The sequence below is a fragment of the Poromitra crassiceps genome, assembly GCF_964638095.1.
Source record: "Poromitra crassiceps genome assembly, chromosome: 13".
Lineage (NCBI taxonomy): Eukaryota > Metazoa > Chordata > Actinopteri > Beryciformes > Melamphaidae > Poromitra > Poromitra crassiceps.
In genome coordinates, this window is record NC_139644.1 from 31,760,944 (window position 1) to 31,831,529 (window position 70,586).

General features: G+C 43.5%; 5 protein-coding genes across 11 annotated transcripts in view; all 5 read left to right on the top strand.

Moving 5' to 3' along the window:
* The first annotated feature begins 1,697 nt into the window (after positions 1 to 1,697).
* LOC310787622 (phosphoinositide 3-kinase regulatory subunit 5-like) lies at positions 1,698 to 15,545 on the top strand. The gene is made up of 17 exons (XM_083649100.1): positions 1,698 to 1,825; positions 3,126 to 3,226; positions 4,146 to 4,214; positions 4,344 to 4,482; positions 4,732 to 4,801; positions 5,099 to 5,276; positions 5,791 to 5,956; positions 7,046 to 7,114; positions 7,476 to 8,350; positions 10,192 to 10,317; positions 11,069 to 11,200; positions 11,528 to 11,621; positions 13,768 to 13,844; positions 13,960 to 14,053; positions 14,185 to 14,267; positions 14,361 to 14,482; positions 14,573 to 15,545. The coding sequence occupies exons 1-17, from the start codon at positions 1,726 to 1,728 to the stop codon at positions 14,718 to 14,720; spliced, it is 2,643 nt and encodes an 880-aa protein (XP_083505226.1). The 5' UTR covers positions 1,698 to 1,725; the 3' UTR covers positions 14,721 to 15,545.
* A 234-nt stretch (positions 15,546 to 15,779) lies between these two features.
* Positions 15,780 to 26,922, top strand: pik3r6b (phosphoinositide-3-kinase, regulatory subunit 6b). Of its 3 annotated transcripts, none has more exons than XR_014553287.1 (20): positions 15,780 to 15,916; positions 16,526 to 16,784; positions 16,905 to 17,000; positions 17,305 to 17,396; positions 17,561 to 17,629; positions 17,896 to 18,028; positions 18,167 to 18,236; positions 18,741 to 18,924; positions 19,110 to 19,257; positions 19,710 to 19,802; positions 19,907 to 20,267; positions 20,399 to 20,495; positions 20,640 to 20,759; positions 21,367 to 21,471; positions 24,608 to 24,713; positions 24,899 to 24,972; positions 25,070 to 25,160; positions 25,796 to 25,855; positions 26,056 to 26,153; positions 26,345 to 26,456. XR_014553287.1 is itself a non-coding variant. In XM_083649605.1 (20 exons), the coding sequence occupies exons 2-20, from the start codon at positions 16,766 to 16,768 to the stop codon at positions 26,499 to 26,501; spliced, it is 2,166 nt and encodes a 721-aa protein (XP_083505731.1). In that variant the 5' UTR covers positions 15,780 to 15,916; positions 16,526 to 16,765; the 3' UTR covers positions 26,502 to 26,922. The 3 variants fall into 3 exon arrangements, 2 of the variants coding, with proteins under 2 accessions (XP_083505731.1, XP_083505732.1); XM_083649605.1 differs by having other exon boundaries at positions 25,796 to 25,848; positions 26,345 to 26,922; XM_083649606.1 differs by having other exon boundaries at positions 19,716 to 19,802; positions 25,796 to 25,848; positions 26,345 to 26,922.
* Positions 26,923 to 29,111: 2,189 nt separating this feature from the next.
* mfsd6l (major facilitator superfamily domain containing 6-like) lies at positions 29,112 to 38,321 on the top strand. The gene is made up of 3 exons (XM_083649608.1): positions 29,112 to 29,227; positions 34,588 to 35,091; positions 35,543 to 38,321. Exons 2-3 carry the CDS (start codon positions 34,656 to 34,658, stop codon positions 36,946 to 36,948), a joined length of 1,842 nt encoding a protein of 613 aa, XP_083505734.1. The 5' UTR covers positions 29,112 to 29,227; positions 34,588 to 34,655; the 3' UTR covers positions 36,949 to 38,321.
* A 6,291-nt stretch (positions 38,322 to 44,612) lies between these two features.
* On the top strand, positions 44,613 to 54,403 carry LOC310788488 (bMERB domain-containing protein 1; the record flags this gene model as incomplete). The annotated part of the gene is made up of 5 exons (XM_083650033.1): positions 44,613 to 44,761; positions 49,936 to 50,009; positions 51,062 to 51,176; positions 54,058 to 54,128; positions 54,288 to 54,403. The coding sequence occupies 5 exons, from the start codon at positions 44,613 to 44,615 to the stop codon at positions 54,401 to 54,403; spliced, it is 525 nt and encodes a 174-aa protein (XP_083506159.1).
* A 10,563-nt stretch (positions 54,404 to 64,966) lies between these two features.
* tom1 (target of myb1 membrane trafficking protein) overlaps positions 64,967 to 70,586 on the top strand; it is a 13,088-nt gene continuing 7,468 nt past the window's right edge. For 2 of the 5 annotated variants that reach the window (XM_083648741.1, XM_083648743.1), the window contains exons 1-11: positions 64,967 to 65,096; positions 66,077 to 66,161; positions 66,294 to 66,372; positions 66,498 to 66,647; positions 67,118 to 67,252; positions 67,394 to 67,510; positions 67,831 to 67,947; positions 69,331 to 69,467; positions 69,570 to 69,612; positions 69,703 to 69,841; positions 70,059 to 70,116. In XM_083648741.1, coding sequence (XP_083504867.1) covers positions 65,039 to 65,096; positions 66,077 to 66,161; positions 66,294 to 66,372; positions 66,498 to 66,647; positions 67,118 to 67,252; positions 67,394 to 67,510; positions 67,831 to 67,947; positions 69,331 to 69,467; positions 69,570 to 69,612; positions 69,703 to 69,841; positions 70,059 to 70,116 — 1,118 coding nt within the window. In that variant the 5' untranslated portion in view covers positions 64,967 to 65,038. The remainder of the gene's footprint in view (positions 65,097 to 66,076; positions 66,162 to 66,293; positions 66,373 to 66,497; positions 66,648 to 67,117; positions 67,253 to 67,393; positions 67,511 to 67,830; positions 67,948 to 69,330; positions 69,468 to 69,569; positions 69,613 to 69,702; positions 69,842 to 70,058; positions 70,117 to 70,586) is intronic. The other 3 variants (XM_083648742.1, XM_083648744.1, XM_083648745.1) reach the window with 3 other exon arrangements.

Genomic DNA, 70,586 nt, shown 5'->3' on the forward strand with positions numbered 1-70,586 from the left:
GATCAACGTTTGGTGCTACTGGCTAGCCTCGGAACCTGACGAATCTGCGAGCTCGTGTTTTATTTGCTCTGGCAGATGCCCCTCTATTACATCATTTGGTTTAATACTCATCTGATTGGTCAATCATCACGGCATTCTACGTCATTCACATTTGCGATTGGCGAATGTCTTTTTCAACTAGTTTCAATGCTGCTTCCCTCGCTTGTCTCGAATAAATCAGTCAAAGACTCAATCCAAGTTTGTCATTGGGATTAGCTGCAATGATAATCAAGATATTGCTCTTCTAACTGTCCAAGGCATTTTGACACCAACCCCCTAGTGATGTCTTGGCTCCCAGTGGGACTATTTTGGTCCTTAGGAAGGGATTTCCCAATTGTGTACGTTTTACAAAAGCAATATATCGATGTATGCTAAACCAGCATTGTATTACCGGTACTTATAGTATTGGTGCTTCCCGGAAGGCCTTTTCCTGTTTTGACGGGCACAGGTGACCCCAATTTCCCATTCGTGTCACTACACACATTATTCACCACTGGTCACAGCGACACATCTGCCTGTGGGCCACAGCTGAGCACAATTACAACTTCCTTTGTATGCATATCCACAGATCCTGCAGGACAAATATACTGTAGAATCCCAGGGGAATAATTGTGACTGCGACTGCTTTGTCCTCATCCAGAGGGATTTGATTCGAAACAGTCTTATAGGGTTGTCTGCTCTTTCAGAAATGTTTCTTTCTTCATTGCTAACAGGAGTGGAGCAGCATAGGTATACAAGATGCTTCCTTGCAAATGCATTGTTAAACCAGTCTTCAACACTCTATGAAACGTTATTGCCCAGTTGGCAAAATTGTCCGTGTTGTTTTGTGTGGTTGGTGAGAGAATTTAATGGCATGCATCATGCAATTTGTTTTTCCAGTCTGTCCCACAAGTGTGCACGTTTGACCTCAGGTGTCATGTGATCTCTTGTAGAGACTGGCCATCCAGCATGAAACTGCAAATTGAATCACTCCTCAACATACTGTATTGTAATGTAATATTGTACAATTGGTACTGTAATATTGTACAATTTGCTCAAAGCATTGCAAAAAATATCAACTGAGGCTGTGTTTCTACTTGATTGAATGGTGTTCAACTGACTCTCCTGCAGTAATTGTAATTTTGAAAGCTTAAATGCTGTTCCATGCTCATTCATACTGTCAACGCAGGGATCAAGAAATTGTCCTTTGCCACTATTTGTTCCCCTGCCATATGGAGGACCAGGAGAGTCTTACGCTAATGAATAGAGTGTCCCCTTATACTGCCAGACATATCTGAGTCATATCAAATCATCGGCGTCAGCGGCTGAATTTAAGAATGAAATAGTAGAAGTTGTGGCTGCGAGTTTCTACCAACTCATCTCCGGTTGCCTCACAGAACTAATGACTCACTGGTTTGGGTAGGAAGTGGGCGACTATATTCTCTTCCCTGGCACCCTCGGTGCGGACATTCGTGTTTGCATGTATTGCGGACTGTTTTATTGTTTCTGTGTTGGCGAGCAGGAACAATGAAGTGATTATGAAGTGTTGACAGAAGCATTGACAGGAACTGTGGACTGCTGAAGGGATATTGTTATACTGGAACACAACGCAGCGTGTAATTCTGCTAGTTGTTTTGGGACTTCCTGTTTGTTTATCTGCTGTATTTTGTGTGGATGTTGTGCTGCGTCTGCAGAAGATGATCTAAGATGGAGCAGCGCTCCTGCACAGAGGATCGTATCCAGCACGCCCTCGAACGCTGCCTCTGTGGCCTGGGACTCCACTCTCCTGACAAACAGCTGTGGAGCGGTAGGTCACCGTCCTGCCAGCCGTGCCTGGTGCCCTAAACCTTTATGTGACTAACAGAAACATTATCCAAATGCATCGCTCTAAATGTGAAATGCAGGTGAAACAGGTTCCTACACAAGTCTGGAAAAAACTGGAACATTCATTTGATCATTTCCAGGTCTGGGATTTTGACAGAAATTCTGGAAAAGTATGGAAAATAGATTGTTATTGTAATATAGACATTCTGCCATTTGTTCTTATGAAAAAGACTCTTCAGCAATACAATGACGGGACCTAGTTGACAGTCATCTTGCTATAATCGTACATTATATTGAACACAACCAATTTCTTCCAATTCACACAGTAATTCAAATCTGGAACAAAATGTGGCCTGCCCTGACAAAATTAGTCACATTGACCCCGAAACACATTTTGAGTTTTATACACTGTTGGAAACCGGAGAATGTAAGCTTTCTGGTGATATCAAAATTATCTTGGTACTCAAAAGACTGAGTGAGGTACACCCCTTTATGTCTTGACTGTTTCCAAACTATGTTTTCTGAGAAAAACCGCCTAAAATTTTGACAAAGTACGCTAGTTCTGCTTGTCACCCTAACTTTATGAGCTTCAAAACTATATTTACAATTCGGATTTCACAATAATCTTTACACAGAATGAAAGCCAAGGCTTTGTTTTACTAAAATCTGATGAAACCCCAAAACAGCCAAAATCAATATTTTCTTATAAAATCATGTTTCTACACAAATGGGCCTCTGCTACATGTGACTGATTTTGTCAGAGCAGGTCACAAATGTAGATTGTGAACTTTTTAAATTAAAATGTGTAGAAAGCCTGGAAACCATAAGAACATTCGTTGGACGTGTTGAAATGTTTATTAATATACAGCACAGCTGTTAGTGAACTTAACATACATTCATTACAAAACATACACCCAGAGTTATGGAAGCAGTCGGGAACATTGTGTAATTAGCTGTGTCTTGTGACAGAGTCAAATGGGAATTGAAAGTGGTGACACATAGGATGACGGGCTGATGACGGAGGCAGAGGGCATCGAAAGCGGGGGTGTCTAATGTTCTTATTCAAAAAAGTTCCATTTTGAAATGCCACATATGACCAAGGAAGCTTCATTCAGGATCAGAGCAACTTTTGACCAATGTGGCATGAATCACTTTTCTTCCATTTCTTTTGTTGTTATTACATATCGACATATCTCGTCATGGCAGGTTTCCTCTCTGCTGTCAGAGGGAAACCTAAAAGGAGAAATAAGAGTTGCTTGATGTTTTGTGTTTTGTCTAACTAGCTGGGCTGTGCCTAAACCGCTGGTGCTTGGAGGAACTAGTGAAGAGAGATCCCTGCAACTTCCTCATCCTACTGCAGCAGCTTCTGAGGAAAACAAAGGAGGTGACGACCGCAAAGGCCAACATTATTTTCATATAATGTACTGTTCAGTGTAGCACAAAGCATAGAAATATGTTTCAATAGACCAGTGGCTTTCAATGTGGGGTGCGACCGTCCGGGGACCACCGGGGGTCCTTTAGGGGGTTCCAGGGGCGCTTCACCATTATTTCATTTACAAGCAGTTAACACAATGTGAGAATGTAGAAGAATGCTGTTTTGATCATAATGTTACTGTTATCTCTCTGCCTACAATGCAGATAGTCAAGGAATTCTGCACAAAATCATATCTAACAATACAAATATTCTGGGGCGTCCGGGTAGTGCAGCGGTAGATGCCCAGCTTGCCCCACAACACGAGGGTCGCAGGTTCAAGCCCCCCTCTTACCGCCTGCTTGGTCGGGTGTCCATACAGGCACAATTGGCCATGTCTGCGGGTGGGAAGCCGGATTAAGGGTATGTGTCCTGGTCGCTGCACTAGTGCCTCCTCTGATCGGTCGGGGGGGCGCCTTTTTGGGGGGGGAGGGGAACTGTGGGGAATAGCGTGATCCTCCCACGCGCTATCTCCTGCCAGTGAAACCCCTCGCTGTCAGGTGAAAAGAAACAGCTGGCAACTGTATCGGAGGAAGCATGTGCTAGTCTACAACTCTCCCCAGATTGGAAGAGGGGGTGGAGCAACAACCGGGACAGCAGGGGGAATTTGCCAAAAACAATTGAAATGTGAGAAAATTCGTTAAAAACTTGATCAAAAATAAATAAAATATTCTCAGATTTGGCTCGGAGAGACAGAATCTCATCAATTGGGGTCCATGGCCCTATAATGTGGACTAAAGGGGTCCTTGAGATGGAAAAGGGTGAGAATCATTGCAGACACTGTACACTGTCATGGTGTGTCATGATGAATAGAGTTCTCTGTCTTGTGCAGGTGCTGGTGCAGTGTCAGTATGAACTGGTGGTCCCCCTCGCTCTCCTGTTCTCATCAACTCTCCTGGAAGTGAGTGTCGATAGTTTATCCCCACCCGACACAATTGTTGGACTTTTCATTTTGGAATGGGAGTCTCGCAAACTCTCCTCCGTGCCGCGTGCAGGTTCCTCACCTGGCTCTCCTCCATGCTACGTGCAGGTTCCTCACCTGGCTCCAGACTGCGGCGTGCTGGAGGAGGCTTACCTGCTGTTCCACAAGTTCCTGTCCTGGCCGGAGCCCTGCTGCTCTGCCAGCAAACGCTTGCTGCATGTCATCAGACAGGAGCTCAGGGCGCCAGGTACCACTGAAGCTCATGTAACAATGCTTCTTTCAAACATATATACAAGGGAGAAGCTGGAGTGGAAGTCAAAAAGTAGTTTTAAGTAAGGGATCCTGTTGTCGCTTGTCCTGTTGTTGCTTGTCCATGTTATGTATAGATACCGTCCATCCATTATATCACTGTGACCATACAGGGGTGCTGTTTAGCTACTTAAGTCAACTTTGGTTTCCATGAAAGAGAAATTTGTCCGTCCACCTTTTCTTGTAGGTATTTCTTTCCAAAGACTGGTGAGGGAGGAGCAGGGCTTATCACCTGAGATCCACTGCTCTAAAATTATGTAAGTGAATTCAGACATTGCTAATTCTTCTTTTTCTCACCAATATCCATTATTTGAACATTTCTGTACAGCCTGTTCCCATACATAATACCCTGAGTCTGATATAATCTGATACTGTGTGTCACATAACAAACTTCTGGTATAAAGAAACCCCAAGGCCCTCCTTCATACACCCCCAAATCCTGCTCCTACAGAGGCAACATTTATTATGATTATCATATCATTTCTGATGATCGTATCCTTGTTGTGTGTGTGTGCGTGTGCGTGTGCGTGTACGTACATACGTCTCTCGATTAGGACGGTGTTGTTGGTGAGTCCAGATGAGGACGTCCCTCCAGAGGTCCAGTCTGTCTCTGAGCAGCTGAGTGGCGCCCGGACCTCCCAGAGAGACGTCACCGTCAGGCTCATCCTGCACGGCTTCCAGGCCGCCATGGGAGCCAAGCACCGCCTGGACACACTGCACACAGCCCTGCAGGTGGCAGCACCAACACTCCTGACACCACTCTCACCACTTTCTCTACAGTGCAGAGATGACTCTTCTCAGAGTTGCTCTACTCTCTCTTCCTGATCACACACCTTATAGAGTGTTGCAGAGTTTGTATACTCTTCCAGCAGTAATAAGGAGGAGTAAGAATCACCTGCATAGGAAACCAGTTTGCTTCTAGTGTTCTGTGTACCTCTTGTATTACCTTTTATTTCTACTTTATATTTGTTGTTTGTTTTGTTTTTTGTTTTGTTCCCAGCATGTTGTTGTTTTTCTTGTCATTTTCCATTCTTTTGATCGAACCTTTTTTATTATGGTACTTTTACACCACTGTCTCTCTCTGTTTTATTGTATGTAAAGCACGTAAGCATTGTTTATGGAAAAGTCCAATACAAATGAAGTTGTATTTATTGACATCGACATCAATGTAATGTAATTGTAATTCACACACAATAATGACAAGATGATGTTTATTCCTAAAACAAGCTTTCTTTTGCTCTTCCAGACCAAGCAGCCAGAGGAGCTGGAGCAGCTCCTGGCAGCGGTGACAGACTCCATGGAGACAGCAGCCTCCACAGCAGATCCCAGCGCAGCCAGAGAAGGTCTGCTGCAGCGCATGGAGAGGCTCGCTCAAAGCCTCACGGTCCCCACTGATGGCTGCTCAGACCCTGGTGAGAGAGAGAGTGAGAGAACATGGTTGAATATACGTTAACATGATGGCTGCTCAGACCCCGGTGAGAGAGAGAGTGAGAGAACATGGTTGAACATACGTTAACAGACCGGAGATAGTTATGAAGGATGAATTGTGATTACAAGGGAGTGGCGTGTTGCTTTGACATTTAGAAAATTACATTTAGTATAACCGTTCCAGATTGTATTGAAGAAGATATTTATATCTTATGAAAAAGGAGTGTTTGTGTTGGCAGAACCTGTAGTGATTACACCTGCTTTCAAAGAGTGTTTGTGTTGGCAGAACCTGTGGTGATTACACCTGCTTTCAAAGAGTGTTTGTGTTGGCAGAACCTGTGGTGATTACACCTGCTTTCAAAGAGTGTTTGTGTTGACAGAACCTGTGGTGATCACACCTGCTTTCAAAGAGTGTTTATGTTGGCAGAACCTGTGGTGATTACACCTGCTTTCAAAGAGTGTTTGTGTTGACAGAACCTGTGGTGATCACACCTGCTTTCAAAGAGTGTTTATGTTGGCAGAACCTGTGGTGATTACACTTGCTTTCAAAGAGTGTTTGTGTTGGCAGAACCTGTGGTGATTACACCTGCTTTCAAAGAGTGTTTGTGTTGGCAGAACCTGTGGTGATTACACCTGCTTTCAAAGAGTGTTTGTGTTGACAGAACCTATGGCGATTACACCTGCTTTCAAAGAGTGTTTGTGTTGGCAGAACCTGTGGTGATTACACCTGCTTTCAAAGAGTGTTTGTGTTGACAGAACCTGTGGTGATTATTACACCTGCTTTCAAAGAGTGTTTGTGTTGGCAGAACCTGTGGTGATTACACCTGCTTTCAAAGAGTGTTTGTGTTGGCAGAACCTGTGGTGATCACACCTGCTTTCAAAGAGTGTTTGTGTTGGCAGAACCTGTGGTGATTACACCTGCTTTCAAAGAGTGTTTGTGTTGACAGAACCTGTGGTTATTATTACACCTGCTTTCAAAGAGTGTTTGTGTTGGCAGAACTTATGGCGATTACACCTGCTTTCAACAATCTTTCTCAAATAGCAAATGTGTTCTGGTTGTCTCTTCTCATTAGGGGATGTTGAGACTCTAGTGCTGCCCTTTCCCAAATGCCACATGTGCTCCTGGGAAAAAGACAACTTTGGTAATTAGTTCCTATTTCACTTTGAGATCCCTTCTCTTCTTCTTTTATACCTGTTGTACCTTCTCTTGAAGGAACAGTTCACCCAAAAATGAAAATGCTGTCACCATTGGCTTCAGTTGTATTGTAGTGAATTCAATGGCGACTGGTTTTTTCTCTCAAGTTGTGCTGACAACCTCCCTGTGTTATATGGAGAAACTTCACCTGTGTTTCAACTGGCATGAGGTTGAGTATAGATGATGACAGAATTAAAAATTTTGGGTGAACTGTTCCTTTAACTCCGGGATATGTGTGTATATATGGATGTTTTATTTTCCTGTATTGGATCTGATGCCTTTGATTCATCTCTTTTACATTCATCCAGACTTTCTGAGTGACATTCTTGCGAGTGAGCTCGACCAGGATTTGCCTGTAGACTGTTTTGACCCAACAGACCTGGATGAGGATGACAACAATGAGGTAAACGGGGACGAGGAAGCGGTGGAGGTGGAGGAAAAGAAAGTGGAGCGTGACTTCCAAAACCACCGTATTTCCACAGCGTCCACCTCCTCCAGGGACTCCATGTTCTCCAGCTACTCTCTGTCGTCCAGCTGGTCTGTCCCGTCCACGCAGTCCGGCTCCTCGGGCGTGGACAGCGACTACAGCGAGGACACGGAGGAGGGACCAGACTGCCAGCCGAACCCCCGGAAGAAACCCAAAAAGAAGTCCAGGTCCCTCTTGAGGGCGGAGCGCTTCTCCTCCTTCTTCAAGTCTCACCGCAGCCCGTTGGTCTGCCGCCGCGCCCTGAGCATGGGCTTCCATGGTGACGTCGTCAAGGACTTCCCGCCAACTGTCGCGCAGTTCAAGCAACAGTTCAATTCCCTGCCCAGACAGGTTCACGCATCCACCACTGTGTCCCCACCTCCCTTGGCTCCCCTGGACCTTCTTTCCCCCCAGAAGCACATGTGCGTGCGCAGGAGGCCCATCCTGAGCTGCAGCGACGGGGACGATGTGGCCGTGGCATCCACCCTGCTCAGAGTGGTTGTGTTCGGGGGTGACAAAGAGGCCGGCAGGCTGGCCAGGGCCTACAGTGACCTGCAGCAGAAGGAGAGCAAGTGTCCCCGACTCACCAGGACGTGCAAGCTGCAGTTCTACCTCGTTCCAGCCAGAAGGAAAACTGTACATATAAGAAGTCCAGGAGGAGGAAACACTCCAACTGAGGGGCAAACAGGAAGTCCACTCAAAGCCACACCCTCGATGGTGAGACCTTGGTGAATTCAGTTAGTACCTTGGTACAAACACTCCACACTCACACACACACACACACTCCACACTCACACAGCACTTTATTAGGAACACCTGTACACCTGTACACCTGCTTATTCATGCAATTATCCAGTCAGCCAATCATGTGGCATGTCGCTGTCCATTTCTTCCACACTTTTATTTTTTGTCATTAATGCCATTGGTCACCCTTCACGTCTGTCTATGGGTTTTACAAAATTTTACCAGTGGAAAAGCATTAAAACAATCTTGTGACTAATACCCCGTTCAAGGCAACTCGGACAACCGGAAAAAATGGGTTCCGACCTGTAAAAAGTGAATTGAACGGTCGTCCAGGCCGGAGTTACAGCTTGGAAATTCGGGTATCATTCAGAGCTCCGCTTTGTCCGAGTTGACGTCATATCCACACATCTCATCCAAAATGTTGCATTACCGCCTCCACTTCCCAGAACCCTCCTTGGTTTTTCCCAGTGTTTTTCCCTCGGACAGGGAAGTGCTGCGTGAACGCAAATATACCAGGGCTGGACGCTCCGAGATGAAACCTCCGGCGGTGCGGAGTTGTCATGAATGCGGTATAAGTTTCGTAACTCCATTCACCCTCAAACTGTCGACAACAAAACCTCGAAGCTCCGCCCCTGCCTCCGTCTCGAGGCAGCCAGGCAGGAGGAAATACCCGCAAAGCAGACCCGGCAGACCAGAACCGAAGGTCACCGTTTATTTCTGACTTCATTTTGTTTATTTATGACTTTGCCTGTAAATAGATCAATAAAATCCTTTCGAATTATCCCTAGGCTGTAAACTCGTTTAAACTATGCAGATCGAAGTGGTTTCTAATGAGACTAATGTTAGCATTAGCGAGAGGCCGTGTGCCCCCGAGAGGGTACCTCTAAGTCGGCGTGGAAGCGGGCCATAGGTCACTGCTGCAGGAGCCGCCTGGAGGTATCTGTGTGCTCCGGAAGGCGAGCGGCTGTGCGAGGCTGCGTGCCCCCGGAAAAAGTGCATCGAAGTCGGAATGATAATCCTGTAACGCCATTTGAGCTTATTCAGGTAAGATATTAATAATGTAATGACACATCCAGCGAGTAACGGACCATAATAGACACTGTGTGGTGTTTAGTTATTTTAAGAACACTGGGTTTTTTTCATATCTTGATAAGTTGCGGTTTTGGAGATACGAGGTTTCCGCCCGACAGCGAATAGATACAGCTTCAGTTCATGTTCACATGAAACAGAATGGGGCAAAAAATGTGATCTCAGTGACTTTGAGCGTGGCGTTCTTGTTGCTGCTTTGAGTATTTGTGAAACTGCTGATCTCCTGGGATTGTCACACACAACACTGTCTAGAGTTTACACAGAATGGTGCGGAAAACCCAAAACATCCAGTGAGCAGCAGTTCTGTGGATGGAAAAGCCTTGTTGATGAGAGAGGTCAGAGGAGAATGCTCAGACTGCTTGGACCTGACAGAAAGGCGACAATAAATCAGATAACCTCTTAACAAATGTGAAAGCAAAGAAAAGCATCTCAGAATGCAACGGTGAACCTTGAGGCAGGTGTCACTTTGGTAGCCGGTTGGCACTGAGCTGAAAGCTGATACCTACCCACTATTGGTATGGTGTTCCTAATAATGCTCATTGAGTGTATATATGTACATAGGTGCATAGTACTGTAGTAGTAATAAATAATATAGTAATATTGTAGTTGTGCATTGTTCTTCTAACAGTATACTATGGAGTGTTTTAATGCATTTCTACGATGTAGGTAGTAAAATGTACCTTTTGCCCATTCACTTTCCTCTCTTTCCTCCTCTGATACTGTAGGAGTCTAGTGACATTGACCTGGAGGACAACACAACTGACATCGCCCAGATGATGGGCATGATCGATCCCTGGTACGAACGGAGTGTGCTCAGTCTGCTCAGCCTGTCCTCTGATGTCCTTTGTCAGGTATCTCAACTACTTTACTTACTCACGTCCCTCTTCCACCCAATAGTTGTTCTTAAGTTAATAAATTAGTAGTAGCGACATGTTTGAAGGACTTCATTGCCCAGAAAACATGCAATGTGAAAACACTAAGAAAGACACAAGGAAGTTATCTACTATTTTCCACTGTAGCTCAATTAATAATACAGTCAATGAAATAACAAGAATTCAAAATTATGAAAATTCAATTATGAAAAATTACCAATGCAAACCTGTCACAGGGGAACAATTTCAAGAATCTATCTTTCATTTAGCCAAACATTTCCCTCTACCCAAAGGTGATATTTGCTTTTCTATAGACACCCTATGACGGGTCCTGGGGCCGGTTGCACAAAGCACCTTAAGTTAAGATTTCCCTTAGGGTCCGAGTAAAGGTGTCCATAAAATAAAATCGGCTCCACAAAACACCCTTAAATCTTCTCCTTAAGGTTAAACATTTTAAGGAAAATGTAAGCACAAGATTTAAGGGTGTTTTGTGCAGCCGATTCTATTTTATGGACACCTTTACTCGGACCCTAAGGAAAATCTTAACTTAAGGTGCTTTGTGCAACCGGCCCCTGGTCCTTACCACCTTACACCTGGTACAGAAGAATACAAAATGTGATAGTGTTAGGTTCATGTTGTACTATACAGTAGTAGGTACATAATGTTGTTGTTTCATCTCAATACATTTGAATTGCAAATGTTATTCTGATGTTTGTCCTCTGCCTCCCAGACAGCTGTTAAGGTGGACGGTGAGTCAGTGAGTGCTGCTGGTGTGGAGCGTCTCCCCCTGCTGGCTGACCTGCTGCTTTATTACTGCAGACATGCAGACCAACCGGCTCTGGTGCAGCTCTACCAGGCTGAGGTTAGAGCACGCACGCATGCATGCACGCACACACACACACACACACACACAGTCACTCATTCTATTCTAGATTATACATTAATTCAAGGACGTGTCCACACAAATAAATATACATTGATACGGTATATGCACACAGTGAACACACACATACTCACCATATCAATTTGCCCGCCCCACAAAAGCTCATCCTATCCAAATGTGGAGTGGCAGATGTGACTGTCTGGCTCTCCCTGTTGAGTATCTCTTTAATGTTGTTTCTCCTCATCACAGCTGACCCTGGCTGGAGGAGAGAGGATATCTCTTTAATGTTGTTTCTCTTCATCACAGCTGACCCTGGCTGGAGGAGAGAGGAGGAGGGAAGTGTTTATTCACTCTCTGGAGCTTGGACACACTGCAGGAACTAGAGCTGTCAAGGCTATGGGTGAGTCACACACTGACTGGCATACCCATACTGACATACCCATACCCTACCCATACCCACACACCTTTTAACAATTTATTCGTGTCCACATAGAAGAAAACGTTGCAAGGACACAAATATTGAAGGTGCAGTAGAGTACATCCACAAAATCATTGACCAGTGGCATAGGTCTTCCCAATACAAAACATAGTACTCAGTTCTCAGTATAGTACTACATGTAGCAGCGCCTCCGCCATGTATCTCGGCTGCCAGTGACTAAGTTACATGCCCACAATATTGCACTATTATTCGGAAAATTACAATATTCTAAATTTGTTAAGGGTCATGTAGCTTATTCCGGTTGCATTTTCTGAATTGGGCCTTTTTCCGAATTTAGCATTTTCCGATTGGGAAATTGGGATATTCCACTATTATTCGGGTTTTAAGAGCATCCTTTGATCATGTACAGTATACAGCGCGTTCAGAAAATGCGTCTCAGTCAGGGTTTTTACTGCAGTTTACGATGCATCTTGCCTGTTTGCGGTCAGCTGGTGTGTACTAGAAGAGACGATATAATCATATAATCCATTGTCTCTGGCATGCGAAAAGAAAAGCCCACATTTCTGATCGGACCAGATGATGCTGGTAAGAATAGAGTCAGGACTGCTCTGTTTATTCTCAACAGAAAAACTCAGATGTTTTTACCTCTCTCTCTGTTCCTCCCTGACGTGTCGGGGAGGGCGAACTACGACTGCATGTAAACGGGAATATTAATGGATTATTCATTTAATCGGAATATTGTATTTTTCTGAATATGGGCAAAAAACGGTATATTATTGTCCATGTAAATGATAGCAGAGACAGCACAGTACTTTGCATGCTGTTAAGTGCCCAGTTTGTGTGTGTGTCCTAGGCTGCCAAATATGAAAACAAGAAGTCTGTGCCTATAACCTACTGTAGCTCTGAGATGGTATTTACTGTAGGAGAAGTGGTTGATATTTTAATTAACCTGACACTGCCAGATGGTTTGTTTCACGGTAACCATCTGGGAACTCGATCGGGAAACCGTTTGAAAGAGCAGGCACACCCAGGTGTTGAAGTAAGCGGTGCAGGTTTGCGCATGTCGGACCCTTCTCCCCCACCCCCCTCTCCCCTCTCTCTCTGGCACTGTGTGTGTGTCTGTGTGCGCGCGTGCGTGTGCTCTTCCTCTGTGTCGACCGGGGAGCCGGGGGAGGGGCTCCAGGCTGCAAGGCTACAGATATCTTGCACAAAAAGACACCCTGTGCACATCCTGTGCTACAAACGGACACACATGAGAATTATAGAAGGGGCTGCACCGCTTAAAAATACCTGGCAGGTGATTGGATGAACCATCTGTCTATCACGTCTATCACGGGCTCGTCACACCTAAAGCCCGCCCTTAGCTGCCTCTGGATGCCACTGGTGGTTCAGATTCAAACCAATAGATTAGAGCGTGGCAGGATGGCTTTGTCATGTGATCATGATCCAGCTGCCTCACAGGGTTAGTATTTAATGACCTTGGTCATAAAGGCTGCCTAGAGAGCCTAGAGGGCCTAGAGTCAAAGGTGCAGTCTACCTCTAAAACAAACAATTATTTTGACTCTTCAATGACCACTACAACATCTGGTGTATTGGCAGACAGATGTGGGAAAAGTGCCTGGTTTACTATTACAGAGATGGAACATGGAAACGTTTGTACATTCTCACTGAGGGTGGAAAATGGTTTAAGGAGAAGGAGAGCCAGCACACAAAATGTCCTTTCTTTGTGTTTATTCCAGTTTCACCAGGTACACAGACACGAACGTTTCAGCCCAACAGCCTTCTTCAGCATGTTGCTGTGTCAGGCGGAAATTACGCTTAAATACAATGAGACCGGAAGTCCATTCAATAAACGAAATATCATAATTCAGTTACAGTATATAAAGAATTAAAGAACCAAGCAATGCACAAGTTCCAATGTCAAAGAAAACAAAAATGTAAACATACAACAATGGGTGACCACAAAAATTCATTCATATTGCATGTATTTACAATATTAGTTTGGTCAGGAAAATGGTTTGCCACACACACACACACACACACACACACACACACACACACACACACACACACACACACACTAACGCGTACTGCATTCTCTCTGCAGGTGCCGCCAGCAAAAGGTTTGGTATTGACGGGGAACGGGAAGCAGTGCCTTTAACACTAAGTGTTGCCTACAACAAGGTGCCTATTGTTCCTGCTCTGACTCCGCCCACACATGCCCTACAACACAATAACCCATATTCTGAGTTCATAGCGTGCCTATTTTTAAACTTGCATCATCTAATAACCATTACAGGTGGCTGTAAGTGGGAGGAGTCAGTGGACCCAGGCAGAGATGGTTTGCACGTCAGTAAACCTCTACAAAGCCTGCAAGAAACCCGAGCTGCTAGGTGCGTGTTCTTTGGATGATGCACCAGTTTCCACAGTTTTTGTATTGTTGCTTCTTCCCAACCATCTTATGAATGTCCTTCACTGCTCTGTGGTTTACAAACAAATTGACAGTAATGTCCCCTCTGTCTAGACTCGAGAGTGGAGAGTCTGCAGCTGACGATGGCAGAAGTCCTAAAGAGACAGTCCTCTAAGTCTAAGAAGGGCTACAATCAGGTGAGGCGCCCGGATCGACTCGTTCAAAACAAACACATCTTCCTGTTTAAATCTCCTCCCTGCTGACACTTTTCCCTTTGACACACCTCGCAGCAAAAAATCTCCACATCGGAGGCGAAGGTGAACATGGTCCAGGTCGAGGGCGTAGGCAATGGGACGACCTTTGCCGTGTGTCTGGACCGGGACGCGAAGAAGATCGTCCAGAGTGTCACCAGGTATTGCATATCATTTGTGATAAAGTCGAGTCATAACGTCTGCATGCATTTCTCAGCTGTACATGCAGTAATGATGTGGCTGGTTTGCAGGTGTGAGGTGTCTCTATGCTGTAAACTGGGTAGCGGCTCTGACTGGAGGTCCTATAAGCCCTCGCCGGGACAGGTCCAGCCCCTGCACCCCTCCTACTGCTCCCTGCTCTGCCTCCCCATCACCTCTTTCTCTGCCTCATATCCCTGACACACACTGTACTACTGTACTGAACCAAACTCTACTGCACTGGGCTGGACACCAAGGAAGTGGTCGCCTATATGAAGATTATAGGGATGTTTTTCAAGATTGCGTTTTCATATAAATCTCCCGTTCATTTCTACAAGGGGATTACTGACTTTCATGCCCGAGTCCTCCCAAAGATGAACTGTTGTTTTACATCCAGAGGAGAACTTCATCTTCCAGAGGCTTCAAAGTCCCAACTAGGATTGTATCATTACGGCTTATTTCCAATCCTCTGAATTACCACCACTGTCTTCACATTCAACATGCAGAATAGTTATAAATTATAAATAGGAATGCAGAAAGCTCTATGTATGTATTTATTGTAGGGCTAACAATCGATTGATTGATTGAGCTAGCTATCAACATTTATAACCAACTATTTTTGTTTCTTTTCAATGACTGTAAACTGAATATCTTTGGGTTGTGGACAAAACCAGAGATTTGAGGACGTAATCTTGAGCTTTGGGAAACACTGAGATATTTGTAACCCTTTTCTGACATTTTTATAGACCAAACAACTAATTGATTAATCAAGAAAATAATCAATGATGAAACCAATCGTTAGTTGCAGCCCTAATTAATTGGGGTGTTTACTTAAAGGTCTTGTTTGGCACGTCCCACGCCCAGCCTCTGCACAGAGAATGTGGTTGGAGAATAACAAAAAATAATAATATATGTTAGCATTCCTGGTGGGGATGATATGACAGCCTCCATTGAAACAGCAGAAAACTGCTTACTTGATTACTATTGTGTACGTTCTGTTGATGTGCTTTCGTCAGTGACGGTGTAATAACCTACTTACAAATGTGTAATAAAATAAGCTATTTATTTTTTAAAGATCAGAAGTTTTTTTATATTTGTTTGTAAAGGGTATTTGATTTTGTTCATAGTTGTTGTCACACACCATTATGGTTGTAATCAAGAAATTTCAATCACCTTCACTCATTCTTTTGTTCTCACTGGTTTAGACAATGATTCACTGTTCACAGACTATCTTTCTCCAACTTCCTCTTATGAACGACACGCCCCGTCTTACCCAGGTGAAATATGCACTTGACTTGTCACGATCAAAATATCTGAGTGTGCTGCTACAGACTCTTTCAGCACAAAGTCAGCTCATAGTGGACCATCCACAGGGGGAAACTGCTGGAGTTGCAGTGGTAAGTTTCCTTTACAATTGAATTACTTCAGCAACAGAGGAAGAGGAGACTTTGTTGTTATTGGAACTTGTTTTCATTGTAGAGAGATTGCGTTTCATTTGTTTGGCCTGCCAGCTCAAAAGCCACATGCCATTTCTCATTATACTGTGTAGTAGACAGTCTAGTAGCTGAGCAATATGTGATTATGCAATATTTGGAGCAGGATACAGGCTAATATTTGATAAGTTTTCTTTCAAATGTGGTGACTTTGTACTGAATCAAGATGAACTCATTAGAGTCAGTGTAACACTACACAGATGTCTCCTGCTGTCTCTCAGTTGACAACATTTAGTACACTCTTTACCCCTCCACATCTGAGCAGACACTTGACAGGAATGTCAATTTACTATTGCACTGCAGAGATTAAGTGACGATCATGTATGTAGGTGTAGTAGTAGGAGATGTGTGCAGATGAGCTCTGTGACCTTGAACAAGCACATTTTGGTGAATACATTTCTCCATCACCAAAATTCCCACAGAGGAGTTTTGTTGTTGTTTACATGAAGTTTGGTCAGTGACAGTTTTGCTTATTTGCATAATCTACCATCCTCTTCTTGTCTTAATGCACAGATCACAGTTCAGCACTTTTAACTGATCCTGTTTTTGGAGATGGGACGAATGCAACCCACACAGCCGTTGGCCTCTGAGAGGAGATAACAACATCTGACAGATTCAAACCTCCTGAGAGTGACTATGGCAGATTGTCTCTGGTCAGTAGATCATCTTTTGGTTATCAGAGTTCAGTTTGTTCTGGCTGGAGAACATGGTGCAGAAATGAGTGCTCTCCTGAAACTCTGAAGAGGAAACAAGATGTTTGATGATCCCACAGGTAGGCTAAGTAGTCGGTTTCTCTTACTTATTTTTACCCATCATCATCACCGTACCAGCCTGTCTGGCTGCTAACATGCTGTAGGTTGTAAACTTAACTGTGTGTGATCTTCATCTTTAGCTGGTGTAGATGTTTCCTCAGCGGTGGAGTCCAGCCTGTACAACAGTGTTCAGGCAGTTCTCAGAGAGCTGAACAGCCAAACTGCTTCCCACAAAGGTACGGTTGACTTAGAAGGCAATGGAAACCGGCTAAAGGCATATAAACTTGAATACAACCAACAACTAATCATTAGAATATGTATAATATATAGTCCAGTTTAACTTGTTTCAGTAAATATCTTGAAATAAGATGGATCTTTCCATATTATCAAGATAATGTCACTTGATTAAAAAATGATTCTTGATTTGTAGTGGGAACAAATAAAGTTATCTCTGACACAGATGATCTTTTTTACTTGTTCAAGAAACAATTATTAACATTCTGCAAAATGCACATCACAAAATTAATGTCTGCTCTTTAGGGATGCTGAGATGGACTCTTCACAAGAAGGTGGAGAGCCATCCATCCAACGCTGTCTCATTGATCAGGGTGCTGGTGAGAGAGCTAGAGACGGTTTGTCCTTCATATCCTCAATTTCCATTTAAGATTTCAACAGTGGTGTGTTCAGCATGATACCCAGCAGCATACATGCCTGCCCTGCTTAAATATGGGTCAATTTGCTTGTGGAAGCAGAAAGAACTGGCACTAATGTAACATCTGTTTGATTTCTGACGCAGGTTGGTAGAACACATTGTAACATGCATGCCATTCCACTGCTGCACACTCTATCCTATGTGGTTATTCAGGTGAGACCCATGCATTAACGCCATTGTTGAGCCATATGATAGAAAATCTGCAAGAAAATGTGCAACAAATTTTGTTTGGTTGAATTGCTTTCTTGGGAACAGACCTATTCTATAAAGGCAGAATATTTCTGGCTACTGGCTGGTTGTGGTAGAATAGTTAAAATAGTTATAGTTGCATAACAAAAGACAATAGATTATTTTGTAGCATGCCAGGTCACCACAGTTGTCTATTTTTAATGCCTATTGTCTTTTTCTTTATACTGCAGTGCAGTGCCATTCCTAATAGCCTTTACCAGAGAGTGTATGACTGCTTGAGGAAACTGCTGATATTACCACTGCCCTACTCTGCTGTTGCCATGATGAACCTGAGGAGCATCAAGATGGAGATGACCACACCAGGTGCCATGCATCAATGAACACGCTCTCACAGCTGTTGATTACTAGAGGAATAAACTAAAGTTGGCGGGAGAATACCACACATTATGGTAAACCTACTATAAAGCTGGTGATTTGACAGTTAAACCCTTCCTCCAACAGGTGCTTTATATCAGAGGAGGGTCATTGCAGAGCAGAACCTAAAGAATGAACATTTCACCTTGCGTGAAAAGTGAGTATGAAACACCAATGCATTCAGCTCTCAAACGGCATATATATATATATATATATATATATATATATATATATATATATATATATATATATATATATATACATATATATATATATATATATATATATATATATATATATATGTATATATATATATATATCTCAAGAGTTAATTTGCAAAAACAGGTAAACGCCATTCTTAAAATGAATGTTTGATACTCCCTGGACTGCACATACAAAACATTTTGGAGGTAATTTATGTGAAAATTACCTATGTTTTAGTTGTGATTGATAGTAAAAATGTACCAAAAATAAATAAATTACAATATAAATACATCAATATCTAATTTGAAACCATAAAAAATACAAACGGAGATACCTGTTTTTGCAAATGAACTCTTCAATATATATATATATAATTTATTTATTTATTTTCAGCATTGGCCAGGCCATTTTTTCACAACAGGTGTCTCCTGCCGGCGTGTTGGCTGTCTGTCTGCAGGGTGTTTGTGCTTGCAGACCCGGCTGTGTTTTCGGGCCCCCTGGGGGCAGCAGTGAGAGCAGATTTGGAGATGGCCGGCCCGTTCGCGGACACACTGACCCAGGAGACGACAGTGGTGCTACACACACTGCAGGCAGGGCTGGGGACGGCCTGTCAAGGCTCCGTGCTGGTTCAGGCTCTGCAGGTAAGGATTTATGAAGCAAGAGTCTCTCAACAGATGCATACATTTTCTGTTGATCTGTAATCAGTATTGATTTATTCCTGTATACAATGCAGATCTGTGTGTGTGTGTGTGTGTGTGTGTGTGTGTGTGTGTGTGTGTGTGTGTGTGTGTGTGTGTGTGTGTGTGTGTGTGTGTGTGTGTGACAGGCTTTAGGGGACCATGCAGTAGAGAGATACTTCCAGGAGGTGGTGGCAGCTGTGGAGCAGAGTATAGAGCGTGGTGCAGTGGGACATGTGGGTTACCTCAACAGACTGCAGCACATCTACACAGACATCCTGACTGCATCTAAAGAAGGTGTGTGTGGTGCTGACAAGAGCATGAACAAACATACCATAGTCATAAGATGCTGAGTGCTTTGTAGCACAAGCAATACTGTCAAGTCAAAGACTATTTATATAGCACATGTACACAACCACGGTTGACCAAAGAGCTGTTACACAAACAAATATTAGTGAATTATTATGAAACATAGCTGGACCTACTTCTTCTTTTTTTACTCTACAAAGAAGTGATCTGTGAGTTGGTGCTCAAGTTATTGAAATAGTGAGCAAAATGTTTTTTCTTGTCTTTTTTCTTTCTTTCTTGCTGTTAACATTGTCAAGGCCAGAAAGGAACCAAAATCTGTCAACGCACCATGGCAGAAAAAAATGATCCAAGAGCGTTATTGGTAGTTATTGGTTTAAAAAGCATGCACATATACATAGCCTGCACACATTTGTTTCAGGATACATTCTCTCTTTTCTCAGGAGCAGCCCAGGTGGATCATGGCTCTGTGTGCAGTGCTGCAATGCCCACTCCGGAGATCCACTTCCTCTTGTGGCACAATGAAGAGGATCTATGTGAGTGTCTCTTCTACTGTCTACTGTCTCTTCACTCAAGACCCACAACAGTGTACATCACATAATGTACAGTATAATGCACACTAAATGTAGCTTTCACACAGGGAACGCACTCACAAACTTTGCCCTGGGTTCCTGCCCTAACCCCGTAACCGATGAGGAGAAAGAGGACAAAAGAGATTCGGTGCAGTCTGTGGACAGTGGGATTGAGAAAGATCTGAAGGATCTCGACTTAAATGACAGAGAGCAACTCCCAGCCAGGAGCCTTGTGTCAGCCTTCACCCGGAGACCTGCGCTAAAGAGCATGAAGCCAGCAGACAAACTGACCCTAATGAGGGAGAAGATGGAGGCCTCTCCCAGCAGCTCTCCTCTCCTTAAAGAGGAGCGCGCTGTGACAGCGCGGGTGCTGGTGATGGGGGACGACCGGGCGCTGGGTAGGCTAGCCAAGGTGTACCGCTCTATTCGGTGAGGAACTGGTTTTTCAAACAGCGTTATGGCAAAAATGCCTTCCTCATACCTTTCAAGCATTTCCGTTTGTGTGTCTCTGTGTGTGAAAGCATGGATGTGTCTAATGGCTTCCATATATTTCTCAACAGGGAGCGAGAGTCAAAACATCTCATTTTGACCAAGAAGCTGAACCTGCAGTTGTACTACATCCCAGTCACTGATGCCGAGCCCTTCCTCAGGTCACCTGTGAGTGTCACTGTTTCACTCATATAATGTCACTTCATTTAACATGCATGGGTGGAATCTATCTGACATGGCAGCACCTTGTATTCCCTCGTATTACACACTGAGCGATATTAAATATTTGTATTTATGTCGATGCCTGTACAGGGCAGCCCATGTCAGGATGGAGGTAAGCTTTCTCTAGCCTCGTGGTTGGGAAGAGTGGATCCATGGTACGACAGCAACATCAACAGTCTGGGAGCTGTCATCCCCAAACTTGCTGAAATGGTAAGAAATAACAACCCGTTCTCACTCCAAACGTGTCAAATATTGACGTTTGGTCAGGACCCCGTCACGTCAGTTTTTAACGCACGGGGTATCCCTTCTGCATCATTTTTCACCGTGCAGGGTGGTCCAATAGACTTGTATAGAACTCCCTCACAAAGTCTGAAATCCACGGCCACGGGAGTGTGACAATGAAATCAAATGTTGGCCGGTTAGGGTGCAGTGGCCGGGGGCGGTGCAGGGCGTAAACCTTTGGAGACCGGGGTTCGATTCCCAGCGTTTCCAAAGTCTACATTTCAGCCGTAAGTCACGTTTAACGTTTATTATTATTTAACCCTAACCTTAGCCAAGCTGTTTTAGTTGCCTAACCATAACCATAGCACAAATTGTTGGCTACCATTTCGTGGGATCAAAAAATTACTGAAAAGGTGGCCTTAAAAATATATGAAAAAGGGGTACCCAGTGCATTACAAAGTGACGCCAAGGAGGGTCCTGACCAAACGTCAGGGAGCAAGAGGGAAGGAGAGACAAAGAAAGAGGTTTAAAAAGAGCTGGTCAGATATGAACAGGACTCATCTGATGCCTTCTTCCTTCTTGTGTCTATCCATAGCAGCACTCTAATCACAGCAAGTCAAACCCCTTCCTATTGGACACCCTGTCCTACTACCTCCGCTGTGGGACGCAGCCGGTAAACATGCCGCTCTACTCTGTCAAGGTACACACCACCGTTATGCATAGAGAGATACAGACAGTTGTGTTTCCATTACCCTCAGAAATGCGCAAAATCTAAATATCGCAATAGAAATTGGGTAATGGAAACACGTGAATTTCGAAAAACCTCCCAAATATCGCAAAAAGTTTTTTCGCTCTCATGAGGTGGTTTTTCAGACGTGTCGATATAGAAGTTTATCGCAAAAGTGTAATGGAAACACATTTTTCGCATTTGCACGTCATGTGACCCATATTATCCCTTGGAAAAGGAGCGGAAAATAAGTTTGGTAAGTAAGGTTCGATAGCCGTGTCAAAACCTCCGCAGCAAGTGGAAAACTTTGAAGCAACGCTACCTAGCAGAAAGACTAGTGTTATGCAAAAGCGTAGCCGGGCAAATTAGATAATGTTTAATGGCAGAAATCGGTCCATGGTGACAGCAGGCTGCCTGTGTGCGCGCATTTGGCACAGCGGCGAGATGAGAGGATGAAAAGCACACACTGGTGCGGTGGTGCTGTCTGAAGTGAATACAGTGACTGTGAGTAGGCTAATACATTGCACACGTTTCAGGTGCAATTATAGAACCAAATCAGCCTTTTCCCCCCTCCATCTCTAAATCGGACCAGTTGTAGGCTATTAGGCTACCTTTTTTCCTCTGCCTGTCGCGCTGACTGCATTCACGCAGCCAGCAACATTTTGCGACTCATTTTCTTTTGAATTGATAATCAGGCTCGTTTATATGCATTGTAACTTCATGTTGGGATTTGCATTGACCATTGGTTGGATTTGAGCATGCAGGGGACGGGATATGGGGCAGATCCCCGTGCGTAATCACTGTGGCAGCTGCTGCAACGGGGAATCACTCAAACGCAACTTCAATGGAAACGCCTACAAGTCGCAATTGTACATTGTCGAAGTTGTAGAAATATCGCAATTCTTTTGCGAAAAACTGTAATGGAAACACAGCTACAGAGAGAGAGAGAGATAGAGACACACACAGAGAGAGAGAGATACCAAAGTCACATGACTGTTAATGATGACATGACAACACAGCAATAGTGACGCCAAGTGTGATTAACCACATCCTGTTGAAGTGCTGTTTAGTCTAAAAGGTCACGCAGGCCTATTAGCTAAAAGATAGAGATTGTTTTTGGCAATGGCAATACCTGCACACACTTCTGTTGCATAGCAGTTTATATAAATATCAAAATCAATTGCAATACTGTATAAAACCCAATATTTATTAAATCAAGATTCTTTATACACATTGTACTGTTCTTTTATACTGCCATACATTACATACTGTATGGAAGTGTGGGGAAGCACATACAAAACAAACACTGATCCAATATTCATCCTTCAAAAGAGAGCCATAAGAATTGTAAATAAAACCACTAACAGAGCACCAACAAACCCACTCTTCATCAAACTCAAAGCACTTAAATTTAAAGATCTGGTTGACCTTAAAATAGCTCAAATCATGTACAAAGTAAACAAAAATCAGTTACCTGCCGGTATCCAGGGGTTGTTCCAACTGAGAGAAAGTAAATATGACCTAAGAGGAACGTCTATCTTTAAAAAACCAATTGTGCGTACTAACGCTAAACATCACTGCATCACAACTAAAGGAGTGAATCTGTGGAACAGCTGCAGTGAAGAGATGAAAACATGTGAGACAATCATGAAATTCAAAAGACTTTTTAAAATTGGTGTACTTAATGGATATGAGAAGGACTCGAGGTGATTTGCTTGTTGTTGACCTGACTGTATTGGTCTCGGGGTTATACATTATGTTTGCATTGAATGGGTTATTGATTGGCTTGACTTGTTTGGCATGTCAACCATCGACTCTGGTAAGGGACAGCTGAAATGTATGTATATTTGTGTGTACTTATATGTATGTGTACAGGTATGTATGCACATATACATAGCTATATAATTAATATTTATGTTATTGTATTATATATTATTTACTAAACTACACTATATTACTTAAGATTAATAAAAAAAAAAAATTAATAAAAAAAATAAAAAATAATAATAATAGAAAAAGGGGGTAGGACTAGATAAGTTTTTGAACTTCTTCCTACTCCTTTTTGAACATGGAAATCTTCATTTGAATTATGTACTGGATTTTTCTTTCTTGAAAGATATGCTTGATCATTTGATTTTGTTTGTTTTGTTTCTTGAATGTACTTAAATGTACATGTTTTTATTTGTCTTTTTTTAACAACATGTTCAAAATAAACTAAATAAACTAAAACTAAACTAAATATAGGGGCTTTGTGGGTGTGTGATTAGGTTTCATAATGTTCCATAGATTTAGACTTACAAAAGTATCACAAGATTAGATGGTGTTAGAGACACACACAGACTCAGAAGAAAAACTATGGTAGTCATTTTCTGGGCTTCTCTGAGAGCTACAATTCAAAGATATAAATACTTTGTTGGAAAAAAAAAAAAGGTTGCTGCTGGACTCTCCTTACAGTAAGGAGTTATTATATTGCTGTTTTAAATGTGTCCCCCATGTATCTTGTATTGTATTTCTGCGAGTATGTCTCTACATTGAGTGAGCACATATTTAAAGCTGCAACAAGAAGCTTTTTTAAACATCAATATGACATTGTCAAATGATAAGTGTAACACAATGAAACAAAGCAGGAGGGCAGCGGCGTTCTTGACAGTTAAAAAGTAGCTGAAGGAAGGTGCTGTTTGGTATAAGGGGAGAAGATCATCAAAAAGTGTAACACCTTGGTATAATTACCATAAAAGATTATGACATGACAAATAAACTGTTTCTTCAAATTAAGACCAACCGTTGCTTCCTGTGGCAGAGGCTGTTGCTACTTGACTTTTTCCACCATCTGCCATTGCACTTGAAGAACAGCGTCCTCTTCCTGTTTTCTGCCATAAAATAATCTCCCTTTGTGCTGTAAAGCAATACAGCGAATTTCCAAATCTGACCTGGTGGCATATGATGTCAAATGCAGTGAAGAGGCTGGTAGAAGCTGCCAGTCTTCTCGGTAGGCTATTGGTCTCGTCTGTTTATGATAATTGTAGTAATGTGTCAAAAATGATTGTGGTAATGATTTATTGATGCACCAGGCTTCTCTGGCTAATAAAGATGAAATGTGTGTGTGTAGATCACCCACTCCAGCTACAATGTGAGTTCAACGGTGGAGGAGGTGTTTGTGTCTCACCTGCAAGTGGACTTCCCAGAGTTCAGACTACTAAAAGAAAAGCTCCCAAGTATGTCTCTCTTTCTTTCTCTTTCTTTCTTTCTTTCTTTCTTTCTTTCTTTCTTTCTTTCTTTCTTTCTTTCTTTCTTTCTTTCTTTCTTTCTTTCTTTCTTTCTTTCTTTCTGTAGTAGCCTTAACATTGGATACATTTGAAAAGCTTGTCCACTTTAAATTGAGGCATATCATCTTTGACAGAGGAATCTTCTGTGCGACGAAATAGGAAAACAGTACAAGTCTTTGGGGCAGTCGTCTCTGTCAGTTACAAGAAGGTGTGGACCTTAACAACTTCCTCATTATTATCTCATTATTACTTCATGCTGAAGCTAAGTGAAATAATTAATTTGCTTTGTGTGTTATCCTCACCAGATCTCTTTAAGCAGGAGAGAAGTTGTAAGGGGAATGGCACCCACAACCTGTGGAGTCGTCATTACAGCAGAATCACCCACTGACATCGCAGGTTTGCCTTTCATATGGATTTTTATTTCTTCGCCTTTATTTATACAGGGGGAGTCTCACTGAGAGCAATGCTCTCTTTATCAGGAGTGCCCTGTTCACATTCACCCACACATTCACACCTGGAAGCTGACCAGTACAACCACAGTCTGATCTGCTGGCCACTGAGCAGCTCCACTGGAGCAGTCAGGGTTAATGGCCTTGCTCAAGGGCACTTCAGTGGTGGTAATGAGGGAGGGGCAAGCATTGCTTTTTTTTACTTTCCCCACCCAGATTTATCCTGCCGGTCCCGGGGATTGAAACCAACGAGCTTCCGGTCACAAGCTCTCTTCTCTAACCTTTTTAGGGCCACCACGGCCCCTGCTGTTTAATCATAGTTTATGGTAATTCTCATGGGCTATCTCATAGCTTTCTATAGCACACTGAAATTTGGCATTTGTAAAATTTGTTTTTCTTCTATTAAAATAATGGAGTATCTTTTATCCAGGTTAATTACCTCAAGTGTCAATCAATGCTTCTCTTAGGCATGACAACAATCAGCTTTTCTTGTTATGTGACTTTTATGTCACCCTGCTCACATAATAAATCAAAGTTATCATAAAGCCTCAATTCAATTAACAGCTATCTCACTTTGTCTAGGTCAGGATTACCTCATTGTCCGTTTTGACAGCATGAACCCAAGATACTACACAGTAAGAAGTCATTTATTGACTAATGTTGGTTAATGTTTAATTTGATTGTTTTTATTGTACACTACCCGTCTGTCGTGTGTGTGTGTGTGTGTGTGTGTGTGTGTGTGTGTGTGTGTGTGTGTGTGTGTGTGTGTGTGTGTGAGAGACTAAAACCGCAATGCAAAGTGTGAAACTGTCTAAACAATCTATCCATCTTTCTGTTTGGAGATCCAAACTCAAAACATTAGCATCCGGACGTTGGAGCAGCGAACGTTCACTGTGTGTCTCGACAAGGACTCCCGCAGGACATATAATGATGTCCAAAGGTAATGGGAACGCGTAAGGCATGGCGAGCATGTGCGAGCTTTATTTATTTCAATGTCTGTGAATGGTCAGATAGCCCACAGGCACAGAGAATTTCACCCCCTGAACGCCCCACTGCTCCTTTTGACCATAAGCAAATTGCAACTGCCCTTATCATAAACTCTGATAACAAAGTCACTTCTCGCCCCTACAGGATAGACATTTGTCCCTGCTTGGACCCGGGCCACAACCTCCAGTCCGGTGGCAAGTCAAAGTTCGCTGTGAGGAATGCACAAGTGCCGGCACCCAGCAAGTATTTGAACAGGATGCTGTCACTGCCAATCAACACCTTCAGTGGCATCACCTTTTGATGGAGAGACATGATGAGCTGTCTATATGTGTAGGCTACATGTAAAGAATGGCTAGGACTATATTGCTAATCATGCTCTGCCAACACTGAAATGTTTGTTATTATATTGTACTAAACTACATTGTACACAGTGACTTCCCTTATTGTATTACTTCACTTTTTATGACTCTCTAACTGGAAATACACAAACTGTAATCATTACTGTCTAGCCTTGTTAAACAGGCACATGATGTGTGACAGACTCGGTGTGTGCTGTGCTGAGGAACAACGCCTAACAATAATGTTGTTTATAGTGGGTAAGTGCAACATGATGATAACAAGGACGTTTACAGTGTTATATGTTTGCACAAGGTCTCTGTTTACACACTGAGGGAACAGACACATGTTAGTATGTGTGGCGATTATTTATGATGTTTGTAGATTCAAATTAAATATATGACAACATGTGTTTGAATAAACTATAATAACCTTTACCTGCATTTGTTTCTCTTGTAAGTAAGAATAATCAGTACCTTAGGAAATTTAAACTTAAGTTTTGCCGGTTTTGCCATGAAAAAACTGTCAGAATCTTAAACCAAGTTAGGAGTGTTTTGAGTGTACCAGATGTTTCTGTCCACACGTCAATTTGTTTCAATCGCTCTTTTTTGGCCCCATGGTCAGACAGAAACTATCATGCCTGGAGTGAGAAGGGGCTAGTTTCCATCAAAGAGCTATACAAAGATGGTCATTTTGCATCCTTCGATCTACTGAAGAGGAAGTTCGAATTGCCTGGCACAAATTGGCACAGATTCCTGCAAATCAGAAATTATGTTCGATCCAAGATTCGCACCTTTGAAGCACTCCCAAATAAACATGCAACAGGAATGGAAGTCCTCCTCTTCGCCTTCTTTTCAGGTGTGGCTGACATGATCTCTGTTGTACAGATGGAGAGACTCGGGTCCCTCAGAACCAACTCACTTAAAAGGTTCTCAGCTATCTGGGACACGTTTTGGCCTACTTTGACGAGGTTAAGAATGACTAGTGACTGAGGTTAGGGGTGGCGTCTCGTGGACCCCTTGTGTGGCATCTCATGCGCATTGTCTCTTCTTGCAGGCACATAAGCACCTTATGCGGCCGTTGCACCATGTTGTAATGAGGAATGTCAATGATTATTTTTTTTATTTTCTTTCCTTTTCTTTCTTTCTTTTCCTGTGTAAGAAAGTAAGAATAATCAGTGATAAGTTTTGAAGAATGTTATTTCTTGGCACTAGCATTTTCCCAGCTGGGATTCAACATAGTCTTGTATAGTATAGTCTTGTCCCTCCTGATGCGTCAGGGGGGACGCACGCGTAAGGGGAGCTTAAAAGAGGACACCGTACCCGGACCTGAGTTTTATGTGTGTGTAGTCATGTTTCTTATATAGTATGTTGGGGGACTAAATATAGATAAATTGATTTATTCTATTATGCAAACCCAATGAGTCCTCTATAAGTTTTTAGCTCTTTTTCCAACTGCTGCGCCTGTTGCTTAATGCACTTTTTATACTCTTTTTTTAAAAAGTTTTGTTGTGATGCTTTTAAATGTCCATTTTATTCTCTTCTTTTATTCTTTTATTTTCCTGTCATCCATTTTATGTGAAGCACTTTGAATTGCCTCTGTGTATGAAATGTGCTATACAAATAAACTTGACTTGACTTGTATGGGATTGCACCTCCCCCCCTCTCCCAATTCACAACACAATCACTAATATCAGGGTAACAAGGGCAGCTTCCAGAGGAGACTGTGTTGTCCCATTTAGACGCAGCAAGTTTGGACAAACAGTCTTCTCAGTCAGAGCCGCCCTCTACTGGAATAGCCTCCCCATTGATATTCGAGAAAGCACCAACATCTCAACCTTCAAACATAAACTTAAGGGCTGGCTCAAGCATACATACTCACGCACACACACACATGCACACTCACTTGCTTTTCTTAATTTTAAATGTGACTTGCATTGTATTTATGTACTGTACTGTGATACTGCTGTGTCATACTGCTGGGCTTCCCTATGCCTGCCTGTATTGTTTTGAGTTGCCTTACATTGCTGTATTGTATTAGTTATGTCCTACTAGTATACTTATTGTTTTTAGTGCAGATGGCACATGACCACTAGTTCTTTTTCCATCATGCTCAGGGACTACAGATGAAAATTAGCTCTCACGCTAACTCTGGTGCATTTACATGGATGTGCAAACTGACATGTTGATTAATGTACACTGTCCCTGGTAAATAAATAAATAAATAAATAAAATAAACCCCGTGACTGAAGTCACACGCATGTTTCTCAAACCACTAAGCACATAATGTTAGAACTTCTATTCTATTCTATTATTGACTAGTCTAGTCTAAATAAATCTTCCTTTTCAGATAAAGGCAGATCTTATTTTTGACTTATGTATCATAACTCTATCAGATTATCGTTAGATGATTATCTCGCAATAGATTTCATATATTTTTTACTGGTTCTCTCTCGAGGCGCACAGTGTCATCCACACCGCCTGGGGGCGCTGCAGACACGCGTATTGCTCGCCAGGTGTATGTAAACTAGCTACATGACATCTCTCTACAGCGGAGTCTGTCTAATCTATGCACTCACGGCCCGAAGGCACTAAAGAAAGGAGAACAAAACACGGACGTAACAGAGAGATTCGAGGGGGGAAATGACCGACAGACAATAAACTTTGTGTCGACTCGGCAGAAGTCAAGAAGGTAACTGCTTCATGTTGTCTTGACTTTTCCCCTGGTTTACAAACTTTAGAGTGTGACGTGGACTTCACTGCACTGTTGATAGCCAGGAGAGGCAGGTGCATCCAACCTGACAGGTGATATCCGCAAGCAAGCCTGGTGTATTCTGCTATTTTATCCATTATATCTGTAAAGAATATAGCCTACTTTTCATTAGGACGGTTATTTGAAAGTTTAAATAGTTGTGCTCTTCTACTTCTAATATGGTGGTTAGGGTTTGTCTGTGTGGTTTTCAATTTTAAATAACTGTGTGTGTGTGTGTGTGTGTGTGTGTGTGTGTGTGTGTGTGTGTGTGTGTGTGTGCAAAAACACCAAGTTACACAGTCTCCTACATTAGGCACAACATTCAAAATCAAAATATCTTGTATTCCTTTTTAAAGCAACACCAGTCAAAATGCCAAAGTTTATTTACATTATATAAAAATACCACAGGTGAGCTCTTTTCTTTTTGAGAACAATGTTGCAGTGAGAGGAAGAGGAAGAAGAGTAGGGAGCAGTTATCTCACCATGTGGTCCACATGGGTTGAGCGTACGTATATATATTGTAACGTATCGGTGATACGCCAAGGAATGGAGAGTTGTAGTTGGTACAGGGTCTTTATTCACAGGCTTCTTTAGCTCCTAGCAGCTAGCTTCACACAGCTAGCTCTACACATAGCAACCGTCTCAGCTCGCTCCATAGCTAGACTGACATCCGGCCCACGGCCGCTGGTCTTATATACCCCGTTTCCCCTAGGAACACACCCACACACATTAGTTCCTAGCTGCACTCTAGACACTTCTATTGTACATCACATTACAGGTAATACCTGGATTACCTGGAACGCTACATACTCCTCACCCAACATTAGTCAATGCCCACATTGACACCCACAACCCACACATATCCCCCTGTACCAAAACACACCACCCCACAACATTTTGTATTCCCCCAATTTGTCTCTTATTATTTCAGCACACTTCTTAATTTCCGTTCCACCACCACCATTTGCATTTCTTTCCATTCCTTCCTCTTTTCCCATTCCAATAGCCCTTTTCTTTTTTTACACACATTTACATTTAACTCAATAACCCATTTACGTTTTCCCTCTTTCCTTTACACTCATTTTCAATTTAACTCAAACCCATCACATTGACATCATTTCTTTCCTCTTTCCCCATTCATTTAAATTCAACCCACATATCATTTCAGTTCGACAATAACCCCAACATTTACATCATTCTTTTTTCATTACCTTCATTTAAACCTTTTTTCTTACTCACATTATCCCACTTCACTTCAACCACTATTTCCATCCCCCCTTTTACAGCTTCTGTCCCACCTGAAGCACATTACAGTCGACACAGCTAAGGCAGTAGTCCTCTACGTCTCCCTTCATCTGTACCCAGTAGAAAACTCGACAAAGGCGGCTGAGTGTTTCTTCAGGCCCTCGATGCCCCTGACCCCTGCGGCCCCTGTGCGCCCCCCGTAGCGCCAGTCCCCGCAGGCAGCTGGGCACCACCACGACGCTGCCACCCTTCCCGCGCCCATCCAACCCCAGAATCCCCGACTCCCTCACCCTCAGGTCCGGAAACAACTCACACAGTTCCTTCGTGGTACTTGAACACATGCACATCTCCTCCAGGCGAGGCCGGCATCCGGCCGCCACCCACCTGCGCACCGGTCCAACGCTAGCGTCCTCCGCCTGTCTGCGTATCCACTCCTCCAGATCGACATCCTCCATAGTCACGTTCTCATCCTCCCGGTCTTGCACTCGCTCGTCCTCCCGTCCCGCTCCCCCAGGGGGCGGCGTGTTGAGGGCAGCAGGGCAAACACCACCGGCGTCGATCTCCCCCTCGACTTTCTGCAGTGCAGCCGTGGGGGTTGTGTAGCGGCTTGGTTGGGCCGGCTCCTCCAGCGTTGACCCCTCTCGCTCCCCCGGGGACACGAGCGCCGCTCCCCCGACTGTAACAGCATTGCAGGTGATGTCGCTCACTTCCCTCTGGCTGTTCAAAACGATCCCCGCTCTCCTGATGGTCTCGTCGCTGATGATGATGTCCCCCTCTACCGGCTGGTATGCAGAGCAGCTAGCCTGTCACTCTCCTGCCCAGAACAATCGGCTCTGTACTGCCCCGTTGCTCCGCTGCTTGTAGCTCAGGCTGCTTGTAGCTCAGGCTGCTCCCCTGCTCCACTACTCCGCTGCTCCTCTGGCTGTTGCTCCGGCTGCTCCCCCGGCTGTGTGTCTCTTCCAGCGTTCGCACTCTTAGTGCAGTCTCTAGCTAAATGTTCAGGCGACTGGCAAGTCCAACAAAGCCTCACCTGTCCGCCGCCTGCCCGTCTCTCCTCTCTCGCTGTCTTCCAGTCCCCGACAGCTTCTCGACACTCTCTAGCTATGTGTCCCGATCCACCGCATGCCCAGCAGGCTCCCTGCTGTCCCCAGTACCTTTGCTCCGCATGCCCGGTCCGTCTCCCGGAACCGTCTCGGCACCACCTCGCCTCGTGGCCCGGTTCTCCACAGCTCCAACACAGTCTTTGCGGCTCCTCCGTCCGCTTCTCTCCGTGCTGCGCGACCTCTCGTAGCAGCTCCATAAGCCCCTCTGCCCAGGCTGGTGTCGCCTCCAACAGCCGTCTGATCTCCTGCATCAAGCGGGCTTCCATGCCCGCCAGCACCGAGCTGATCTCTGTCGTCAGCTGCTCTTTTCTCCCGTTCGCCGACAGGCATTCTTCTAAGCGCACCATCACACGTGGCGCTCGTAGCAGCTAGCTCACACAGCTAGCTTGCTACCGCTAGGTCGCTCGAGCCTTTGATCTCCAACTTTTCCTCCGCCGTTCCTCCTCACTCTCTCCCCTCTCGACCGAAATCAGGCGTTACCGCTTCACTTCTGCACCAATGTAACGTATCGGTGATACGCCAAGGAACGGAGAGTTGTAGTTGGTACAGGGTCTTTATTCACAGGCTTCTTTAGCTCCTAGCAGCTAGCTTCACACAGCTAGCTCTACACATAGCAACCGTCTCAGCTCGCTCCATAGCTAGACTGACATCCGGCCCACGGCCGCTGGTCTTATATACCCCGTTTCCCCTAGGAACACACCCACACACATTAGTTCCTAGCTGCACTCTAGACACTTCTATTGTACATCACATTACAGGTAATACCTGGATTACCTGGAACGCTACAATATTTAGGGTTGTGCGATGTCACCTAAATAACCATCGCGATGGTTCCACAGTGAAACTTCGCGATGGAAGATGGCATCGTCGTTGACGGGGGGTGGGGTTTACAGGCAGCCTACACAGTACACAGTATGTAATGGAGAGAGTTCCTGGAAACACGCGAGTTGAATTCACAGTTGAAGACTTGTAACATTACTCACATTGGGTTGAAAACAGGAAAGAACGTGAAGTTTCTTCTTTCTTAACATTTTCACAACACAACCGACTTCTGCTTATCTTCTCTTCCTCTCCGCTTTACCGCTTCTCTGAACTGGGGATAAGGTACGCTTTGCCGCTTGCTTAATGGCGCCCGTGTGTCCCCCGTGTGTCGCGGTTGAGTGGAGTTGGCCTTTTTTATTATTAAATCTGCCAAATTTTAATTCAAACAGATAATCACGATGGTCTGATGTAGAAGGGTCAGAGGTCGATGGGGGTCGCCCCATGGATGATGGCATGGTGCCAACCCTAATATATATATGTATATATATATATATATATATATATATATATATATATATATACATATTTTTTTAAATTCAGAAATCCGTCATTATCTGTATTGTAGGTAGGGAGAACAGGGAAACTATGGTCAAAATAGTAGGCTACTTTAGTCTACATACTTCTACATCCTATAATTGCAATTTATTGTATAGTAATGGTGAAATGTAACACTTCATCAACCCCCTGAAGGAGCCCTGGTGGTCCCCGGAGTTGGGTAGCCGTTCTCTGTCCAAGAAAACGTTAGAGCAGGATTAGAAACCAGGCCAGCAAGAGTACAAATGTGTCTCAGAAACTGGGGGACTTAACCACTAGCCTACATGTTAGCCCTACTTACCGCTGATGGGAAAAGTCAAACCTATGCGTGGGGTGGGCTTTGACATCCGCCTGGGGCCTCTTGTCTACTCTTACAACTCTGTGTTTGTAACCATCTCTTTATCTTATCATCTGTATGATGCGCACAGGCACAGCCAGCCTTGCATAATCTGGCCAACCTGCACATGTCTTCCTCTCTCATCTTTCACAATTGTATTTGATGATATAATCTATCTTCTTTGTAACATGTTGGACTAAATGTGTCTGTTCTTTTGTCCCTTTTTTGTTTTGTTTTTGTTTCAGAACCAAATTTAGCAGGGCAAAAAGTAAGGGTTAGACTCTCCCCCCCTGAAGCAGGATAAACCACTGATATATCTGCTCCCCTGCAATGCTTACAGGAAGTAACTAGCACCTTCTAACGAGGAAGTGACTAGTGCCTAACAGTTTTTCTGGTGACAGGAACACATCACCAGGGCGGGTTTCAAGTGAAAAATATTTCCAGTGAAATATGGAAGAATCTGATGAAGGTCTTTGGACCGAAACGTTATTCTTTCTGTTAATAAACCTTTTGCAAGTGGACACAGTGTGCAGGAGTTCTTTTCCTTGGATTCAGTGAAATATGGAACCGAACAGGAACCTATTAGATACAGAACCATCCATAACATTGGTTAGATATTTAAAGAAATTGTGCAGCAAGTTGTGTGAAATCCTAAAATGACCTAGATGCCTTGTGTAATAATAAGATAAAATATATTATCATAAATAAGATATAGCTCTGTCTGTGGTTCTCATCCTTTTTGTAGTCTCAGTAAGCCCATCTGACAAGATTTAGTTATTCCATAACTGTCTGTACTGTAGATTGACAGATTAACAGTGAAGAGTGTGAAACCTATGAACAGAAGATTCATTATCATATATTCTCTCATTGGGCTAACCTAGTCAATGAAATAATAGTGAAATTAAAATATTGCCAATTTTTCTGGGGACCCCCTGGAACCCCCTCAAGGAGTCCTGGCCCTGGGCGTCCTCAGACCCCAGGTTGAGAACCGATGGCCTGTGCTACCAAGAAATAAATATGTCTCTTACAAGGAAGCAGGATTTTAGCCAATATTTCCAAACAAAACTACCGTAAATCAAAATGCCTGCCTGGAGGCCTGAAAAGATTTGTTCACTCTACTGTTGTCTCTCTCTCTCTCTCTCTCTCTCTCTCTCTCTCTCCCTCTCTCTCTCTCTCTCTCCCTCCCTCCCCCCCTCTCTCTCCCTCCCTCCCCCCTCTCTCTCTCCCTCTCTCTCTCTCTCTCTCTCTCTCTCTCTCAGAATTGACAACCAGCCAGTCGCTCCATGTGAAACCGGATAGGAACTTGGAGAGAAAGTGAGCGGCAGCCATGAAGAGGATCAAGCAGATTGACATCAAGGGTGCCCTGGCTCTGGCGGGCACCTTCACCTTCCTCTGGTGCTGTGCCAAAGCCTGCATCCTCCCCTTCCTTCCCCTGTACCTCAGACAGCTGGGCCTGACTCCCGCCATGACGGGGATCATCATGGGCACCAAGCACCTCATCTCGCTGGTCTGGAGGCCCGTGGCCAGCCTGCTGTCCAAGCACTACAACAAGAGGCGAGTGGTGATCACCGGATCTCTGCTTTGTTCGGCAGCAGTTGCCCTGGTGGTGCTCCTGCTCCCGCCTGTGGATGTGCACAGACAGACCAGCTACTGTAACGTGTCTGATCTGAGCACTGGTCGAGCTCCTGACCTGCTCCTGACTAGTGCAGGACCTCCCATGTCATCGACTCCAACTCACGCAGGATTCACCACAGAGAGGAGAGGTAAGGCACGTTTAATACTCTACTGTCTCGGGTTGATAGTGTCACCAGTGTGAGAGAGACTACGCAATAAGGAACTGAGGGAGTTCACTCTCTGAAAAGTTATAGCGCTGTTCATATTTTTGTCCGGTGAGGCCGACGAAAGGGCTTTTAAGTTGTGATTATCTTTGGAGAGTCAAGGGCAGGCACACAGTGTCACCATGTGAGTGACTAAGATAGGACCAAGAAGTAATGCAGCTTGATTCTGTGTTTCCTTTAGCGGGTGCAAATATCTTTCTATTTTACTTGATTTGATCATTTTAATGTAATGCACATTGCTTGCTTGCTTTTACATTAATTTGATCCTTTTCACTTTGTCATTTTTTTTTGTTTTAGCAGATGTTCTTTTCTTAAGCACTTTGAGTTGCCCCTGTGTATGAAATGCGCTTTACAAATAAACTGCCTTACCTTACAGCTCCTGTCAACCAGACCGATGTCACTTTACCCGCAAAGACACCTGGCGCCACGACACCACCTGCCAACGCCTCACTCTACATGCTACAGGATCCTCCGCATGTCAATGACACTCACCCTCACCTGTCACAAATGAATGGATCTGTGGTGGCCAACGACAGTCTCGGAGAACCCAACATCAGCTCGGTCGTACATGGCAGTGCCTCCCCCCTGGTGTCCCCAGTGAGGAACAAGAGGGCGAAGGCCAGCTCTGCGTCAGAGCAGCAGCAGCAGCAGCGAGAGAAGAAGGAAGAGCATGAGGAGTACCGCTTTGACTTCATGGGCAGCCTGAAGACGATGGACGTTAAGCACCAGCTCTTCTTCCTGATGCTCATCTTAGTGTCGCTGTGGGAGTCCGTGTCCGCCCCGTTAGAGTGGACGGCAGACGACGGGCTGTACGAGTATCTCGACTTTGCGGACGCCTCCGACCGCTACGGCAGCACAGGGGGTTGGGGACTGCTAGGAGCGGCGTGCGGGGTTGGAGGCGCGGGCTTGCTGGTGAGCCAGTTAAACTGCCTCGTAGCCGGCGGGACCTCCAGGAGCGCCGTGCATTTCTACTGCTACGCCGCGCTGGCGGCTCTGGCCCTGCCCGTGGCGGCGTTTCTGCCCCTCTACTTGAACAAGAAGCGAGACCGGGCCACCGGCCTCCTCAAAGCCGTGCAGCTGCTGCGTGGGCACCCGCGGGCGCTGCTGTGCGCCGCCACCTCCCTCCTGGTGGGGATAGCAGGCTCAGCTGTGGACAACTTCCTCTTCTGGCAGATGCAGGACCATGGAAGCAGTGAGCTGCACATGGGAGCCTCTCTGGCGCTCGCGCTGCTCTCACAGGCGGCGTTCCCTCTGCTGGCGGCCCGCGTCACCAGACTCCTCAGCCCAGGCAGGGTGCTCCTCGTGGCGGCTGCCAATCTGGCGCTACAGTGCCTCTATTACTCCTTCCTCTGGGGGCCTTGGGCCGCGCTCCCCGTCCAGCTGTTGAGCTTCTTCAGCGGCGGCGCCCTGCTGTGGACGGTGAAGGTGCAGTGCGAGGATGTGGCCACGCTGGGGGCAGAGAGGAGTGTGAGCAGGGTCTACCAGGCCCTGTCTGGAGACCTGGGAGCGGGCCTGGGGAGCTTTGCCGGGGGCTTTGTGGTCCAGAAGTTCGGCCCGGCGTGGCTCTTCAGAGGAGCCGCGGCGGGCCTGGCGGTGTGGTGTGTCTGCCTGCCTCTGCTCCAGTGGAAGGCCCCTCGCCAGCGGAGGATTAACTACTCTCGCCTTTTGGCGGCCGATGCCAGCGAGGCCAGTGACTCCGAGTCTGACCAGGAGAGAGACTGGCTGGACGAAGCGATGGAAGACGACAAAAGCAATAACTGTGGGAGGAAGATAAACCACTGAAACCAACTGAACACTTTACTATTCCGATTGATTATTTATAGATTCATAATATGAAATGATGCCCAAGAACCATTGTATAGATATGATGTAGGATTTACCTTTACAAAACCTAATAGCACTGGGCATTATCATTTCCCAGCAGGATTGCACTGCCAATTACAGCCACGTCGTTCTTTATCATCAAGTAGCGGGACCACAGTGGGCTAATTGATTTTCTACCCTGAGTGGTTTATTTGAAAACGAGGTATCTGTCATTACTGCAACTTTTCTCATTAGAATGAATTGTTCTGGCATCTCCCATCTGTCAGTGCCAGCCTTACTGATGTGCTTGGGGACTGACTGGTCCCTGGGCCTCATGAGCACTTCCAAAATATACCACATTTGCATAAGCAATCATAGTCTTTTCTAAAGCAAACAGGGTAGCAGGATTTAGGGGTGGGCAGGAGAAGGACCAGGTAAGGTTATTCAGCTTAGCCATCCGTGTCAATAGAAACACTCAGAGTGATGAGGGAGATGTGTACGTAAGGTGAGGCCGAACTGTGCTGGCAACCCGCCTCACCACACCCAGACAGGCTGCTTATCTGATGCTAATTCAATGCCACTGCTGTTGTCATTCTTAATGTGTTTTTTGGTCGTTTTGTTTTTTACACTGAACTAAGACTGAACAATATCAACTCAGAAGTGATGATAAAATTGATTGTACAAGCTCTTCACTTCAGGTCTCCTTTAGCTGCTGTGAGTTGAGCTAATTCTCAGTGATCTCTACTGAACTGAATTGAGCTGTGAGACATTTTTGTCTTGTGCACGCATGCGCAGATGTCTGCAGAAGAATGAGAGGGCACCTGTGTTTGCCAAACCTCTGTGTGAGAAAATGTTTGCCTAAGCTGTATTTCAAATGGATTTTTCCAAACATGCCTCATTTTAAACTGGAAACAGATACGCCAACTCTGTATAGCACTTCCCCTGAAGCAACTGCTTATCTGTAAATGATACAATGTAGATTAGGTATACTGATGTCAAATTAATATTGATATAAAAGGCTACCTATCTATAATATAATTTAATTTATGTAATGTTCTCTCTGTCGTGGCCTAGTCATTGTAATTACATGCATTTGTAGGCCATTTCCTAACGTTGTGTTTTATTAGGAAGTCTACCTGTATGTGTTGCAGACCAAAATACTGTAAAGAGACTTGTTTGCCAACAAGACAATAGGAGTGACTCCTTTTGTAACTGAAATGCTAAAAAATGCATCTTCATCTTCAGCATTCTCGTGTAACAAAAAACTCCTAACAGCACAGACCTTTGGCTCATCTGCATGCAATAAATACGAATGTAGCCCTGCTGCTGTGCTGTTCATGCTGCCACTCATAAAGTTCTATCAGCTGCCGGAAGATGTGTGAATGTTTGTTTTACATCCAAAATTACTTCCAGACAGATCTTATGTCCTCATGTTCTGACTGTAACTCTGCTCTGAATAGCTGCTACACCCCAATCCTTTTGGGGAGGACCATTGAGGCAATACTATAGAAAATGTTAGGTAACAAACACAGCGATCATAAGCTGTGGGGATGTATTGGCAGTGATTCAGAGGCTTGCTCTCATTGAATCCTCCTCAAATGTTGTGTGTGTGTGTGTGTGTGTGTCTGTGTCATAGACTGTAAATATGTGTGTGTACACCTCTGTGACTGGCATGAAGTGTCTTGTGTGGGGATGGATGGATTGTTCTGTCCCTGGGTAAGGCGCACTGCCCCCTGCAGCACGGAGGTGGCTCCTGCAGGCGGGCTGTGGAGCGCTGAAGTGGAGATGCAGATGCGGGCAGCAGTCAGTCAGCCCCTGGCCATCTGGCTGCTCTGCCTCCAGGGCCTGCCTGGCTGCACGGAATCAAGTCATCCAGTTCTTCATTAACAACTCAACTCAATCAGGCGCATGGAAAAATCACGATGAAAGACAGCTGGATTCTCCCATGGTGCTTATACTGTTGTGGTGTAGCAGACCATTAGAGGGATTGGTCTGATAGTTGTGTTTTGTTGTGTTATAGTATTTTATGTCTATGGCTGCTAATTGAAAACAAAAAAAATGCATTAATTTGCCCCCCCCACCCCACCCCACACACTGAGAAATACATACATTTTCCTAATCTAGCCCATGCACTTTTATATTTTATTGGCTGCTGTCATCAACAATAATCCATGCTGTAGTAGGGATTTTGCAGGTTGTGGGCGTCTCTCTTGTGGTGTTTAACTGTGTGCCTCTCACTAGGTGGCGCTTTATAGCAGAGAGCCGCTGGCTCTGGTGGGTCCGCGCTGCTGAAATGATCCACAAGCGCAAAGACTTGTTTCACTCAGCATCAGCATCTGTTGGCAGCGTTCCTCCTGTGAGCATCCCTGACAAGCCTGCATGGACACAGCAGATATGTCATAATTTATTTTCAGACAACACACACACACTTCCTATACATTTTCTGTTCAGAGAGACTGAGTACCTGGATTTTTATCTTTTATATATATCTTTTTACGTCTGCTAAACTGAAGATATGGAGAAAGAAAGGAAATCCTCTCAACAGTATGGCGCTTTAGAGCAGACCCACGTGGAAGGAACAACAACCGAGAAATCAGGTGAGTTTGAAGTGCGAAAGTTACCTGGTATCATTTATAGTCCTATGCATGTATGCAAAGTAAGTCTACGGTAATTGTCATCATTAGTCAAATTAACTTTTGGATAGGCAGCATCAACCTCCAGTGGCATGTGATTTATTTACCCACTATGTGATGTAATGTAGATTAACCTATACTATAGGTTAGGCTGTTTAAGGTTCAGACATATTTGCCCTTTTTTTCTCCAAGCACCAAAACTCCTCAGATGTGTCAGAGGTTTAAGGTCAGTGCACAATGTGCTTTAAGATGTGCATGGGGATGTGATGTTTTAAGATCTATACGTGAGAAAGTGTTGAGCTGTTCTACATATGGATAACTTTGTGCAAAAAAAGTATTTTGCTTGGACCAGTGCTAATGTTCATAGTCTTTGGAAAAGATATTCCTTGGATGTACAGCCACCAAGGTATTGACATGTAGAGTTTGGAGTAGACAGCACGGTGACCAGAGCAAATTTGCTTATCAGGAGGTTAAGGGAACGTGAAATTATAGCAATCAGGGGACTTTTCTATTCAGTTGTAGTTTATGGAGACCCATCTTATCTCTTGCATAATGTTATTTATTTGGATTTTGATATTAATCAAAGTAACAAATAAGTTGATTGTGAAATTAACATGATAAGCTCAGCAGCTGGCCTGTGCAATTAAGATTAATGTTGGCATTCCTCAAGCTTCTCTATTACTTTCATAATACATGCTTCTCCTCTGTAATATCATCTGTAAGAAAACATCTGTTTCACTAATGCAGAGATAACACACAGCCTTCTCGTAAAACAAAATATAACAAGCAACAAAAATACAGAATAACAAACACTGCAAGTCTGTTTTATGTCAAAAGAAAGATGTAAAACAAGTTTTCACCACACCAGCAATACATTTTCTCATTTCCCAAACCTGCTCAAACCCTGTCCTCAGAGGATGGAGGTCTCAGTTATCTTCTGCCATATTCAAAAGAAATCAACAGGAGACAGACTTCTCACAGAGCTGCTCCTACCAGGATCAGCTTCATATCATGTCAGGGAAACAGACGTTTTCTTAGGGCTCAACAAGACTCACACACAGAGGATCTAGCTTTACTCCCACCGTATCAACAAGACTCACACACAGAGGATCTAGCTTTACTCCCACCATATCAACAAGACTCACACACAGAGGATCTAGCTTTACTCCCACCATATCAACAAGACTCACACACAGAGGATCTAGCTTTACTCCCACCATATCAACAAGACTCACACACAGAGGATCTAGCTTTACTCCCACCGTATCACACAGCCACCCTTTCCCTCCATTTCATTAGGCTAGTTCTTCCTTTGAGCTCCTGTCTCCTGTCATTACTTTATTGCTGCAGATTTGCAGATCTCTCTCTCTCTCTCTCTCTCTCTCTCTCTCTCTCTCTCTCTCTCTCACACACACACACACACACACACACACACGCACAATATTTGCCCTCAGATTGGATTGCAATGTTTGTTTTCTCTATTTAATTTGTATGTATTTGATTTGTTGCCCTGCAGAGCACGTTATGACAAACCTGCCTTACTGTAAAACATTTCATGACTACATTCAGCTGACTGGTTGAGGATCGGTGAAGTTTAGGTGGAGAGAGAAAACAATTTTGTCCTATTGGGTCACACTTTATTTGAAGAGTCCAATGCTGATACTCAAATTACTGTCAAGTGACCGTGTCACTAAAAAGCCAGTATAGGCCTACTATCGTCTGTGTGAACTGAGTTACCTCTACAAAGGTGCCGGTTTATGTGATCAGGTGTAAAAATGAATTGCATGCATTTAAGAAGTGAAAAGAATGTGCAACCAGTTCCAATAAATGTGGCAGTTAATCAAAAGCAGAGCTATTTGACATCAGGCTTGGTCCTGGAACGTCGCCTCTGGCAGAGGAATGCACGCAGAACCTGTTTAACACCAAATGATCTACTGTTAATTTCTGTGTGTGTGTGTGTGTATGTGTGTGTGTGTTTGCGCGCTATGCACACACATGTAGCTGAATGAAGGTGGGGCTTCATTTATAACAGTGAGTTTTGACGTGTGTGTGTGTGTGTGTGTGTGTGTGGGTTTGGCTTGTTTGATTGTAATGTTTCTTTTCACATAAGTTCAGGTAATTAAAGGTCTATCCCAGTACTGCTGGATGACTCATAGCTGGTTGGTGAGGAGGGAGAGGCTGCGCGGGGGGTGGGGTGGGGGTGGGGGGGCTTCTGAGGAGGAGGAGTCTGCGGAAGGGGGGGGGGGGGGCGGGGGTGAGGAGGAGGAGGCTGGAGGGAGGGGGGGCAGCACTGAGTCACTGGGAATTAGTGGGGCTGTCAATGCGTTGTGATCTGGAGCCGAGTGTATCACAAAGTGCATTTACAGTTGTTAGCCCTGCTGAGCTTTCAGAGTTGAACAAGGATCACTTCAGTGGCATTCATAATTTGTTATGTTTTGCCTTTGCCTCTTGATAACTTGGTCCTGCCAAGTTTTCCGAGGTTAACATTTATGTGCATCTTAGAGACACATGGTTAATTGGACCTAAATGAGCTCTAAATTATACTACTTAGGCAATGTACAGTAATGCCTCAGAAGCAATGGAGAGATGGACACCAACACCACAGTATTCTCAGTCACTTCTTCATTGCATTTCCTCAAATTCATGCATCATGTTTCAGAACCTTGTCATTTTGTGTAGAATTTCCTGTGTCATGCTAAGTAGCTGCTAAGAAAGTCTTAATAAACTACTTTCCCTATGTTTTTGCAATGGTTGCAGTAAGACTGACAGGAACAATTCATTATTGCATCATTTTCTACATAGATGTCCATGTTGGATTGTCGTGATGCAACTCACAATTTTTCCATTCAGTTGCCAGTTACAATGCATGTTGCGTATTCCAATGTGAGCTTTCCTCCTGGTGTTAGAAAAGCGTGATCCTTTCTGTGCGAGCAATTAGAACAGTTCACTAGTCTGTGACCAGCACAGACCCCCTCTGGACACGGCTACTGTGGACCTGAGTAACTAATGAGATTGTTCTAATTAATGACCTTAACACGGTTCATTATAGATTCTGATTTAAAAGCCCCCCTGCCCATGAGTCATCACCGATTCTCTGCCATGTCTATTTATCCTGGGTATTTATCTTGCACCATCGGCCTTTTACTCTTGTTGATTTTGGCAGAATGGTATTTGATGAGCCTATGTACCTTTAGGATAATCCTATACCTAGCATTAATGTAAAGTCAACTAAAATTGACAACATGATAGCAAAGGATGATGGCAGATTTACTGCAGTTTAGAGGTTCAGCAACAACAACCCAGCTACTTTTAAAATTGGATTAAATTGAGCAATCCTACAATCCTGCTTTTACTTCTACTAATCTACTTTTTCTTGAGATTGTGTCATCTGATGGACCACAGACTTTCTGACTGGCAGGAAGAAGTACATAAGACTGGGGAAGCTGCCCAGGACGGCGTCCACACCCCATACTTCTCCCTGTACACCAACAGTTACAGCTACACCTCCAGGCATCAGTCCGTCAAGCTCCTGAAGTTTGCAGATGACGCATTTATTTTCGGACGAAAAGGGAGCATAAATGAGCTCTAAAGTCAAATTCCTCATATTATGTAATCTGATTACCTACTGTTGCAATAAAAGTGAATTTGAATCTGAATTGTAAGCATCAGTCTGCCCATCCAGCCAGGCATCATTCCAGTCTTTAGAGACACGTTTCCTCCATGCTGCTGCACACATGCACAGATTAGCAGAGGCCTTTAAACAGCAGTTCTGCTCTGGTGGCTCCTCTGCCTCCAGCTCACCATCATTTAACTCTGTGGGGTGGAGCTACAGTAGATAAACAAGCTGCAATTTCTGCTCCCTGTTTCCGTGGCGATGCCTTGATACAAGGTGGATAATGCTGTAAAGTGTTGCTTGCCATAACGAGTGAAGGTCCATCAGTGTTTGAATGCCTTAGCATGGCATTGGAAAACAACTGATGATAATTATGCTAGACTTCTCATTGAAAGGTGTTGCAGGTTCTTTTAAACATTTTCTGTATTTTTTCTTTTTTCTTTTCTTTTTTCCTTTAATCTTCCATGAAAATGTATTCTCTCTCTCTCTCTCCGTTAGATTTTCTGCATTTCTTTACAAATTAAATACATTTGGTCAAATCTTTTTTGTGGGTTGTAGTAGTTTACAGATGGAGTCTGAGAAAAAAATATGATACCAAAGTTTGCTGCTTCTCTCATTTGCTTGGTATGCAAGGCAGTTAAACATATGTTCCAATGTGAACAAAATGAACTCAACACAATTGCAGGAAATCCACTGGATTGCTTTATGAACCATAATGCAAGTAAAACACAATATTCAATATCCACTATTCTTACTGAATAGTTTCAGCTTCACTGTGGCTACCCTCATTAGAATGCATATTCACTGGTATAAGGGAGTCTTATGGGCTCTTAGCTTTTATGGGGTGTATGGGAAAGGTGGTCTTCATTTTGAGAAACACAAAATGCCGCACATACTGTACTGTACTGTATAACCTTTAAAGAATAATTGGTGCCAGCTGTTCACTTTGGTTAACAATCAGGCTTGATTTGGACCAACTGTGCCCAATACAAATTTAAAGGACTATGGCCTAGCACACAGGTGCTACTAAGCTCCCTTTAATACTTCTTAATGGGCTTTTAAGTGTAGCTTGTTCCTTATGGTATTTGGTTTTATACCAAAAAGGATAAATGATCCTCCTCCAGTTAACCCACACAATTAAATCAAGGCTGAATTGTTAACCAAAATATTCAAGCTTCTGTGTATTTTTTCTCTCAGACTCCCCTATAAACTACAATCCACTAATATAAACTACACTCCACTAATATAAACTACAATCCACTCAAATCTGAGCAAAGTCACTGAAAAATTTAACAAAATGCAGAAAATCAAACAACGTACAAATACATGTGCCGTGTGTGTGTGTGTATATATATATATATATATATATATATATATATATATATATATATATAAGAATGTGTTTTGGTCTCTTCTCCCTTCCAGTAGAAGATACCATTTCAATGGCTGACTCCACCATTACAGTCGACGACATTGAAGGAGAGCTGTTCAAAATCGAGCGGATACGGGACATCCTCGTACGGAGGGAATCGGAGCTAAGATACATGTAAGAACCTAATCCTCTTTTTCAACACAACTGCTCCTGTGAGCTGAATACATCTCAAATACAGACACAAACACTGAACACATCTGGCATTAAGGAAGGTTTCTAAAGACAAGTAAGCCAAATAAAGTAAAGTCTGCAGGCAAAAAGTGGACATTCACAAAATCCTTTGTGGATCTCATGATATATTCTGTTTGGTCTACTTTAGTGCAATTTGATCATATATTTGAAGAGGGATTGTGAGAAAACTCCCTCCTTAAACATTGCATGGGATACTGCCATAACACCATGATGACATAAGACCTAAAAAGCTTTGCCTTCTTGCCTACTCCCTAAATGGCAATTTTTTTCTCTACCTTTTTTCTCTACTTGAATGGATAGAACAATCGTTGGCTAGTACAGCATAAAATTGTGAGGAAGGAATTTTGGCATTAATTGCTATGGTGACAACAGCAGTCTGGGTATTAAGGCCGTTAATCTGTCACACTTGTTTGAGAACTGTGCAGATGTATCTGGTGCATGAGTCCTTCCCGTTACTCTCAGGCTCTTCTGATCGCTGCGTCTCAAGACTTCACTAATGGAGAGCCCTCTTTCCTTCTAGCCAAAATCCTTTAGGACAGGGGTTCCCAAACTTAAGAATGACGCGGCCCACTTTGAAATCTGAAAATCTTTCGGGGCTCACACAACTCTTTAATCACAACTCTGATCAATACACAAGACGAAGATGGTATATTCCCGATGTGTTTTTATAGTATATATTTTTTATTTCATTAACAGAGCATGTGAATTTGGGCATAAGGGAAATTAATAATCCATCCACATACAAAAAACATTTAGGCAAAATACCCAAAAGCAGATTGCCAACATTTTGTCCCCCCTTAGTCATCAGAAGTATTTGCATGCATAACACATTTGTTGAGACAAAATCTGATGAGCAACAACATAAGAAATAAATCCACAAGCTATTAATGCTAGGCTGTGAAAAATGCTACCTTATCTGTAAAGGGGGAGACTGGTGGGTACCCATTGGACCAATTTTCATTCAGATAAATTGAGCTGAGAGGTCAAGAGACCCCTTTGAAATAGTTTTCCCTCACCCAAATTTAACCTATGTTTGGAGCATTATTTAACCCCCTTCCCAAGAAGCTAGCATAGTATGCTAGCTGGATGCCTTAGGTCTTCTAGATTCTTCTGATAACAGGATCTCCATGCACTGTAGCTTTAAAAATGACCCTGCTACAGCCATTTTATTATCCGCGAAAATCAGGAGTGTTGGCAGACCACTGCCCACCTGCAGTAGGCCCACAGTTTGGGAATCACTGCTTTTGCTTTAGGAAATCTGTGTCGGCCATTAAACTCACCTTATTTCTGCACTTTGAATGCACGGGTAGGGTCGCATGGGGCAACCTCATTATATCGGATTAGTCGGATTAGGATCTAGTCCAAAAAGTGAACGTTTGTAACGAAAGTTATTGTTTTAAAAGACAAAGTTTGACGAGAATCGGCTAGTTGTCTGTGACCAGTCCCGACATTTTAGCCACAGCCCCCGAACGCGTGACAGCAAAGGTAGTTAGAAAGATGGCAGTGACACATTGCTCAAATTGCCAACAACCTTTCGAAAAAAGGCCCAAAAGGGTACAATCGGTGGAAACTTTTAACATGCACTAGCACAAACCCTCAATTTATTATTTTCCAGCAGAATCACCAGATTGTTGTACAGGTGAGGTGTTGTTTCCTGCTTCGGCATTTCTGCCTGTCGCACCTCCGCCGGTGCCAGTAGGACAGCTGCAGGGTCGTCAGCTGGAGGCCGTTCACTGATGTTTCGCCCCCTATGCCAGTACATCTCCGGGCGGGGGGGCAGTGGCATGTATAGGGGACGTCTCCCGGCCATCCCCTGCAGCTGCCTTTACTGGGGTGTTAGCCCCCAACCGTTATCCTTCCTCCGGAGCCATATTAGCCAGTAGCTCGCCTTCTCTGCCTCCTCTCCTAGCTCCTTCACAGCTTTCCTCAGTTTTGCCCCCGTCATTCCGGCACCATGGAGCAGCTTGACTGCCGTTTTGCTGATGAAACCTCGGCACCCTACCTCCACGGGGAAAACCCTGGCTTTCCAGCCAGCCTGTAGGCACTCCGCTGCCAGCTCGGTGTACTTGAGGCGTTTCCTTTCATGGGCTGCAGTCATGCCCTCCTCCCAGGGGATGGTAAGCTCAATTAAGAGGACCCTTTTCTCAGCTGCCGACCACATGACGATGTCTGGCCGGAGAGTCGTTGATCTCTCTTGGGAAGACAAGCTGTTTTTTGAGGTCTGCCACCATCTGCCACTCTTTGTCGGGCGTGAGCAAGGTGTTCCTCTTCTGAGCAGGAGGTTGGAGGCCGCTGCCAGGTTTTACAAAGAAGGCAGGGTTTGCTGTTGCTGGTGTGGGGTTTGCCGCTATCCTACAGCTTTCGAGGACCTCTGCCAGTTTGGTTAAGACTTGGTCATGGCGCCACCTGAAGCGTCCCTGGGTCAGCGCCACTTTGCACCCTGATAGAATGTGCTGGAGGCTTGCCTTGATGTTATCACACAGGGGGCAGCTTTTCTCATCTCCAAACCACAGAGTGAGATTCCGTGGGCATGGGAGGGTGTCATAAGCCGCCCTTAACAGGAAGCTGAGCCTGGATTGTGGCGTCCTCCAGATGTCTGCCCATGTGATGCGCCTGTTGACAGTTGCGTCCCATCGCGTCCAGGCTCCTTGGCAGGCCTGGGATATCGCCTTTACGTGGAAACGCTCCTGCTCCAGCCTGGTGACCTCGTCCACCACCATGGTCTTTTGCTGCTTCTTGGTGGCTTTAGACCAGAAATGCTGCGGTGCCCCCCAGCCTAGGCCAGCGCGACCGGTCTTGCCGCAGACGGAGTGTGGTTGCCTCCAAGAAGTGGATGGTTTAAGGACTCATGCACCAGACACATCTGCACAGCAACCTGCTATAAGTCAGTTATAAGCCATTTATACGACTGTTGGACTAAGAACAGTGTCGACTAAGAACAGAATAGACACTCAGAGTACAGAGTAAATATCTATGCTGGGGGTTTTGCGTTGCTGGAATAGATGTGCGTTACACTCTGGGATACTTGAGTTTGTGCTTCCACAATCAAATAATTAAATCAGTGTTGTGTGGTAAAGGATGCTGTTCCACACGCTCTCCCTTGTGTTTTTACTTCAGAGCTGGCTCAGTGGGTGAAAGTGACGCATCAATCTACCTCAGCCTCTAATAAACACACAAGAATCATATTATGAGCGCTGTCATGATGTATGTGCTGTGTTTTCCTCCTAATCTCCAAGGACCTGTGTGTAGGCTATTGACATGTGTTTTCTATTAGCTGCAACACAGCTGGCACCCGAAGGCCAGCTATCGCTTTCACATGCAGGCGAGATTTAGTAATAATATAACGACAAGAAAATGTGCCTTTATTCGTGTGGAAAGCGAATTTACTCTTACCTTTTTGATTCAGTAGATTTGTTTTGATCAATTAAGGTAAGATTACATTTAAAAAGTGATGCCTTTGCGTGGGTTTCCTGTGTGGTATCTGTCATGTAAAATATCTGGATTCATATTTATGTGTTCCACTATTTAAGAGTTACCAATTTTTTTGCTTTACTATCTCTGTCGAAAACAGATTCAGTGAAATGTGACAGTTATGCAAAGAATTCAAATTTTGCTCAAGAACAAAACTACAGTCACACACACACAAAAACCCAATATGGAGTAGGAGCATGGGTCAGCCTGAAATATAAACCACTGAAGTAGACTACCTTGAAGTATGCCATATTTAGCATAATCAAGAGCTTGGAGTAGCCTATACATTATTCCACCAGGGGTCATTTATCTCTTTTTGCCATTATTGTAATAGCAGCCCGACACTTGTGAGTGCGTCTGAGGGCCCCTGAGTTAGACACTGAAATGAGATCAGATACAGTGAGGGGGTGATTCATTCACAGAGAATAGCACCGGGGCGTTGTGTCAACTAATAAACCCACTGAGACTGCAATCATCTCGGGCCAAAACCAGGGGAAAATCAACACTCTCTTGTTGTTGTTTCTATTGGATAACCTCGTAGGCAAACGTAGAGAGGAAAGTGCTTTGTTGTCATGATGCAAAACCCATTCTGTGTTTTAAGTCCTGGAAGAAATAACAATGCAATCGATTTCTTTACTTGCATCATTGCCTCTGATGATATCTGGTCTCTTCTGTTCTTAATCCCTCCCATTCATAAATCTAAATGATAATGAACACTTGATTGGAAGAGTGTGTGTGATTTTGAGGAGCTGACTTGGATAGAAAGTTCTGTCTGAGCCGACACAGCGGATGTGAGGAAAATGGCCGTGTCACGGCAGTCGGATGTGTTCAAGCTCGTTACTGATAGCTGGTCTCCTCTGACTGCTCTGACTGACCGTGTCGGTCCATCACATCAGTGTCACTTTGCAGCTCTGAACGCCCGCCCGCCCACATAGGGATCTCTGGAATGACAAACAATAGACATAGAAATGTTGCACTGTCCTAAACAATGCTAGAGAACACAAATACAACTGTAGTTTTTCATTGTTTAGATCTGTAGTTCCCAACGCGGGGTCCGGGGGGGGGGCCACCAAGGGTCCATTGTTAAACTTCACCACTATTTCATTTACAAGAAGTGAACACAGTTAGAGAATGTAGAATCACTATTTTGATGATTTCACTGTTATCTCTCTGCCTACAATACAGACAGTCATGGAGTTCTGGACAAAATCACATCTAACAATAACAAATATTCTCAGATTTGGGTCCAAGAGACAGCATCTCACCAAATGGGGGTCCATGGCTCTAATGTGGACTAAATTAAGGGTCCTTGATATGAAGAAGGTAGAGAATCACTGATTTAGATATACCAGCTAAAAAAATTATTCTATTTTTCTATTCTCATTTGCTAATTAAGAACAATAAGAACTTTCCGTTTTTGTCACAACAGGGTTTGCATGTTAAAGTAAGGATCGGTTACTCTCAGTCTCATCTCTGTTTAAGCTTCAGTCATCTTGAGTGAAGATCTATTTGACCTCTTATTGTTATACTTACAGTAGCAGCATCACAATGCAAAATAGAAAGCAGACCTCTCTAATCATGTGGTCATGGGGGAATATTTGTCCCTGTTTGTTTTGTTTTATCAGGATGGATGATATCCAGCTGTGCAAAGAAATCACAAGGCTGAAGAAAGAGCTTCAGAAACTTGTCTTGGTTCCAGGTAAACCAAAAACCGGCCGTTACCTTTCTGTGTGCTGACTGTGAACTTCCGTTCAACCTGCAAACATTTTGCTCAGGATAGGGTGCACCCTATTTGTATTTGCTGTCTTTAGGCAACATGCACTGTGGCAAAATTGGTAAAAATGTTATGAGAAACAGTTTCCTACATGACAAGCAGTCAAGGTCCAGTTTTCACTCAGTAGTCATTTTCTGAACAGTGCACTGTTATGAAGAAAAATGCATGACTGGAAGAAAAGAAAAGTATTGTCTTATCACCTCACACAAATTCAGTAGGCATTGACTATAAATGTGCATTTAGAATTTCACATTTATAAAGTTTATAATAGACTTTTCTAATATAGAGTAAGATTGCTATGACAACTCAGAAGATAACTAGCTGAGGTGATGCAGAAGTGTTTTACTATAAAATACTGTAAACTGCAACAGTCTGCATATTTACTGCAGTAATGACTTTTTGCTAACACTTTATAATACAGCCCACGTTTTAGAGTGCAACTCCCCATCATTACCATGTCATTTCCTGGAATCTATGGTGTAAATTCCTCGTCTGAATCAATAGCCAGCCTACATACAAAATACTTACCAGTTCTGACTGGTACTTAAACGTACGTAAAAAAGAAAAAAGACAATGAGGAACAAGGGAGTAACTATTTGGGAGTGTAACTTACAGACATTTACCATTTAACTTACTGTGTAACTTACCGGCATTTACTGTGAAATGTAGCCTACCGGATATGTACCAGATTATAAAGTTTACACTGTTATTCTGTTCTCACCATGTACTGTAAGTACAGAGTACTTTCTCTGTAAGTACAGAGTAAGTACTTGTATTTACACTGTAGTAGGCCTATAGGAACTAAGTATTTTGTACTGATTCATATGACAAAGTTACACCATATGTTCTGGGAAATTACATGCTAATGACGGGGAGTCACACTCTAAAACGCGCGCTGTATTATAAAGTACAGTATCTTTGAAACTCATTGACAGCTGTACTGTGTGTGTTTGGCTTGTTCTGTGACTGTTGGACAGACAAAGACAAGTCCAAGGAGGACAAGGAGAGAGAAGAGGCGCTGCTGCAGCAGATCCACAAGCTGGTGGAGACCAGAGACTTCCTGGTGGATGATGTGGAGTTTGAGAGGCTGAGGTGAGCTTGTTGATTTGACTGAAAGAAAGGGTCTTTCACCATAGGTGGTTTTACACAGTGGCCCTCAAGAAACTGTACAGTGCCGTCTGTTTATAAGACAACAGGTTTCAGAGAGCAATGACTTTTTCCTTAAGGCAGTAGCTCTGAAACTTTTTTGGCTTCAGTACATAACATAACAAAATAAGAAATGGAGTGAAAGAGTTGCAATTTGTGCCTCTTGAGCAGAGTTGTTTTCATGTTTATTTTATTTTCATGATTTATTATTTATGATTTATGATTTATTTATATTTTTCCATTTCCCCCTTTCTCTCAAGTACCCCCCTGTAGTACCTCCACGTACCCCTAGTGGTACGCATAGCCCAGTTTGGGAACCACTGCCTTAAGGCAACAGAATGTAATTCTAATGGCTTCGCATTTGTGAACCACTCATTTCAATTGTGTAAAGATGAAGCTGTTGCTGCTGGCATGCCGGGAGCATTCGGGATGACAATGAATCGCTCAGAAGAATAGCTTTGTCAGCGCACATTTTATTCCATGGGCCATGATTATTGTCCACTCACAATAAAGATGACTCATTCATTGTCCCTCCTCCCTCTGAGTCTGAGTCATACCCCCAAACCAGACCCCACACCTCCGCCATGTGACTTTGCCACTTGAACCAGAACCACCTGAAATCTCTCCATCTGATTCCCCAAGCCACAAGTAATGTGCCTAGTTAAGGAGAAGACACAACCATTCAAGTTGAACCCTTTTCTTGCGTCTCTAGCATGATCAATAATTTGAGATAAAGCACTTCAACAAGTTACATTCAGCTTGGACTATTTTTCCAGTGAGGTGCATTTTGTCCAATCTCCATAGTGCTGGCATCAATTGGTGTCTCTCCATTGGGAGGATCTCTGCCGCATATTTACACTGAATAACAGTAAGTCACACACACAGAAGAAGCACGCACTGTTTGTTTATGGTGCTAAATTAGCTGTCACCGATGATAAGCAGGCATTGTTATTCAGAAAGAATGGAGAGAAGCCATTATATTTCATTATTCAGAGTGCATCTGAAAATGAAATTTGGGGAGAATTGTGTAGAGTTATAGCCTACTGGTGAATTGACACCACGATAGATGAAATGGTGGAAATCATTTTCAACCTCCTTCTAAAGCTTTCTATCAAACACAGTCAAGTCACGTCTGACTGGATGCAGCAAACGTTACAAAACACTTCAACATCACAAAAGAAGACACTCAAAACACTCAGTAGCTGGCAAGACTGTTAAAGGGATACTTCAGAGTTTTTATGTGGGGTTGTATGAGGTACTTGGTGACAGTCAGTGTACTACATGCAATAGAATGCGGCCGGCACGGTTCCACTTTGGAGAAATGGAGACTGGCCACGTCAGGCAAGTAGAGATGTCTGCTGAGTGTGAACAGAGTCATGAGCAAAAACGTTAAAAAAAAAAAAACTGAGAAAGAAATGGCTCCATACTGCTAACCAGGCGTAATCCAAGTCTCCACAAGCCCTGAGATGCTAAGGTGACTTGAAAAGACATCATTTACATCCAGTTTGTAGCTGAAATCTGCACTGTAGCAGGTGCTGCAAGAAGAAGAGTGTAGTAACTGCAGCCTATTACAAATGTGTAAATTATGTCTTTTCAAGTCAACTTGGCATTTCAGGGCTTGTGGAGATTTGGATTACGCCAGGTGAGTAGTATGGAAGCATTTGTTGTTGTTGTTGCTCATGACCCTGTTCTGTTCAAGGCACCAGACAGCTCTACCTGCCTGACGCAGCCGGTCTCCTTTTCCTCCAAACTGGGACCCTGCCGGCTGCATTCTACTGCATGTAATACACTGAGTGTCGCCAAGTACCTCATACAAGGCCTTTGCTTGACAAAGATCCTGGTGGATCGAAACATTCCAATAAAAAACACTGATTGGAGCCTCAGTGTGTGGACTTCCCTCTGTGTTATCTATAGCAGTGATGCCCAATTTGGGGCAGGCGGGCCAAGTTTGGCCTGCGCTCTGTTTGATTTGGCCCGCCACGGATTTTGATTTTGATCCCCTCCCCCCCCCCGATTTTTTTATCCAGAATGCAACTCGGGCAAGTTATCAGATATCTGCACTGATTGCAAAGGGTGGACAAGCTTTTTCATGCGGTGACTTTGTGAAACAGTGTCTGAATGTGGCTGCGGATATACTGTGTTCACTCCTGAGATTGCATCCCTGCAAATTGTCATGGCAAATTGTTTACAAAAGATGGACAATAAAGCTCATTTTCAACGTACCTTGAGGATTTTTCAAGTTGGGAATTAAGTCAAATTTCTCTCTTGATTACAAAGGTGGAAAATACAACTGTTTTTAACTGGGTGTTTACTGATTAAATGTTTAAGCTCCCCACAAATGCAGATGTTTTTTAAATATATATAACCAATTGCAAATTATTACAATTACCAAACAGATAAAAAGTAGATTATTATATTGAAATGTTATTTTAGATTTAGAATGTTAATTTTCTATAAAACACAATACATTTTAATGTAATTCCACAACGTTTATTTTTGGCCCTCGGCCCTCCACCCAGATTGAGTTTTGGCCCTTCATGGGAAAGAATTTGGGCACCCCTGATCTATAGTGACTCTTTTGTGCAGCACCTCTAAGTTTTTCTCCTGTATGTGTGCGTATTTGTTTTTTCCGACCTCCTACAACCCCACATCAAAAAATCTGAACTATCCCTTTAAGAAGCAGAAGTCATTTCACTACACGGCCACATTCTATCAATAATAGTAATACTGTGAGAAAATACCAAAACATTGGAAAAACAATAGATCAAAAAAATACTTCAAAACTGATTTCCAACATTCATGACTGCATCTCAAAATCTCCCTACAGGGAAAGAGAGGAAGACAGAGAAATGGCAGACTTCTTACAGTCCAAATTTCCCAAGAATTTGAATACAAAAGGTGAGTAGGTCACCATGTGGCTGTGATCTAGCAAATTAAAAACATATTTTCTGCTAAATTACGTATATTATTATGTCACCAAAATCTGTGTTCAGAAGGTAGGTAGTGGTTCAGGTGGCCGTCCTGTAACTGAAAGGTTTGCATCTACCTTTCCATCAGGTGTTCTGCTGGATCAGAGGGTCTCCAAAGCCCAACAGACATCAACCCCGTTTGTCACCAAAACTGGACTTACACTCCTGAAAGAATGCTGCGGCTTCACCTGCTCCATCATGTAACGCTCCATCCAGAGGAGAGATATAACTTTCTGTGCTCAAAACTGTGTGTGTGTGTGTGTGTGTGTGTGTGTGTGTGTGTGTGTGTGTGTGTGTGTGTGTGTGCGCGCGCGCGCATCTGTGTGTGTGTGTGCATGCGTTCATCCGTGTGTGTGTGTGTGTGTGTGTGTGTGTGTGTGTGCACTACTCCACCACATGCATGTACTGTATGCGTCCCATGAAGTAAGATGATCTGTGTTTATCTTTATATATGCTGATATGCGTATGATGTAAAGAAAGTATATATTTCATGTGATTTGCCACTGTGAACTACTGTGTTTACATGTCCTGTAGCAGGAAAGCTGACTGGTTTATGAAAATTATATTGTTATTCTAATGGATCCTGTCCAATTAAGGTAATTAGACAGTATTATGGTTGCTATGACTGTGCAATTACCCATTTGTGATGTATTAGGCCCTGTCACTTACTTCAGACATCCCCCCATGGGAACAAACTACACTTTCTAATCTGCCTTTGCAGCTCGTTATCGCTGTGTGACTGTGACATTTTACATGGTCACGGACGACTGCCACCCTGCTTAACCTTGCCAGGAGCCACTGCCCCGGCTCACCACCTGACCGTTATAAACACATTATTTCAGATAGGGTCTAACATGTAATGCTTTCCTATTTGGACTAGCTTACTTATCAACTATGATCTGGACCACCAGCTATTTCTAGGATATATATGTAGTGGAGATGGTTTCATGTTTTTGTGACACAGAGCCCCTTCTATGACTGCCTCATCAATGCATCTTCATCTGGAGTAAACTTATTATCTTTTGGATATTAGATGTATTATAGCAGACATGTCCAAAGGCTGGCCAATTGGCCCATGGACCAATTTTAAATTTAAATTTGGGCAAGTGAAAAACTGGCATGGCCATTTTCAAAGGGGTTCCTTGACCTCTCACCTCAAGATACTGTATCTGAATGAGAATGGGTGCTATGGGTACCCACGAGTCTCCCCTTTACAGACATGTCCACCTTATGTTAATCCCATGCAGTTTTTGGCAAAAACCATGCCGTTTTTTTTTTACATACAGTATAATTTGTTATATTATGAGACATACTGTAATTGAGCATGGGGATGGCCATCATGTTCTAAGCCCACACAAAATGTTCAGCATTTTAATAGAGGACTAACCAAAACACAACTTTTATATAGCCTACACAGGACAAGTTTTTTAAGGACTAATATAATGCTTTCAAATTGAAAATACATTTTATTGAAATAGTTGCCAAATGCTATTCAATTGCACAGCACTCCACAACCCTAAAGTGTTTGACTGAGTCCAGTATAGTATTTCCACATGTATGTAAAAGAAAACACACCATAATGTGTTCATGATGATCGGTAATCACTTTTGTGAGGCTGCGACTGCAACTTATCCAGCTTGACAGTGATGCTATTCTAATAAAGAGTTTTAATGTTCTTGTATCTCTGGGTGTTCAACATTTCCCTCCAACGGTTACATTTTGTAGTTGTCAACCCATTTATGGCTACATGAGCATAATTGTGCTTTTGCAACCAATTGAATTGAATTGTCGAATCGTTTTGGCATCGTACTGCGGGTGATTGCTTTCAGATGAATCTCATAGGTCATTCTTACACACACACACACACACACACACACACACACACACACACACACACACACACACACACACACACACACACACACACACACACACACACACACACACATTGCTGAGAGATATCTGTGGGTGTTAAGAGCACAGGAGTGAACAGAGAAAGCTGTCACAGTAAGCGTGTCGGAGGACTTGAATATCTGACCTATTCCAAAGACCATCCTGCCACCTCTGTGTGACTGCCATGACAACAGGCTGAGATGTGGGGGAGCGCTGTTATCATCCGCTACAGTGATGAGAGAAGCAGCTGGCTGCAACTTCACTCTGGAGCACATAACTCACCTCAGTCGCCTTCCTTTACCACACACGCACGGCACACACGGACGCACGCACGCAGGCACGCACGCACGCACGCACACACACACACACACACACACACACACACACACACACACACACACACACACACACACACACACACACACACAGACACACACACACACTGTTGTATACAATTAAAGTTCCATTGGCATTTCATAATCAATAAGCTATAATTGCATAAGCATAATTAATGTTATGAGTTAGTCATAAGACATCTCACACATGCAGAAATGGAGACGCACATACATAGGAGGAGGTTTCTTCAACCTCTGCTCCACAGCACATGGAGATCAAAACAAACTTTCTCCCCTCTGCTCAAGCCTTGGAACAGTGCATCGTGTTCTATCCACACATACACACACAGTTCCAACGCACACGCACACGCAATCTGTGTGCTCCAAGTTCACCCCTCCCCTCTCTGTTTCTCTCCTCTCTATAAAGCAGTATGTCAAATGTGAGATCTTCACTGCATTCCATAAATCCTCATGTAATTTATACATCAATGTATATTGAGATGGTTGCAGTCCTTCTCTAATGATGATTAGAGGAGATTAACAATATGGCTTTATTAAATACACTTTTATAAGACACTTCCTTGGCTTCATTCAATTTGGTTTATATTAGCTCTTATATATTATATAGCGGATGAGGGATGGTGAATTCCATTCTAACACACACACACACACACACACACACACACACACACACACACACACACACACACACACACACACACACACACACACACACACACACACACACACACACAGATGATTCATCCAGGAGACTCAAAGATGCATTGTGATCCATGATAGCTTTAGCTCTGCAAACCTAAGCACACAATAGCAAGGCCATTTGAAAAGGAGAAAGGCCCGATGTAACAGGTTCCTGAAGAAGCACGTTGCCTGACAAAGACACACACTTGGTAAAAATGTTATGATATGAATGATATGAAATGTGGCCGTGTATTTCATTGCATTGTTTTGCATACAATGCTTGGGATGTGTTTTGCAGCGACCCTGTAGTCCATGCTCATGACAGTTGATGAAGGCCGTTCCATCATGGCCACCTAATCATCCCTTGTTATATAATTGTAATATGATTTCTTACTTTATATGAAAAAGTGGGCTGGCCCTCTCTTGCGATTCGAAGAGAGCAACACTGTCTCAGGCTCCATATCAGGACTCTCTCAAACTGGAGTGATTGGTCTATAGAGTCGTTCTGCAGCTAGTTCAGCTAGTTCTTGAACATACGTTACATAGGGATTGCTCTTGTTTTTCTTGTCTTATCTATTTGTACTGTAATTTTTTGTAACTGTCCCACTGTAACAGGGCATCCTTGTAAACGAGAGCTTGCTCTCAAGGGCAATCCTCAATCCTCAACTCTCCACCATGGTAGCTGATGTGTGGTGAGTGTTCTGGCGCAAACTAGCGGTGGTGGTGGTGGTTGAGTTGATATGTGTGCTTTGAGTACTTAGAATAGCGCTGTATAAATGCAATCAATTATTACTATTTCTTCTTCTTGCTGTTTTTAATAGCACCTGCCTGGGTCTCTTGTCTCCTCTGCCTCAAAGGTCTACGTGCAACACCTGCAAGTTAGATTTTCCCCCCCGACAGCTCTGTCATTTGTCCCAGGGAAACATATGAGAGATCTCTGCGAGTGCACACGTCAGAGAGAGCTACTGTGTGTTTAAGAGAGGAAGAGAGAGAGAGAACGCTGGCAACAGAAAAAGAGAGATCAGAAGTGTCTATTAGGGGAAGGAGGATATCACACGCCTCTGCCACATCAGACCTTATCAGCACGTATATTCATCTGATGCCAGTCACACTGCAGAAGTTAGTTCCCTAGCAACATGAGAAACAAGACTTTTACTGTGACTATTTTCTTCTTTGCTTTGAATAAATGAAGACTCTTATCTTGGCTGTGATTGGACCCAGCTCGATTGACCCAGCTGGAGGTTCCATGAATTTGCAAAGATATCTACAGTATATAACCTAACTGTCTCTATGTCTGTGATAACCTAACTGTCTCTATGTCTGTGATAACCTAACTGTTTCTATGTCTGTGATAACCTAACTGTCTGTGATAACCTAACTGTCTCTATGTCTGTGATAACCTATCTGTCTCTATGTCTGTGATAACCTAACTGTCTCTATGTCTGTGATAACCTAACTGTCTCTATGTCTGTGATAACCTATCTGTCTCTACTGTCTCTATGTCTGTGATAACCTAACTGTCTCTATGTCTGTGATAACCTAACTGTCTCTATGTCTGTGATAACCTAACTGTCTCTATGTCTGTGATAACCTAACTGTCTGTGATAACCTAACTGTCTCTATGTCTGTGAGAACCTAACTGTCTCTATGTCTGTGATAACCTAACTGTCTCTATGTCTGTGATAACCTAACTGTCTGTGATAACCTAACTGTCTCTATGGCTGTGATAACCTAACTGTCTCTATGTCTGTGATAACCTAACTGCCTTTATGTCTGTGATAACCTAACTGTCTCTATGTCTGTGATAACCTAACTGTCTCTATGTCTGTGATAACCTAACTGTCTCTATGTCTGTGATAACCTAACTGTCTCTATGTCTGTGATAACCTAACTGTTTCTATGTCTGTGATAACCTAACTGTCTGTGATAACCTAACTGTCTCTATGTCTGTGATAACCTAACTGTTTCTATGTCTGGGATAACCTAACTGTCTGTGATAACCTAACTGGTTCTATGTCTGGGATAACCTAACTCTCTCTATGTCTGTGATAACCTAACTGGTTCTATGTCTGGGAAAACCTAACTGTCTCTATGTCTGTGATAACCTAACTGGATTTTTGGAGGAGAAGGAAAAAGCTGCTGGGCTGTAACAGTGAAAGATTGAATCAATACACTGGTGCTTAAAAGAGAAACTCCAATCACTGAGAATCTGATCCGATCAGAGGCCATGCAGACATAAATCCCAGCACCTTAACCTTATTTTTACATTTTTAAAACATCTTATTGTTTAATGACATCGAAGTCTCATGGCAAAGGACTGTGGCCGTATTGGTTCAATTTATGCAGAAAGAAGAAATTACATTTGCAAGACAGTAACCAGCTTCCAAATAGCATGGAATCCATTTATGTGCCCAACTGATGTTTATCAATTTGACAGTGATACACAATGTCTGTGACATTTCAACCTTTTGAACACCACACCGACATTTCCACTGCCTCATGTATGGCATGTCAGGTTCCCCAGAGAGAATCGAAATGACAGACAGGATGAGAACAGCAGCCATTTGGAATAGAGTGAAGACAGTGATATGAGGCAGATGTCACAAACATCACATTCAGATACTTAGATATTTGGATGTAATCCAAAAGGTACTGGAGCACACAGATCAAGTGTATAATGAAGTTTTTTTAATAAAAGAAACTTCATTATACACTTGATCTGTGTGCTCCAGTACCTTTTGGATTACATCCAAATATCTAAGTATCTGAAGTCTGCCTTTTCTGAGAAGCACCAGACCAGCCTGCTGGGCTGCAGAGGTTGAGGCGCGCTTAACTACATCCTGCATGAATCACTCAGACAATTTTACTCTTGGTACAACTTGGTTGTAGTATGACATTACAGTAATAGACCCTTTTCACAACAGCCATTTGACGTGTCAAAGCAGGGTAATGGGTATACACAGGTGTAACCAATAACATTAATGAGGGCCCTGGCACTGGAACACCTAAATGGAAAGGAACCATCATGAATGTTATTGGTTACACTTACCCTGCTTTACACGTCAAAAGGGCTGCTGTGAAGAAGCTCTATAAGGTCCTTAGGGGGAGACTGGGGATGATTGTAACACATTTTTGTCTTAGTCCTTATAACACGGGTTTTGGTGTTAGATCTTTAAAAAATTGACACAAAGCACCCACAATTGTCTCCTACAAATAGCATTCACTTTAACCTGTAGGATAGAGAGAACTTTATTAAATCTACCCCACTACCGGGGTGAGTTGACTTTAAAGCAGTGGTTCTCACTCTCAACCTTTTTGAGCCGCGACCCCCAAAAAACTTTAGGCCGTGGTTACGACCCCCCTTCCCACCGTTTCCCAACCCAACGGCAGTGCGCACGCATTCACACACTGATTTCACTCACTCACCAAAATCTTCTTTATAGCCTACAGTTTAATAGTTTATATAGCATTATAATGCATTGAATCATTGGTATGGGAGAATGGATCATCCTGGGGGGAAAATACACCCCCCCCTCCTTTTTGACAATCATCCTGCGACCCCCCGGGGGGTCCTGACCCCGAGGTTGAGAACCACTGCTTTAAAGAAGTCTGTGAGTCTGCGCATGTGTCTTAATGATCATTTCGAAGTGAAGCATTTTAGCTTCACAAGCATCTCTTAACTGCACATGCATGTAATGTAATTAAAACTGAATTGACTTGAAATGTGGTGTTCCATTCTGTTTAATAAATTAGTTACAATAACACTTTTTTCAACAGTGTTACAATTATCCTCACCCCTGTCAGCCATTATATTTTTAGCTATTTTAGAATGGTGGTTTAAGATTTAAACATGAATGGAAGGCATTAGTTACGTTTTACTTGAAAGACTACTGTTTAATCGAATACATCATTTCTATCTTCAATGATATCATTGTCAATCAAAATATAAACTAGCTCCAAAAATGTTTCCCCCCTCCCCTCCTTTTTCTATAAAATCAGCATTTGTGCTTACACAGCCATGAAGGTCAGGAAGAAAGTGGACAGTGTACAGTAGTGATCATATAAATCTAGCTTATCACTGATTGGTGGAAATCGCGCTATTACAACAAACCCCATGTTACAACCATTCCCGGTCTCCCCAATTCTTGTATTAAGAATTCCTCCCTGTGTTTGCATCCACACTAGGCCTACTACAGCGCCATAGCAACCCTTGATGTAAAACAGACCTGTTGCCAAGTTGAGGATAGTGGTTGCAACCGTGCTGCAGGCTTCACCCAGGCAATAACGGTATCTTTGCCCCGGAACGGATATGAAACCATTGCTGATAAGATATGTTTTTTTCATTGCAGGTATACCTCAGGAAAACCTGATTTACAATACACTGTGACTGCAAAGAAGAGACAGTACAATACTGACTCGCCTCAGTTACACACACACACACACACACACACACACACACACACACACACACACACACACACACACACACACACACACACACACACACACACACACACACACACACACACACACACACACACACACAGAGAGAGAGAGAGAGAGAGAAACCAGCTCTCATAATACCATCTATCGCTGCAAATGTAATGTAGTCTTGAATATGACTTTACATGTCATGGAGACTTGGAGATAAACACAACTCGGATAAATATGTTTTCTTGAACCTAAACTGTGATAGCAAGCCCCATCTTGAGCCACCCGTGTCTTTACTTGATCTATCTCCCACATAATGCCACATAATGTCACTTTTAATGAGCAGAATTGTATCATCTCCCCCCTGGTGTAAACAGAGGAGTGGCATCATCTCCCCTGGTGTAAACAGAGGAGTGGGTTGTACATTAGCAGTGAGAGAAACATCTATAATCTGTGTTTCTCACAGGGCTGTGAGTCACTGAGACTGAGTCACTCTTTAAATGTCTTTCCTCGCCACAGCTACTCCAGTCAGGGCTGTTTCTGCACATTTTGGGGCCCTATGCAACATCTTACAGTGGGGGCCCCCAAACCCAAACAACTGTCATTTTAATAATACGCATGGATGCATAAGTCCTACCAAAATGACAAATACAAACACAACTGAATATACTATATATAATATATACACATGATCTATAGTTAAATACATACAGAGGGACATCATGGACATGTAGAAAAAAATCACTCCATGAGTGGAAATAGCAGCACTCCAAAGATTATGATGCAAGACGTTGCTCAAGTTTTTAAAAAAATTATTCAAGGCTAACGCGTTTCGGCATATGCTGATGAGACCAAGTGTTTGTCTTACATCGGTCACACTAGTATGGCTTCTCTCCAGTGTGAATGCGTTGATGTTGTGTTAGGTGAGTTGAGCGAGTGAAACTCCTTCCGCATTGTTCACAGCTGTATGGCTTTTTGAACAGGTTAGATAAATTGGCCAATAACATATAATACCTTGTCTTTAACATTTAGAAGTCACATTTTTGGTTATGTGTGGCACGTTATGGACAATAATAATCTGTAGTTAATTATAGTTCAAGCAAGAGTGTTTTGTTTACACTGAGTAAAGCTGGAGTTCATGAGGGGAACATCAGGCATTATTCCCAGACATAGACAGTCTATGTTCCCAGACCTGGTATGATCTGGAATGAAACAGTGCACCCATGTGGCAGAAAGACAATTCGAACATGTAACACAGAAAATGAGATCCTCATCACCTTTCTACAGTCTCCTTTTGCCATACTGATTTATTAGAGAAATCGTGTGATTCTGTCACACAGGCATAGCTACACACTCTTTTCAGTGAGTGCTCTCATTAAAAAAAACATAAATTTACTTCAGGCGGGCATGGTGGTGCAGTGGTAGCGCTGTCGCCTCACAGCTAGAAGGTCCTGGGTTTGATTCCCACCTGGGACGCTGTGAGCTCTGAGTGTGTGCCCGTCCGCATGTCCTCGAGTGCCCACCGCCCGGGTGGGGTCGTCAAAAGGGCCTTTCTGTGTGGAGTTTGCATGTTCTCCCCGTACCCCCTGGGGGTTTCCTTCATATAGGAACCCCTCACCAAAAACATGCAATAACCTGGTCACTGAAGTGGTGCCTCCTCTGGTCGTTCGGGGTGTCTGTTTGGAGGGAGGGGAACTCGTTGGAATAGCGTGATCCTCCCACGTGCTATGTCCTACCAGTGAAGCTTCCCCTGTCAGGTGAAAAGAAGCGGCTGGCTACTGCCCATGTCTCGGAGGAAGCATGGAGCCATCTTCGACTCTCCCCAGATCGACAGAGGGTGGAGCAGCAACCAGGGAAACAAATTAAATTAGCACTAAATTAGCACTAATAAAAATGGGATAAAAGAAAAATATGGAAAAAAAAATCTTCAAACTATAGTCGCCAAAATGGGCCAAAATATATGGATATATGGATATACTGTATCTGTATGTTGTCAACAGCACATCAGTTGAATGTATTCTCTGTCAAAAATGTAACTCAAATTAATGTCATCTGCAGGGACGAATACATTTTTCTGGCAATTTGTTGAAATACATCTCATAATGTATTCTATGTGAAATGTACCCTATGTTTCAGTAGGCAGTAGGGAAAAGAATTGCTGTATTTACTCACAGGTGGATCCGGGGGTGGGGGTGGGGGGGCAGTAGCCTAGTGGTTTGTTTATTAACTGGCCCCTGGCCTCCTATCATTTTGCAAAAGCAGACCCCAGGCAAAGCTAGCTGAGTATCCCAGTATTAGAATGTGCCAGAGGCCACCAAATGTGGGCTTTCAAGGCCAAGCTAGCTACTTTTTGCCACTGACTGGCTATCCTACCCTGACCCTGCCAGATGGAGGCAGTATTGTTTTCACAAGAAGAAACAGAATGTATAAACCCATCCATCTGGCAGCGTCAGGTTATGCTATCCCATATCCTTGTGGAAAGCTTTGCATCATACATGACAGCTTTTCCCATGCTGGCGGGGCCCCATGTTGTGCAATAGCCTACTGTAGGTGCCCTTTTTATTTTTCTGCCCCTACCCTTCCAACAGCCTGCATCCACCACTGTGCTTATTGATTGATTGATTGATTGATTGATTTGCACATATTTAAAAAAAAACAGACACAGACAAAGGAAAAACAATAAAATAAAATAAGTAGAGACAGGAAACCTTATGCAGGGTATCTACCTCAAATAAAACCAGTATTACCTGTAATAATAATATGTACATAGCATATAAACAAAAACAAGAGAAAAGAAAGAAGCAAACACTAAATACCATAGGAAAAGAAAAGTACCAGTAGCCTAAAAGAAAACAAAAGAAAATGCTACATAGCCTATAGCCAACATTTTAATACAATAGCCGAATTATAATAGCAAGAATGATAATAGGCTATATGATTAATAATAAATAACACATTTAGCATAACCATTTACAGTTTACAGTTTCCTTTTGTTATGTAACTAGTGATTTTAGTAAAAAGACAACTTCATATAGGCTAATCTTGAACGTTTTGGAATGTGGAAAATGAGGAAAATGTCCCCTTTATTAAGATCACATGGTCTGATCTGATTTATCATCTCGGTCTTCAAAAAAAATCGGACTTCATACTATGAAGACAGATTTTTTTGTCATTATCTGTTCAGGCTACTATGAAGTTCATAGTAACAGATAAATTCATGGCATTCTCTGCAGATTAAACTCATTTGAAAGTAAACGGAATAAATAATCGTGGGATTTTGCAGTAGCATATAATCCCAGATAATTATGGATGAGAATGAGCACTTTCCCTTTAATACATGACGTAATGCAGTGGTGGTGCTCCACTTCGCTGTCTGTGAGCTGAGCTGTCTGAAGACGAAGCCGCAGCAGAGGAAGAAGCGGGGCTGTTGTCGGGACAGACACCGGGACGTCGGTGCTGCCCGGGCCGTCAGGACATCATGATGATGGAGTTTTTAACGGGGAATCCGTTCAGCACGCCGGTTGGACACCAAATAGGTAAAAACGAATAACGTTGCATCGTCATACACTGAAGGTAGCCTAATTTGCATTCAGCGGTTAACTGCACTAATCCTCTCTCCCGTTATCCATGTGTATAATAAAGCGTTTTGTTTATGAACGGATCGATGGTCGCAGATGATCGAAGAAATGGTCCAAGTTATATTATTGATCAAGCTTTGACGGTCACGGTGCAGCAAATGTGTATTGCTTGATTGGCGCGTCCACTGCACAATGATAACAGGGAGGCGGGATTAAGATGCGCCGAGCCTCACGTTGATTGGTTGTGATGTTTTTCTATTTAAGATGGGAGGGACGAGCAGCTAGCTACAGGCATCCTCCCTGACCTAAATTTGATGTAGCCTAGCTCGGCTCTAGGCTAAACACAACACACCCCCTATGAAGTGCTTTAGAGCAGAGGTTTTCAAAGTCTGAGACTGTGGGTCTCCCTCCAGACAAAGCTTGGAAAAAGGCGCCCCCCTCGCTCAATTCCTGGAGGCCTGTTGGATCATGATTATGTTATTTGGTCCCATAGGCACTCATCAATTGAGCCAAGATAGCCTGATATTGCTGTTTGTGTCTTTCTGATGGCATAACTAATGTAATATTTTCACTTCCATTGACTGAGCCTCTCCTGAAACTGCTTGGATCCCCCTAGGGGAGGCCCGCTTCCCACTTTGAGAACCCCTGCTTTAGAGAAAATAACAGAGTTAGCTTCAATGATCGATTTACATGAATGAAGGAATCAGCCACTTAGCCTGTCGGCTTTTTCCCCATGTAAGAAAAGCTGTTTTGATACTGGAATGTTAAAAGATGGCTGTTCATTTAATTTGTGTGTAGCAGTAATGAATGAGAAAATGACAGGTTATGTGATTATCATAAAGCCAAATTATATGATATATTTTGTGTGTGTATTTGTTACACCCATTCACTCAAGTCATCATTTGTCATTCGTTTTGTTCTATACACCTTTTCCTCAGAGCGTGCCACCACCTCCAGCCTGCCGTCAGAAGACTGGGCCCTGAACATGGAAATCTGCGACACGGTCAACAGCACAGAGGAAGGGTGCGTGTTATCTGCAGGCCGGCATCAGGAACCAGCCAATTGGCTACATTCCTTTTCTGCACCGCTGATTTGGCGTTTAACATTCCTCTGATTTGTAACACTGACAATGTTTAACATTTGTCTGATCTGCAGACCGAGAGACGCGGTCCGAGCGATCAAGAAAAGGATCGGGGGGAACAAGAACTTCAGGGAGGTCATGCTGGCGCTGACGGTGAGTCTCGTTCCCACTCTGCCTCTCTCTGTGTGTGTATATGAAGTGAAAACCTAAGCCTCCTGCCCCAGCTATAATCCATGTCACTCAGGGTCTCTGCTTTCTCTGACCCTCCGTGTCATTAGGTACTGGAGGCCTGTGTGAAGAACTGTGGCTACCGCTTCCACATGCTGGTGTCCACCCGGGATTTTATCGAAGGGGTTCTGCTCCGGGCAATCATACCAAGGAACAACCCTCCTTTGATCCTGCATGACAGAGTGCTCAGCATCGTACAGGTGAGGCTGAGGGTGCTTTCTCACTGGGAACGATTGCTTTCGTTCCGTTCTGTTCCGCGCCCGGGCACGATTACCCCACCTCCCCTCTCCCCCGCTGGTCAGCTTTCACATTACAACATTACAACGTAATGGTTGGCTTTCACATTCGCAAAAGTGTTCTGTGCCCAGGCACGCCAAAGCGTTCCCCAGACCACCTTTTCAAGTGGATCCTGTCACGGATCCCCGTTGTGCGCCCGGGCGCGGAACGGAACGCAACGCAACGCAACGTTCACACTCATCAAACGTTCCGAAACTGGGGACAAGTGTGCTCGGCAACGGTACCAGTGTGAAAGCACCCTGAGGCTGCAACAAATAACCATGCAAGAATCATTTTCTTATGCCATAGATCATGCGTATAGCCTATGTGCATTCAAGCACAATTGGAGTCTTGTAAACAGTCTCCCATGGTAATTTGTGCTCTGCTTTTCAAGGCGTGGGCCGACGCATTCCGCAGCTCGCCTGATCTGACGGGTGTGGTGTCTGTGTACGAAGACCTGCGAAGGAAAGGGCTGGAGTTCCCCATGACCGAGCTGGACGCCTACTCACCCATCTACAACCCAGACAGGGTACTAGTACGGACCGGTGCACTCGCTTTACTGCAGATAGCCGGGGCGCGGTCAAGTTTCCTGCTGCTGTTTTACTGCTCTTTTGCTTTCGTGTCACTCTGCTGCCTTTCATTCTTCTCATGCCTATGCCTTGCTTACTAGAGATTGCCTGGGAACGGGCCTGTTGTCACTCTGCCTGCTGCACCAAAAGCTCACAAACCTCCCCCCTCTGAGCCCAAACCAAACCACGAGGGACACATTATCTTCACCCCCCAGCAGGTGATGGGACAAGGTTTTATATTCGAGTTTGAAAAGCCTGGTGCGTCTGAGGCTGTATGAATTGTATTCCAGTTTGTCACTGACAGCTGTCTTTTGCACGTTGGCTGGAATTCTCTGTCAAATGTCAGTAGAAAAGCTTGTTTTCCTGTGTGTCTCTGTGTTACTTCCTGTGTGTCTCTGTGTTACTTCCTGTGTGTCTCTGTGTTACTTCCTATGTTTCTCTGTGTTACTTGGTTAATTTTCGTTTATCCAGCAGTTGAATCTACATTTGCCTCTGCAAAAGACTTCAGGCTATTTAGTAAACGCTGTTGACATTCCAGGTGAAGGAGCTGAAGAGCGACCTGGGAGTTGTGCAAAGCAACCTGATGGTTATGTCAGACATGATGAGCCAGCTGGATCCAGTCACAGCCACACCCGCAGACATGGAACTGCTGCAGGTAGACAACAAAACAAGATTAAGCAGTCAGAGGTTTACTGTCCAACTCTGAGCTCTTTCTGTTTCCTCCTTCCCTTTCAAGACAACAAAACAATCATGTTTTGTTGCTCCGGCCCACTGTGTCTCTAGACCAGGGGTTCCAAAACTTAAGGATGCCACGGCCCACTTTGAAATCTGAAAATCTTCCGGGGCCCACCCAACCCTTTAATCACAACTCTGATCAACACACGAGACTAAGATGATGTATTTCCCAATATATTTTTTATATTACCGGTATATATTTTTTATTTCATTAACAGAGCATGTGAACTTGGGCATAAGGGAAATTAATAATCCATCCACATGCAAAAACATTTCGGCAAAATACCCAATAGCACATTGTCAACACGTTCTCCCCCCTTACCCATCAATTTGCATGCATAACACATGTTGAGACAAAATGTGAGGATCAACAACAGAAGAAATCAATCCACAAGCTGTGGAAAAATGTGAAAGATGCTACCTTATCTGTAAAGGGGAGACTTGTGGGTACCCAATGAACCAATTTTCATTCAGATAAATTGAGCTGAAATAGTTTTCCCTCGCCCAAATGTAACCTATGTTTGGAGCATTATTTAGCCCCCTTCCCGACAAGCTAGCATATTATCATTAGTGCCAATGGATGCCTTAGGTCTTCTAGTTTCTTCTGATAACAGACTCTTCACTGTAGCTTTAAAAATAACACAAAAATTGTGAGTGTGTTGGCAGACCACTCGCGGCCCACCTGCAGTACCTCCACGGCCCACAGTTTGGGAATCACTGCTCTAGAGTGTCTCTAGTTGGTGTCTCAGAGGTTAGATTGTTGACTCTCTGCCACAGTAGAGGGTGTGGTGCGTGAAAACCATGACCATAGAGCAGTGTTGTAGTCAAGTCACTATATCTCAAGTAAGAGTCGAGTCTCAAGTCCCCAGTGTTCGAGTCTGAGTCGCCAAAAGAAGAGTCTGACTGGAGTCCCCATTGCCCGAGTCTGAGTCCAGAGTTCTGAACATGAGTGTGAATCCACATGTAGGTGGAAAACTTGTGCCTGCCCTTGTAAGAAATCTCACTGTATTATATTGGCCAAATTATTAGGACATATTACAAAGAAAAGAAAGAAAAAAAACTGTCTGTATTAATTAACAAGACCGAGTCCTCATCTCCAACTTCCGGGTCTGAATACATGAATGCTCAAGTCCAAAGTCCGAGTTACACGTCCTGAAAATGTGTCCAGGACTCTGACTCGACTACAACACTGCCATAGAGTCAGTATTTATTTCTAAATGTCATTTTGAGTAACACTGTCTTACCCTTGCTGATCTTGAACGTTACCTCTGCCCCCCTCTGCTCTTCTGTCCGATTGCGTCAGCAGCAGATGTACGCAGCATGCAAGGAAATGCAGGACAGGCTCGTGAAGGCGGTCCGCAGACTCAGTGAAGAGAAGCTGATTGAAGAGTTATTGGCTACCAACGATGAGATGAACACCACCTTCAATCGTTACCAGAGGTATTACTCCATAACAACAAGACGAGAGAAAGATCCATATCTCAGCAGATTGTACTTGGTGTTCTCCATTGTGTGAAGCCATATTTTCTCTGTTGTTTACAGGTTTGAAAGACAAATGTCAAATGGCCAAATCACAACACCGAAGGTAAGGAACATGCTCATAATGGATCATGCATTGGCTGTTAGCTTTAATTCACAGGTCGACACTGATGTAATTACCTGTAATGTCTCTCAGAGCTCTTCATACGTCAACCTAGCTGACCTCAATCTTGCAACCAAGTCTCTCAACCAGTCAGGAGTTGCAGCAGTTCCCATCAACAGCTATCTCAGCCAATCAGCAGCTGACACTGTGTCCAGTCAGATGGAAAGGCTCAGTATGTACTCAGTGTATTTCTCTGATATATCTCACAGTGTCAGAAGTGTATGTGTGGGAGTGTGTATTATGTAATTACCTGTGTAATAGCTTGCATGCGTACGTATGTATGCAAGGTGGTATGTTTATGTGTGCCTATAGTTGAACTAGTTTAGCATACCATGTACTTTATACAATTCACTTTCTATTATTTAATTGTTACTGTTGTTCTTCTATAGGTACACATGAAGCAGAAGACTTGGACACATATTCACAGAAAAGGAACATCTCACAGTGGTACAGAAATACCATCATCATCATAGCTTTTTACAGCTTTAAAGAGGTACAGAGAAAATGCATGAGAAACGTTTTTGGCATGAAGAGGAAGGTAGAGCGTGCACATCTACTCACAAGGCAGGTGCCGGACAGATAGAAACAAAACTAGAAAGAATAAATAAAGTCCACACCCTGCTGCAGTGTGTGGAGTTGATTTCTTCTTAAAAGTTTTTGGCTGCCCCTAAATTAATCCTGTGTCAATCTCGCGTAGGTAGAAAACTAACTGAAGTCTGGAGAACTTCTTCAGAAAATGTTGGATAAGGAGACCTTGTGAAGCCAGAGGCAGCCGTTTTGTTTGGCTCTCCTTTTTTTAAGTTTAGCTACAGTAATGATTAAGAAAAACGGACGACAACGAACTTAAAACTCTCTGCTCTCGACGTCAAATTGAAAGTTTGATTTATCTGTGATGCTTTACATGGGAAAGAGAAATC

What these genes read in the sequence shown, in the direction of transcription:
- LOC310787622 (XM_083649100.1), top strand. Translation starts at nt 1,726, where the DNA reads ATGGAGCAGCGCTCCTGCACAGAGGATCGTATCCAGCACGCCCTCGAA. An exon ending in ACAGGAGCTCAGGGCGCCAG is followed by an intron (nt 4,483 to 4,731) that starts GTACCACTGAAG and finishes CTTTTCTTGTAG; the next exon opens with GTATTTCTTTCCAAAGACTG. An exon ending in TAGAGCTGTCAAGGCTATGG is followed by an intron (nt 11,622 to 13,767) that starts GTGAGTCACACA and finishes TTCTCTCTGCAG; the next exon opens with GTGCCGCCAGCAAAAGGTTT.
- pik3r6b (XM_083649605.1), top strand. An exon ending in TATCCTATGTGGTTATTCAG is followed by an intron (nt 17,630 to 17,895) that starts GTGAGACCCATG and finishes TTTATACTGCAG; the next exon opens with TGCAGTGCCATTCCTAATAG. An exon ending in ATCACCCACTGACATCGCAG is followed by an intron (nt 25,161 to 25,795) that starts GTTTGCCTTTCA and finishes CACTTTGTCTAG; the next exon opens with GTCAGGATTACCTCATTGTC.
- mfsd6l (XM_083649608.1), top strand. Translation starts at nt 34,656, where the DNA reads ATGAAGAGGATCAAGCAGATTGACATCAAGGGTGCCCTGGCTCTGGCG. An exon ending in ATTCACCACAGAGAGGAGAG is followed by an intron (nt 35,092 to 35,542) that starts GTAAGGCACGTT and finishes CTTACCTTACAG; the next exon opens with CTCCTGTCAACCAGACCGAT.